The sequence below is a fragment of the Chrysemys picta genome, chromosome 11 (genome assembly GCF_011386835.1).
Source record: "Chrysemys picta bellii isolate R12L10 chromosome 11, ASM1138683v2, whole genome shotgun sequence".
Lineage (NCBI taxonomy): Eukaryota > Metazoa > Chordata > Testudines > Emydidae > Chrysemys > Chrysemys picta.
Window position 1 is genome coordinate 13,734,661 of NC_088801.1, and position 56,599 is coordinate 13,791,259.

A 56,599-nucleotide genomic window follows, 5' to 3' on the forward strand; every position below is an offset into this window, starting at 1 on the left:
ACCCCGTGACAGGGTGTACCTACCTCATGACAAGGTGTATACCTACCCCGTGAAAGATATGTTTTGCATTTAAAAAGTGAAAGCTATAGCAATACATTCAGAAAAATCATTTCACTCCAGCTCCCGTTGCTCATTTTGCAACATCGGTGGGGGGCAGTAAGTGCCCATTCTGTAAAACTCACTAAACTTCTGTTCCAATTTATAAAAAGTTTGTGGAATGTTTCACTTGAAATAAAACATTTCTCTCTAGGCTCGTGTGTGTGGGAGGTAGGGTATCACCATACAGGGCAACTTCCCCTCAGTGGTTCAGCAAGGACACCCACGCTCAGGCTTTCAGCTTCCCAGCTGTTGCCTCTCTTGGCTGGAGACCCATGTCTCTCTCTCCCTTCTGACCAGGGCATGGCCAAGCTGCACAGCTCCCGGCCTTCACTGTGCATTTCCTAAACAGACCTCCTTACTGCTTCTTCAGAGACTGATAAGAGTGATTGCTACAGATATAAATTCCAACACAGTTCTTTCTACTTTATTCTTAAGGTAAAAAGCATTACAGAGGAAAACATACTAAAACCAATAAAAGAACCTTTATGCATGCTAATGGGCTTACCAGAGTTCACCCTAACATGGATTCTCACAGGCCCAGTCCTTCCAACCCTCCCCTAAGGCCCTCTGTGGAGTCTAGTAGCTGGTCTACACTAGGGGGGGAGATCGATCCAAGATACGCAACTTCAGCTACGCGAATATCGTAGCTGAAGTCGAAGTATATTGTATCGAATTACCTGGGGTCCAGATGGAGCAGGATCGACGGCCACGGCTCCTCCGTCGACTGCGCTACCGCCACTCGCTCTGGTGGAGTTCCAGAGTCGACGGTGAGCGCGTTCGGGGATCGATATATCGCATCTTAACGAGACGCGATAAATCGATCCCAGATAAATTGATTGCTACCCGCCGATACGGCGGGTAGTGAAGACGTACCCGAAGAAGGCTATGAGCCAGTTTAAACTCGAGCTATTATCCAAAAGTCTCTTCTTTGTCTGTTGGGCTCTGGAGAATCCTGTTTGGACTAGGCTTTGTCTACACTGGACTTTCGTCAGTAAAACTTTTGTCGTTCAAGGGTGTGAAACTGCCCCGCCCCCCCATGACAAAAATTTTACTGACGAAAAGCGCCAGCATGAACAATGCTTTGTCGGTGGGAGAGCCGCTCAGGGGCGGGGTTGGAAGTTTTTTGTCTGCCGACAAACAGCGGCTACACTGCGCGCCTTTTAGTGGCATGGCTGTAGCGGCACTGCTGTGTCACTGAAAGGGGCGTAGTGTAGACATAGCCCTAGTGTACGTTTATACCTCCAGAGCGGTGGCTTGAAAGGCTGATAACGGAGGATGTTCATGAGCATTCCCCCTCGCTACTAGAGAAGGGACAGACCGTGCCACAAGAACACATACACAACTGCATGTTTAATGCCATGTACCCCAAAGTTACTAACTCTAATTCAACAGAGTTTATCTTTATTCCAAAGGTTTCCTCAGGATATTGTCAGTGTCACATGGGGGTTGGAGGACATATGGGATAGGGTTGCTGTATGCCTGTCCCTGGCTCTGAAATGAAGGAGGGGGCCCTGCTCATGCCCGCCTTTGTGGTTATTCTTACAAAGACTGTTCTAAATTTCTGATGGTCCATTCCCTTGGGATTTGCTGGGGTTTATTAAAACCCAAAAGAGTGATAGATGAGTAGAGATGATTCCTGTCAGTGCATATAAACAACCCTGGGTGTTTGAGAGATTCAATGCTGGGGCCCCTCTCTCAGAGCCAACATGCTAAAAGGGTTGATTTCCCCCTTCCATCGCTGTCAATGACAAAACTCCCATTGTTTTCAGCAGGGTCAGGATCAGAGACAAAATCCAGATTGTAAGCAGAAAATTCAGTGTGTGTCACTTTTGTAAAGCTAACTTTCCTAAACATCTTTATCTGCCTATCTATATAAACACATTACTCCAAATAAATGTGACAGGATAATGATTCAAAGGGTAGCTAAGCACAACTGCGTGTCTCCAGAGTGTACAACTCCAGTCTGATAATCTAGTCCAAATCAGGGAGGTGGCCAGGAATTCCTTCAGATAGACACAATGTTTGGGTCTCCAATAGCAAAGGGCAGAAAAATAGCTCTAACATTAACATACATTCCTCTGTTTATTTCTTTTACTCCCTCATAAAGAGATGCTCAATGAACAAACTAGGCCATGTTGTTCCCTCGTCTGGTCTTCTTCTGATTATGAAGACTCAAGGATGAAAGCCAAAACTCCCTGGAAGAGACTCCAAATGGCAATGAAAGACCAGGGTGACTTTACAGCAGTGGTCCCCAACGTGGTGCCCGCGGGCACCATGGCGCCCGCCGGGGCATTTATGTGCACCCACCCAGTGCCCAGCATGGGAGAGGAGCTGCGGCCCCACACCTGCCAGGGACAGAGAACTCCAGGGCTGCAGAGAAGCTGCAGCCCCGTGCCTGCCGGGCAAAGAGAACTCCGGGGCTGCAGGCTGCGGGCGCCAGTGTTCTCTGTCCCCGGCAGGCGCGGGGCCGTGACTTCTCTCCGGCTTCAGCTGCGGCCCTCCGGCTCCACGCCTGCCGGGGACAAAGAACTCCAGGGCTACAGGCGCCGGTGTTCTCTGTTCCCGGCAGGCGCGGGGCCCGCCTAGTGCCCAGCAGAGAGAGAAGCCAGGGCCCCGCACCTGTTGGGGACAGAGTGCTGCGGGCGCCAGTGTTCTCTGTCCTCGCGGCTTCTCTCAGGCTTCTCTCTGCACTGCCAGAACTGCCGCCAAAAACAAAACAAAACAAACAAACGCTCTGCCTCTGCAGAATGGACCAAATGTTTATGATATTTATTTTGTAAAAACTCCTTAATTTTTCTTACAGGTAGATAAAAAAGGGCAAATTCACATGGTAAGGTGAAAGGGTAATTGCTGAATAATTTAATTAATACCTTTTACATGTAAAATTACCTTTTTTATCTTATGGATTTATATATTATGTAATATTAAATATGATGTTTTTCATATTATTTAATGTACACATACAAAATAAGCCTTGAAAAATTGTTGGCGCCCGCCACACTCTTCTGAAAACATGAATGTGTTACTGGCCACAAAAAGTTTGGGGACCACTGCTTTACAGTGACTTAATAAAATCCCCCTAGATACAAGGCCAGATCCTCAACTGGTGTAAATTGGTGCAGCTTCATTGACTTCAGGGGAGTTTCAGAATGCCAAAACTAGCAACTTTACTGTCAGTCTCATGATATTCAGTGTTTTTCTTGAAGTCCCAGCTCCTGGAGTCAGGTGATTGTGTGTGAGAATCTTTCTTTCTTTCTTTCTTTCTTTCTTTCTTTCTTTCTTTCTTTCTTTCTTTCTTTCTCTTTAAATAAAGTTTCTAGCTCTCATAGTTGCAGAGAAAAGTTAGAAAACATGACCTGGATGACTTAAGGCTCAAAAGCCAGTAGGCAATGAAACAAAGCCCCAACTGGCCCAGTCTTAACTTCTGACACTGTGGGGAGCATAATACTAAAATCATACAAATCTCTTTCTTCTCCTCCATCTCCCAACTGGGGACACTGCACAGCACCGAGGCAAGACCTCATCTAGCGCTCAAAAGACCACAGGGAAGGGGACCCAGCGACCATGCCCACTGCTACATCATGGCCCCGATGAAGTGTGATCATCCCATCTGGGCCTTAAGTGTCTTGTACAACATTGCAGAGGTGGTCTGTGGAAGAGCTAGGACTACAATCTAGAACTTCTGGCTCCTACTCGAGTGCCATCCTTCCTTCCCCTGCATCACCCCTTTTAGCATGGGAAAGCGAAATTCTATGCTATTGACTGGTATCAACACAAACAGAAGTTCACCTAAACTAGTGAGCTTAACAGTCTGAGCTTCATTAATCATCAGTAAACTCGGAGAAACAAAAGGCAGTGCCCGAAAGTGCCTGATAAGGCACTGTGCTATTGCACGGCTAGGAGGCGCGTGGCTCTTTCAGCAGAGTCAGCCAGCTGGCCGAGAGAAAGGTCAGAGTGATGCTGTGGAAAATCATGTAGCGCATATGCTCAACAGCAGTTTATGAGTCACTGCACCTTCCTGCCGTCGCTGAAGCTGCTCAACTCCTTGAAATGAGAGGGCCAAAACTTGTTGGTGTAAGACAGTGTAGTTCCATTGACTTCAATGCGGCTAGCCTGATTTACGCCACCTGATGATCAGGTTCATACACTTTGGGGAGTGGGGGGAAATGGTGAAACAATGAAAGTTTAACATGTTTGTGTGACGGATAGGCCAAGCCAGTGACGTTTGCAACTTATTTTAAGGCAGCCTTAAAGAAAGAACGTATGTAAAGTTCCATGGGAATGAGAGAGAGCACGCACATAGTGAGTGATTCCTTCTGACATTCTGCATGTGAACTGACACAAACTGGCAGCTGCCCTGGCAATGGGGAGGCAGACGACTCTAAATTTAAAGGAGCAGTACACAGAATGACAGCTCCCTTCAGCTTCACAGCTACGTACATGGCAGTGGCATTGCCTTTGCTAACTATGTGGACTACTGTGGATGTGTTACGGTCTTTATAAGGTAGCCTCCGTGCGTAGTTAATGGCAAGCATTGTATGGAGGTCAGGAAAGTTTTTGTTAAGATCAGACAGGCTACTGTAGATGGTGAATAAGGTGTTGGCTTTCACTAGCAACACTAAGGGTACGTCTATACTTACCTCCGGGTCCGGCGGTAAGCAATCGATCTTCTGGGATCGATCCCGGAAGTGCTCACCGTCGACGCCAGTACTCCTGCTCCGCGAGAGGAGTACGCGGAGTCGACGGGGGAGCCTGCCTGCCGCGTGTGGACCCACGGTAAGTTCGAACTAAGATACTTCGACTTCAGCTACGTTATTCACGTAGCTGAAGTTGCGTATCTTAGTTCGAAGTGGGGGGTTAGTGTGGACCAGCCCTAAAGGTGTGCTGGGGTTGAAGCTAGGAGTATTGCAAGTCAGTATCTGCAATTCTTCAGAAGCTTGGGCAAGAAATAAAACCTCAGTGCACCAATCATTCTCTGCTTCATAGTTCATCCAGAAAGGAAGCCAGAGGAGTAAGCAAGCTTTGGAAAAGGCGTTGGAGTTGTTCCTGTTTTATACAGGATCCACTACAAATATAACTTATGGCTAGGAAAATCAGCCAATGTTTGTCGGTGCTAATGCATTCTGCCCTGGCTGGATTAAACATTTCCTGCTCTCATAAATAAAGAGCTGGTCTGTAATTAAACTCTCACTAGGCACTAGCTTCGGCTTAAGCTTGTCAGCAGTGTGGATTAATTTATATTTAAATAATATCGAATGACGTTTATTAGGTTAAGACGTGATCTGACGCTGAGGCCCTTCATCTAACAGTCCTGAGACGTAAATGGCTGGGAATTCTAGGCTGGGTGCTCTGAACTCTGCATCTGCCTTTCCCTGTTGGTCTGAGAGAGACAAAGGCGACGTCTACACTAGAGACCTTACAGCGGCACAGCTGTACCGATGCAGCTACTTCACTATGCAGCTGTAAAATCTCCTATGTAGCCACTCTATGCCAATAGGAGCAAGCTCGCCCATTGACATAATTAAACCACCCCCAATGTCGGCGAGGGAGCATAGCGCTGTCCACACCAGTGCTCTGGTCGATGTAACTCGTGTCGCTCAGGGGTGTGGTGGTTGTTTTCCACACCCTTGAGTGACACGAGTTATACTGAGAAAAGTGCTGGTGTAGACATAGTCAAAGTTTGCTGAACTCCACTGAAGGGTGTAAGGCCCATCAGGCTAGCATAAGTCTGGATGGGGGATTTCCCCAATTCCAGCTATTGCAGTACCTACACTAGTGGCCTGGTAACACTGCTATTTGCAGGAGTGCAGTTTATCCTGGATTCAAGCAAAGAGCAGCTCCACCAATGCAAATAGCAGCTTTCCCTGTTGCCCCCACTAAGGGTTTGCATTGATGCAGCTACACGAATGCCTGGCTTCCTATGGCTGAATAGAGGACAAAGCCCCACTCAAAACAAGGCCTTATGTGAGTCTTTTTTTGGGGTTCATGTGGATTTTAAGGATGGGGAATGTCGGATTCTCAACCATCAAATCACATTTGTTTTATATGAAATGTATTCTTAAATGTGACACTCACCTAGAGTGCATCTATAAATGCGAGAGTGACAACGTAGCTCTGTAGAAAATCGCTTCAAGTCGTTTTCATGCCATGGCCCAGAAAGTCTTTAGCTTAGCCAAGACAGGGCTGTCCCATGGCTTTACAGAAATTAGTTCTGTCCCATTCATTTGTAGTAATGCAACAGCATCCACGGCAGCCACGCATGAGTGGGGTCACATGATGCTAGCGGCTTTACAGACATTTCTGAAGACATGAGTCAGCCTGCTCTGGCCATGGTATGCTGGGTAAGCGGGCCAGAATGATGTAGCGGGGCCCTGCCTGTTGTGGGTATTGGGACAGCTGGGTGTAAGGGGATCCTAAAAGCCTTGGGGAGGGGTTGAAGAGAATTCCCTGGGCGCAGATGCTGCGGAAGCCCCTCATAAGGCTGTCTGCCAAGGACCCACTTGGGAGCCCTAGGGTTGGGGGTGTGCTGGGGTGAGGCGGAGGGCAGGAACGGCGTGTCAGGGGTGAGGCCCCAGCAAGCAGCATTGTGAAGATTCTTGGCAGTGCTGTGGCTGTATAACTTATCCCCCCGGTGCTGCCTAAGTACGCGGGGTGGCTCTCCGGAGGCTGGAACAGCCAGCATAGCTTAAAGTCACCTTAGCCTCACCTCCCACTTGGCAGTGAGTTCTGTGTTGTGCCTCTTATGTGAGAGTCTGTCCTGCACCTCTGGTCCCTGCCTTTAGATCTTACGATCTTAGTAAACAAGTGACATAGGTGAGGGGAGAAGGGCACAAGCATTTACACTTTTAATGTACGTTTGCAATCGTTTAGAGATACGCGAGTTGCCATCTATCCCCATTTGCTCCCTGCATAACCATCAACAACTGATGGATTGTTTTGCTTAGGCATGATTGCAGAGAGATGTCTGGAAGAGGGATTTGAAAGAGCAGTGGTGTTTTGAACAGATCAGGGGGAACAGTCCTTGCAGAAAAGGTATTGTGGAAGAACACACAGGGAAGCTTGGGTAGAAGTTGATAAATGGGTAGACAAGTCCTGTGAGACTGGCAGACCAGAAGAGGTGGGGGAAAGTAGGGGGAGGAAGCTGCAAGAAGAGACAAGAGTGGACAAATAAGGAGGGGTGGCGTTGAATGTCCGTAACTGTTCTCCAATGTCGCTAGGTGTTGTCAAACAGCTACCAGTGACATGATCCTCCATGTGCAAGTATATGTAATGTGACACCCCAGGGGGGGGTCATTGGTGTTGGGGACTGAACCTCTGGATTTAAGAGGCCCAGGTCAGTTAGCTGTAAGCCAGTAGTAGACTCAGAAACCTTTCTGGGTTACAACCACTATGGGGGAGACAGCCCCACACTGTAAGCCCAGAATCTACCTGACGCAGCAAGTCACCTGAGCACTCCCCTCACATGAGTGATTCCATGGACTTCACTGGGATCGTTCATATGCTTTAAATGAGGGCTTGTCTATATGGCAAAATTGACTGGTACAACTATTCCAGATTAGCTCCCTGTGTGGATTGTTACTTCTGAAGTGTATTAATTAGTCTGGAATAAAAGCCACTCTTGTTCCTGAATAGAATGTCCACATGGGGAGCTGCTCTGGACTATAGCTGTCCTGGAGTTCTGATCAATTTCCTTGTGCAGACAAGCCCCCAAGTACCATCCCAAATTGGGGCCATTGTTTGTAAAATGCTTTGAGATCATTCAAGATGAAGGGTGCTATATGAATGTAAATGGTTCCTACCCACTGTGGCTGGGCATATCACTCTATATGACACCCATGCCTGTGGTGTTGCCAGAAGCAACAAGTATGTCCAAACATTACACTAATTGCAAGGACAGAACAGCAAGCACAATGGAAGAGCAGAAGCAAAAGTCTTGGTTATAATGGCTGAAAGCAGTTCTGATGCATGAGGTCCATTTTCAGAGCAATACACAGGCCATTCAGTAGGCAATCCTTTTAAAAATAATGTGAATTAAACCTTTGCTTCTTCACTCACTGCACTCAAAATTCACTCAGTGATACATGCATCCAATATCATTGCAAAGGTAAATTATTATTGATTTGTAGGCAACACACAGACTATTAGAGACCAAGCTGGTGACATTTTATATTTTAATAGGGTGGTAATTCATTGCTGAAGCAAGTGTAATTTGGTTAAGAATTCTGAAGCCCTAGCTACAAATTTAATCAGCTGATTTAAAAAAGGACACCATTATCAGTAACTTGTGTAATTAAAATCTCTCTTAGCAACTAGTTGAAAAGCTTTTCTCACAGCAGAGAAAACTAACTCATCACAGACGGTGAAAAAGAGGATGCCCAATAATGGTGAGATACAATCCTTAGGGCCTGATTCTGCAATCTCATTAAAGTTAGCGGGAGCTAGTGATGCTCAGCATTGTAGCACCTTGCAGAATCTAGCCCATAAGGTGCATCTGAAAGCTCTCCTTTGTCAAACATGAATGATACTGATGCGAGAGGGTATCTGACAAGTGCATACCTTACAGGAAGGCATTGCTTCATGGCATTGATATAGTGTCTCTATTGTTGGGGCCACTAGCACCTGAAGACGGTGACAGAGAATCACCGAACGTTTGTAAGAATTTGATCTCACATTTGGAGCACTCATGTAGTTCCCAGACGCCAGCATATGTGTTGCTTAACAGTGCCTTAGTGACCAAATAGCTTCTGCGGTTGCTGAATAGTGCAAGTTATTCTTGCCAAATCTGTCTGGCTATCTATGCCGAAGCTCTACCTTCCAGCTCTACTTTTTTTGTTGATGTAATAGAATCAATACAAAACACTAAGCCCTGTCTGGTTTGGGTCCTTGTAGAGAAAGAAGGCATGTGTCCACAATGTAAACACAGGAGCCGTGGATCTGTGGATCTGTCCTTTCTTGGAGGATAGGGGCTTCATCCCTGTAGATCTTTAATTAAGTGCTAATGGCAAAGTCTGCTATCAGCCCTATACTGTGGAACAACCATCAGTTGTTTTTAAAATCCTTTATCCTCTAAATGATTTGTTTCTATTGTTAAAACAAACAATAGGTTAGTTTAGTTTACTGAGCAGCCTGATTACAGGCTCGGGAAGGAAAGAACTACAGCTGCTAGGTAAGCAGGCATAGCGCACTGTAACCCAGGGCATGGTTTAAAAGAGGGGGAGAATTGTGGAATTCTACCCTCCGGGACAAGGGAAGGCAGGAGGCCTGACACCTGAAGGGTGCACTCTGAGAGACCAGGGAAGAAACAGAACTGCAGCTAGCCCTGCCACCCTGAAGGGAAAAAAGACCCCGCCCCCCATTCTCCAATCTACACACCCCTTTTAAAAACCTGATTTTTTAAAGGTCTTGGGTGACTTCAGCGCATAAGCTGTTACTTCTCAGTGCCTGGGGAAATCAGGCCATTGATTTAGGTGTCTAAATATGGGGTTAGGGGCCTAAGTACAGACACCCACCTTTGAGATTTTGGGCTGCAAAATGGGGATCTGATTGGTGGCCCCCAGATGTTGTCATGAGGGTTAGTAGATTAATGATTATAAAACAGCTGGAAGATACAAATGCTGAGTGTTATTATTTTGCATTCAGAAAATCGCTTAAAAATTTGCACAAGTGTATATGAAAAAATCCTGACCATGTGCATTTAAATGCTGATTTCTTATGTTTGAAATATATTTTCATACAGTTCTTTTAACTCAGACACATGCTGCAGTTTTTCCCCAGCAACCCTACAAAATGTCATTCAATTTAAAGAGATTGATGGCTTTTCTTATCCTTATGAACAAAAAGTGATGTTAATGCCAAATTATCTAGCATTCTAGCCCAAAGATGATTTGCAGATGAAAACATTAACAGTCTCCTAATTTTTAACATGCACATTTAACCTAATTTAGTTTTTCAATGCTCATATTTTAGGTAATCACAGGGGTAAGTGAAAGCATGATTCAGAATTTCAATATATATTAGCTCAGCTAACGAGACAGGCATTTGCTAGGTAAGATGAATACATCTTACTTTACCAATATAAGGTAGATAAATAATAGTTTAGCCAATTAATCCTTTTCAAAGTAAGGGAGGAAGAGGCGGATTGACTTTTCTCCAACAGCACAAATTTACCACATCCTGCATATCAATTTACATGCTCCTGCCCCATGGAAGTCAGTGGGAGTTTAGCCTAAATAAACAGTGTATTGAAGTATTTGCCTATATGGTCATTCTCTCTCTCTCTCTCTTTAGGGAGCAAACCATGTGTTAAATACACACATAGTATTATAGGGCTAGTCTGGAAAGCAACTACAAGTTTCCCTACAAGAACTCTGAAGTTATCTTTTTTAAAAGAACAAGGAGTCCGGTGGCACCTTAAAGACTAACAGATTTATTTGGGCATAAACTTTCGTGGGTAAAAAACCCACTTCTTCAGATCCATGAAGAAGTGGGTTTTTAAACTAGGGTGACCAGATGTCCCGATTTTATAGGGACAATCCCAATATTTGGGGCTTTTTCTTATATAGGCGCCTATTATCCCCCGACCCCCTATCCCGATTTTTCACACTTGCTGTCTGGTCACCCTATTTTAAACCCATGAGAGCTTATGCCCAAATAAATCTCTTAGTCTTTAAGGTACCACTGGACTCGTTGTTTTTGTGGATACAGACTAACACGGCTACCCCCTGATACTTTTTTAAAAGGGATATTAGGGCAAGGAAACCATATTTAAAAAAAACCCACACCTTAATAGTGTTCTTGGCAGAGAGTGTAAATGCATATTTTTATGGCCAGTGCTTGGATGATCTAAGTTACATTTTAAGTGGCACTGATATAGATTCTTGGACAACAAAAAAATGTTATAATGGAGTTAGTCCTGTTAAAAGTACATGGGTGTAGAAATGAGAAGAAACTTAGCAGCAGCTGCTAATTTTTAATGGCCTAAATGGAGAAAAGGAGGCAGGCAACATTTAAAAAGTCACTCTTTGGATATTTACAAATACTTCCCTTTAACACTGAGGTTTTCCTCTGCTAGATTTTGGTCATCCCTTTTAGAATCATAGAAGATTAGGGTTGGAAGAGACCTCAGCAGGTCATCTAGTCCAATCCCCTGCTCAAAGCAGGACCAACCCACAACTAAATCATCCCAGGCAGGGCTTTGTCAAGCCAGGCCTTAAAAACCTTTAAGGATGGAGATTCCACCACCTCCCTAGGTAACCCATTCCAGTGCTTCACCACCCTCCTAGTGAAATAATTTTTCCTACTATCCAACCTAGACCACCACTGCAACTTGAGACCATTGCTCCTTGTTCTGTCATCTACCACCATTGAGAACAGCCGAGCTCCATCCTCTTTGGAACCCCCCTTCAGGTAGTTGAAGGCTGCTATCAAATCCCCCCTCACTCTTTTTTTCTGCACACTAAATAAGCCCAGTTCCCTCAGCCTCTCCTCATAAATCATGTGCTCCAGCCCCCTAATCATTTTTGTTGCCCTCTGCTGGACTCTCTCCAATTTGTCCACATCCTTTCTGTAGTGGGGGGCCCAAAACTGGACGCAATACTTCAGATGTGGCCTCACCAGTGCCAAATAGAGGGGAGGGATAGCTCAGTGGTTTGAGCATTGGCCTGCTAAATCCAGGGTTGTGAGCTCAATCCTTGAGGGGGCCACTTAGGGATCTGGGGCAAAATCAGTTCTTGGTCCTGCTAGTGAAGGCAGGGGGCTGGACTCAATGACCTTTCAAGGTCCTTTCCGGTTCTAGGAGATAGGATATTGCCATTTATATATATATATATATATATATATATATATATATATATATATAATGCTCCTACTAATGCAACCCAATATGATGTTAGCCTTCTTGGCAACAAGGGCACAATGTTGACTCATATCCCGCTTCTCATCCACTGTAATCCCCAGGTCCTTTTCTGCAGAACAGCTGCTTAACCAGTCCCCAGCCTGTAGCAGTGCATGAGATTCTTCTGTCCTAAGTGCAGGACTCTGCACTTGTCCTTGTTGAACTTCATCAGATTTATTTTGGCCCAACCCTCCAATTTGTCTAGGTCACTCTGGATCCTATTCCTACCCTCCAGCATATCTACCACTCCTCCCAGCTTAGTGTCATCCATGAGCTTGCTGAGGGTGCAATCCATCCCATCATCTACATCATTAATGAAGATGTTGAACAAAATCAGCCCAGGACCGACCCCTGGGGCACTCCGCTTGATACCGGCTGCCAACTAGACATGGAGCCGTTGATCACTACCCGTTGAGCCCGACGATCTAGCCAGCTTTCTATCTACCTTATAGTCTATTCATCCAGTTCATACTTTTTTTAAGCTTGCTGGGAGACCATATCTAAAGCTTTGCTAAAGCCAAGGTATATCATGTCCACCGCTTTCCCCATATCCACAGAGCCAGTTATCTCATCATAGAAGGCAATCACGTTGGTCAGGCATGACTTCCCCTTGGTGAATCCATGTTGACTGTTCCTGATCACCTTCCTCTCCTCCAAGTGCTTCGAAATGGATTCCTTGAGGACCCGCTCCATAATTTTTCCAGGGACTGAGGTGAGGCTGACTGGTCTGTAGTTCCCTGGATTCTCCTCCACCTCCCTCCGCCCCCTTTTTTTTTTTTAAAGTTGGGAGTGTAGGCTTGTTCTTTGGTGGTCAAATATGAACCTTTGGGAAATCTTTCATGATTTTCTTTCTATTATGCATCAGTAAAGTCTGCTTTTTCTTAAGATAACTAGAATCAGGTCTTGGATGCTGGTAGGATCCTAGAAGTGAAATGGAGTCTTGGCTACCATCTTGGATTCAGGCAGGGCAAATACAGCAAAACCATTAATTGTTTACAAACGTCATTTCTGAACTTCTCTCTTTCCTTATGCTCGAAAGATCATATGCTAACATTAAAATACAAACTTGTGTTCATGCTTTTTAAAACTTTTTTAAAAAAAGTTGAAACATGCTCAGGAGAAAGGAATCCAGAAACTGTTTTCCTTCTGTCTTCCTTGACTCAAAGTTGACATCCCAAACAGACATACACCCTTTTAAGTCCAGTAAAAATATTAAGGTCCAGATCCTGACTAGCTGCGTCACACTAGAGGAGCCTACAAAACCTTTGAGCATTTATTAGCAAGTATTAGACAGTCCCTTAGAGACACAGTACATTTTTAAAAAATGTGTCCGTTCTTAATAGTAAATAGCTGTACAAAATTGATTCAAACTAAAATTGGCACTCAGATTTAGTACACTGTAAATCATACATCCTACTCTAGCTAGTTGTTATAGGAATATTTTAATGCACTGGCCAACATTAGCCCCAAATCTTTTCTCCTTTTACTCCTTAGTTTCCTATAATCCTCCAATCTTCCAGACAAGACATAGAACACTGTAAATAACTATTGGTTTGTTTTTGACGTCTTGCTGTTTATATCCCATTTCTAAAAGGAATCTGTGCTTCTCCAGTAGGCGACTTAAGTGGCCTCTCCTAGGGAAACTAATACACTTGTTGTTTTTGAGAGATATTGTTTTAAAAAGTGCTACTAGCTTATTTACAAAAATAATGTTTAATCATAGAAATAACTGTTCTGTGCATGCCAGAAAACTTCTGCATTTAGTGTCTGACACTTCAGGAAGCACTTATTCTTTAGGCAAGTTTCAAGTTTTTAGGCAAATGTACAACACATGAGCTAAGGCAGGGGATGCATAGAATACAATTAAGGAAGAACACAGGGAGTAAGTCCCTTCTATCCCTGTTATGAGTAGAGCTATGGGGAAAATGGGTTCCCCATTTCATGAAAAAATTTGAGATTTCAAAAGTGTTTCCTGTTCCACACTGGGACAAAACCAAAATCTTTCCAAATCTGGTGCAAAACCCCCCCAAAAAACAAAACAAACAAACAAACAAACAAAAAAAAGAGTGTGAGAATCAACCCCCTTGCCAATACCTAATGGTTAGGGTACTAACCCAGGTCTCCCACACAGGGCCGGCTCTACTGTTTTTGCCGCCCCAAGCAGCACGCCAAATTGCCGCCGCGGATGGTGGGGGCAGTCCATGTGCCGTTAGGGCAGCACGCCTGTTTCTGCGACAGCAGCAATTCAGCGTGCTGCTTGGAGCGGCAAAAACACATAGACTGCTGCCCCTTGCAGATTGCCGCCCCAAGCACCTGCTTGGAATGCTGGTACCTGGAGCCGGCCCTGCTCACACAACCTAGTTCTGAATCAGGGGGTACATCCAGACTACCCACCGTATCAGCGGGTAGCGATTGATTTATCGGGGATCGCTATATCGCGTCTCATTAAGATGCAGTATATTGAGCCCCGCACACGCTCCCCGTCGACTCCGGAACTCCACCGGAGCGAGCGGCGGTAGCGGAGTCGATGGGGGAGCCGCAGCTGTCGATCCCACGCCATGTGGACCCAAGGTAAATCGATCTAAGCTACTTCGACTTCAGCTACATTATTCACGTAGCTGAAGTTGCGTATCTTAGATCGACCCCCACCCCCCAGTGTAGACCAGCCCAGGCAGAGCAAGGATTTGAACTTGGGTGTCTACCACATTCCAAGTGTCCTAATCACTGAGCTAGTGTGGGGTGGGTCTCTGGAAAAAAAGTTTAATTGAAACTGATACATTGGTCAAAACCAAAGCCTTTTAGTATAATCAGCATTTTCCTATAAAAGAAGTTGAAAAATTCCCCAACCAGCTCCAATTGTGAGTACTTTTTTAACTGATGTAGGATAAGCAAAACCAACATTCATGTGGTAGTAGGATACAGAATAGAATTTGGAATTATATACCTAGTGACTTCCATAATCCAGGTATCCCAAAGTACTTTGAAGTAGTCAGACGGAGCAGCGGAAGCAAATGTTTGGCAACCATTGTGAGTTAGATTCCAAAGATGTGGCCAGTCAGTTTGCCCAACTGTGGTGTGTTGCAGAAACACAAACTTCCTATAACTGAAGAATCTGCTATATTGCAGAAAGGAGAGTCGGATTCCTGGGGGCACAAAGGGGACATTAGCTGACCTAATGCCCCCTCCTGCACAAGGGGTCATCCTGGGTGATACAGAGTCAGCTCCACACCTTCAGGCTGTGGGGATAAAAGGTCTGGCTGCTAGACCACCTCTCTGCAGCGGTTGCTGGAGTTGTCCCTGGGGGCTATGGAAGCAAAGCACCTCCTCTCTGCATGCTGATCCCTGGCCCTACAAACCCTAAAACGCAGAAGCAAGGTGCATCGCTTTGAAGACCTAATGGGTGATTCTGGGGTTCTGCCAGTTGGGGTGCAGCTGTAATTACCACCACGATTGCATAGCAACTGCACTTCTAGGAACAGCGCTCTGATGAGAGCTGTTTTATCAACACATTCTCTGGCTGCCCTGGCAACATCCCTTTCCCCACCCACTTTCTGACCCCTTCCTCCACCACCACTATAAGCAGAAACTTGGCTGCTTTGTGCTGCCACAGTCTAGCATCAATCCTTCTAATGGGGGTCAGGAATTGAACCCAGGTGTCATGTATGTCCCTGCAAATTAGAGTGTTAAAGAGACAAGTCCCACTAGGCCTGTTGCAAACATGCCTGATTTTCTTCAATAGAAAAAGGAAGCAGCATGTACCTCCCATATCGAAACACGCACTGTAATAAGAGACTCTACAGAAACCCAGTACTTTGCAACTGTCCAGATTTGCCTTGTTGGCAACTGTGACCAGGCAGCTAGCAGAAACATACCGTCCTACTTGCCTCTCTGAGACAGCAAAGAAATACGGGGCTAGGACTTGCTGTAGCTGTCTGACACATAGAGGAGAAAACAGACTCCCTGGTTGCACCACTCCTAGCGCCTCGGGCTTTTTGGTCTGTCAGCATTTGTCTGTTCTCTCTGAATCTAATTTGCTTTCTAAGGGACAGCATGTTGAGTAAGTATTTCTGGCATGCAATCCTAACCGGCAGTGTGCATTGCAGCATTTCATTACCTTACAGGTTCACAGCACATAGGAGTCGCGCTTTTTACTTTCAGCTTTAGGTAGCTCAGACTCTTCTTCCAACTGGATAACCAGCTCTCCCTGGATAAACCAAACAAACATGCCAACATACTACTTGCCCACGACAAAGAACCGCTTTATACCAGCTGCTTGGCACTAGGAAAAAAGTTATATGCATCTCAGGTAAGGGGGCACTATACTTAAAACTTCCCCCTAGGATAACTCCTCCCTTAGTTACCTTCCCAAAGTTTAAGCAAGGATGTGTGTGTTTGGTAATACCTTGGAGCACACTTTCTTTTGGGGACACACTGGGTGAAGGAGCTCTTCTAAGAGGCCCAGTCAGGCAGCACAGAGAGATTTTCTCTCAATGCTGGTCATAAACTTACATGAGACGAGCTTTAACTTGAATATACCACAAACGAGAGAATAAACAAGCACTACTTAACCTACTGCAAAGCCAGCCCCCATCTAACCTGTCACGGAGTTCCTGTGGCTGCTTCCTATCTCCCTTTCTCTTTAGTCAATAAGCCCTGTTCACCATCAACTTTCCCCTCCCTCAGAAGCTCTCTCATTACCCCACAATCTATTCCACCTGCATGACACTTGAGCAAGGAGTTAACTCCCTGACTGCTGGATTCTGGAGGGGACTGTACACAGGTGGCTCCAGTCACCAGCTGGGGATAGATAGTGGGCCGCACCCAGGGTAGGTTTCTGTCCCTTTCTTCAGGGCTCTGTTTATTGTCTTCACAAAGAAAGAAAAGTGCACAACAAGAAACACAAACAATGTCACTGGGGTTTGCACTGGGTAGGGACCTTTCTGAAACCAGGGGCTTCACAGGAAGGGGGTGGGCAGGCGGCTGGCAGACTCCTGCTCTGGTTACCAGAGAGTACCCTCTCTCGTCTCTTCTGGTTTTCCCCTCCTTTCAGGGAGCTGAGTTCACCTTTCTGATGTCCAGGTGAGAGTGTGGGCAAATCATGAGGTGCTGATCATCTATGTCAGCTGATTCCCAGCACCTATCTGCTGGGCTGCTCCCTGTCTCCCCTCCTTCCCCCAGATATCAAAGGGGCAGACTGCCCTGTCATAGGGACCGGCTTGCATGTTATTTCTTTGTGGATAACTTAATTCACCCCTCCCAGTACAAAGTTTGAGCGAACAGCTTAGGGTGAAGGTTAAGAGTCAGGGTATGTCTACACTTAAAATGCTACAGCACACAGCTGCAGCTGTGCTGCTGTAGCGCTTCAGTGTAGACACACACTACCGCAATGGGAGGGGTTCTCCTGTCACTGTAGGTGATCCACCTCCCTGAGGCCATGTCTACATGAGTGAGCTTATGGTGACACAGCTGTACTGATACAGTTGCGCCACTGTAAGATCGCTCGTGTAGCCGCTCTATGCTGAAGGGAGAGAGCTCTCCCGTTGACATAATAAAAGCATCTCCACGAATGGCGGTAGCTCTGTTGGCAGGAGAGGCTCTCCCTCTGACATAAGGCTCTGCACGCTACCGCTTGTGCCAGTGAAACTTACAGTAGAACCTCAAAGATACGAACACCAGAATTACAGTCTCACAGGTCAACCGGACACCATGTGAAACAAAGTAACCGATCAGGCAGCAGCAAACAACAACAAAAAGCAAATACTGTATTGTGCCTCTATTGCATCTTAAAGGTAGGCACATCTGGGCTGCCTGTCCCCACCCTTTTCCTTACCCCCACCCCCATGCGCGGGGCACCCACTTCCAGTAGGAGTTGAAGATGCTGAGATTCGCAGGCAAAGCTGTGAGCCCCCACTGCCAGCCCAAGGCAGCCAGAGCAGGAGCGGCACTGGGGTCTGCGCTGCTTTCCTGTAAGCCATCCACCCTTCCCTAGCCAGGGGTGGGGAGCCCTGTTTTCACAGACATCCCCCTGCTGTGAGGGGGATGTGCTGTTTTCATCACCACCACCCTGGTTGGAAGGGGGACAAGCTTAGAAGCTGCCTGCAAGGAAACTGCCTAGGTGCCTCTGGAACCTGGCCTGGAGTGTGAACTGCTGGAGCCGGACCTGTGTTTTGTTCAGAGTTACGGACAACCTCCATTCCCAAAGTGTCCGTAACTCTGAAGTTCTACTGTATGTCACTCAGAGGCGTGTTTTTTCACACCCCCGAGTGACATAACTTTTGCTGACATAAGTGGTAGTGTAGACATGGCCTCAGAGGCAGTGGCTAAATCGACAGAAGAATTCTTCCATTAACCTAGCACTGTCTACACCAGTGGGTAGGTTGGCATAGCTACATCCCTCAGGGTGTAGATTTGTCACACCCCTGAGCGGTGTAGCTAGGTTGATGTAAATTCCCAGTGTCGACCAGTCCTCAGTGATCCACCTGCAACAACTCCTGGACAGGCCACTGGGCTGTATTGCAATTTAGCTACGGCATTTATTCTAGCATGTGTGCAAAGTCTATAGCCAAACAATACCAAAACTAATGAAATCCAAACAATTTCTTCATGTTGATTTTTTACATTTTATTTGAAAGCAGCACACACTCTCAGACAAAATGCATATAACAGTACTTAGTGGCAGAGGAAAGAGACTTCATTAAATAGGTGAGGGGAAAAGTTGTATATAAAACTACAAAATATCTATGTGCTGGGGTATTTTTCCAGCACTTAACCCCAGTGTACAATGAATGAGCATGTAGGGCAGGAATCCCTCACAGAGACATCATTAAGCTCATATACAATATATACAGTAAGGGCGATAGCCGAGATTATACTAGAGGGTGCTTGGGCCTACACAGGAATCTGTTGCTTGTTGAATATAATTATTCATACCTGTTCTGCACAGATACAGAAGTCCCGAACCAGCAATAATGAGCTGTATCTCCGCCCCACAGTAGCAACTGAGTTGTGGAATTTGTGAACTAGCTTATTCTAGAATGAGGGTTTTGTTGAGTGCTTTCTGCTTCATTTTCTCCATGTGTCCTTGCAGTCTCTCTCTGAGTTTGCTATTCTGGGATTGTAAATACCAATCCAGCTGCTCTCTCGGGTCTCTGCAGGAGATGGTGAAAGTAATTTATATTTATAACAACAAGGTAAACTATTATATAAAGGTGATAAAACCAAAGAGAGCCATTCATGGCAATGTGTCATATTCACTCTTTTTTTAAGGGCAGGAGATAACTTTAGTAAGATCTATATAAATGCTGTTCTACGTGAGTATATGCAGTATTGAAAAGTGTAACAAGAACTGCAAACGTGGCATTCCATCTGAGCTCAGCTAACTGCTGACTGGGGAGATAACTACTTACCTTACAGCAAGAATGTACTAGGAGCAATTTCAAGAGTATTTAGAAAAATGTAAATGGTATAATCCAGTAAAACACACACACATACAATAATGCTAATAACGAACCTTCCATTGAGAATGTCAGGGACTTCCACTGGCATTGAAAGACACTGAATTGGGCCTTAACTGTTTGTTAATACAATCTTGGTTTCCCCATCATAGAGCCCAAGCAAATAGGGAACTTTTCCCCAAATCTGTCATGCAGGAAATGCTAAACCAGGTTATGGCTGTATTACTGCCTACTGCTTGTAGCAGCAGCCACTGTCTTCTGTGTCCTCTTCCTTCAACCTGGGGATTGTGACCTGTGGGTTGGCCAGGCTCTACCATTTCCCAGGCCTGTCCTCAGTCCTCTGTGTAGCCATGTGGAGAAAGCAACTGTGGGCAACTCAGCACTGGGATGAGAATCACAGTTTTTCATATTTATTCCAGTTGTTTTGGCCATCAAACCACAAGCTTCTCTGTAGCCAAGTCACAGAGCCTGTATCATTGCACAATAAAGTGTCCTGAGAATAAATTCAAACTCCACGTCTTATCAGCTCCATGGAGAAGCAGTTTCATAGAGTTTAAAGTCAGAAGGGGCCATTAGATCATCTAGTCTGACCTCCTTTATATTGCAAGCCATTACATTTCACCCAGATACCCCTATGTTGAGCCCTGTGACTTTAGGGAGACCAAAGCATTTCAGTCCTCATAAGACTAAGCGACTGTGTGTCCCAGCAGAGAACAGGAGAGACCAAGGTGCCAGTAATGCCAGAGGCTCCTGCAATGGCAGGGAATTGATTAGCTGAGATATGCCCCGATGATCCTAGCAGGCGATCCATAGCCCAGGCTGCAGAGAATGGTCAAATCCCCCAAGTCCCTGCTGATCTGACCTGGGGGAAAATTGCTTCCCAACCCCCAACCAGGGATCAGTTTGACCTTGCACATGTGAGCAAGACACAGCAGCCAGGCATCTGAGAGAGGATTCCCTGCTCTGGTCTATCCCATCCAGTATCCCACCTCCTGCTGTGGCCCATCTCTGATGCTTTAGAGGAAAGTGAAAACCAAACCAAACCAAACCCAAAAACACACAGCCATGTTGGCAAAGAGATACACTATATTCTCTAATAGATGTAATCACTGCTCTACAACTAATGCAAATTGGAGTTTTGTGATGACCTGCAAAGTAATCTAAATAACACAGCCTCCTCTGGCTAGTGCAGAAGTACCCAAAGCTCAATGAACAGAACATTTCTAATGCAATATTCTACTCTGTTCAATAGAGGTTTTTATGATGTGTTCATTACTATAATATGTAAGTGCCTTCCAATCAGGGGTGGCTCTATGTATTTTGCTGCCCCAAGCACGGCAGTGAGGCAGTTTTCGGTGGCATGCCTGCGGGAGGTCCGCTGGTAACGCGGATTTGGTGGCGCTCCTGCAGGAGGTCCGCCGGTACCGCGCCTTCGGTGTACCCGCCGCCGAATTGCCGCCGAAACCGCGGGACCGGCGGACCTCCCGCAGGCACGCCGCCCCCTGCTGCACTTGGAGCCGCCCCTGCTTCCAATCATGCATTAAACTATGTGACTAATACCTGTCACATGTCTATTCTTTCATTTGCTCCCTGGGGGGGGAGAAGTGTGAGTAGGGAGTGTTTTGTTTTGATTTTTTATAACACACACACATGCGCACACAAACCTGTTTGTTAGAGAAAGCCAGGTCAAAGAAATGTGCCTTGCACTTAGAGTGAAAGGTGGTGAGGTTTGTGATGGTCTTTGGTTCCTATGAGAGTTCATTCCAAAGCTGTGGGCCAGTCTGTCTCCTGATCGAAGACGTGTTTAAAGTAGGGTGGGTTTTTTTAGCTTTGTAGAAAACAACAGAATTTTAGAAGATTGAATCTTACAGTCACACATCTTCTTACCCAGAAAGAGGAGCTGAGGTATCCACTAAGTTGCTGGAAGCAAGTTTAACATCCAGGGGTGTATCACTAGGAGAAAAAGGCCATTCTTTATTAACACAAACTATTCCAGATCCTCATGTTCTAAACAACACAGTGAGAGGAAATAGAGAAAGCAGTAATGAGACACATAAGTAAACCCAGGTGCTTATGTACTACAAATTACTGTCAATTGACACTGCAGAGATGACAGTAATTACAGTTGCCATAATGCTTGGCATTTATATAATGCTTTATGGATGATATGCTGCCTACGGGGTTTGGAAACTCAATTCCTTTTCAAATTCATGGGAATTAGGTGATTTGAAAATCACAGCCTGCAAATTCAAAGCTCTGGATTAGTTGATTTCTCAACAGCTTTGTGAGGGAGGCAGGTAAGTTTTATTACCCCCATTTTACAGATGGCAAAACTGAAGCATGGAGAGGTGAAGCAATTGGCCCAAAGCCACAGTGAGTCAGCGACAGAGCCAGGGTTAGAACACAGGACCGCCTCATGCCATTTTGCCAGACCACATTGCCTCTGGCTTAAGACCCCTACCTCCAGAATACCATGCTCACCATCATATTTTACCACCTTAGCCCTGTTCACCTTCCCTGCCCTCGTCAGCCCCCCTCACATCCTTCTACAGCTCCCCATAGGTGTGCTTGCCCTCACATATCTCCCCACAGAGTTGCTATCTAATACATCTTGAATCCAGGACAACAGAGTTAGCCGTACTTCTCCCTCATCACCTAACCCACAAAACTCCTGTCCATTCCCCAGAGCACTCCCCATCCCCCAGCCGACCAGCCTGGCTCCCCCGAATCCCTGTGCTGAGCTGTGGATGCAATGCAGTCTAGCGGTGATGCAATGTCAGTCTAGCAGTATTGGAGAATGGAAGTCACCAGCAGAACTTGATTGGTCCCTTTGCTTTTCCTTGCAGAGATCAGGTTATACCAAAAAAGGGGAATAGCTCTTTGTGTTTATAAATGTGACATTTGAAAAGTAGCTTGTGTGTGAGACGCCATGGGAATGACTATGTGTGGGAAGCTGTGACTCTTTCGCTGGGGAAGTCTAAAACAAACATCACCATCCCAAGGGAAATTTCAAAGGGCTCATTTCCTCTGCCAATGTCAGTAAATATCTGACCAAAAAAACCATTATAGAAAATTCACCTGGCCCAAGAAGAGCGAGTGCGTTTTATTTTGGAGACTAAATTCAGATCTTCAAGCATGAAACAAAGGGATTCAGTTCCGCTCCGAGTGCACGATCTGAGCGTCATCTTAAGGATGGCACTGCTAGGAGACCTCAGAAATGAGCTTGTACATAAACCGAAACAAGAGACGTGCCCTCAACTTCCTTGCCAAGCGTCTTCCCTATATTTAAATAAATAGACATTTACCTTCCAACTTTCAGTGGTTTGCTTTTGACTTCTTCCCCTGATTCAATCTGCGGAAATTCGGCTTTCAGCATATCCGGGGTAAGAACCACTTTTAACTCCGCTTCAGTCTCACTGAAAATGAATATGTTGAAAAACACTTAGTTTTCACCTATTATTATTTTTTACCTGTCCTATATTTTTTAGCCTGGGAAAACAAAAGGATGTGTTATGCGAGAAGAACCATCTGTACCTTTTTGTTGCTCGGTGAGTGTTTTTATACACATGCTATATGTACACCCACATACACACACGGGTGCTTAAAATCTCAGTGCAAATTATATTAAATAAATAATAGAGAGGAAACTTACCAGCCAGTTATATTTTCCTTGTCTCTCTCGGGTAAGTCATCCAGCATTGGTGGTACATCTATTGGAAGCATATCTAAATTGTAGGGATCACTACTGTGGAAATGACATAATCATATGTTTGAGATGAGAAAGGTAGGGTAATGGCACATGATAAATATGTTCTGGGGATCTTCACATTATAAATATTCACCCCCAGAGGTGGGACAGATAGGAGGTGGGGGCTGGGCCACGACCCGCTCCCCTAACCGGGTGGCAGAATCTGGCCCGGAGTGAAGGTGTTTGATGTTCAAACTCTTTCTTACCAATGATGCATCACTGTGCTTGCCAGAGTGGGAGCATTAGACAAGGCTGAATAAACCACTGACGGGAATCGTCTCCAGTACGTTACTCCTCGAATGACTTCCTGAAACGACAACAGTCCCAGTGACCATGCGGGTAAAATGCAATCAGTAAAGAAAGGAAGGGTGGGAGAAATGTGTGCAGGAGGGAATGCCTTGCTTTGCTTGGTTAAAGCCTGTGTGTGCTGAGCTTCAGTTCTCTTCATCTGAAAAGTTACTGGCTCCAGTGCAGGGCCCTGGAGATGCAGTGGGGGGTTAAAAGAGGGAAATCATGAGGAGATCCTCAGGGCTGCTGCAGAAAGGACATGGAGAAGCTCTAGGGAGGAACAAGCTTCCACCAATGAACAATCACATTTACCCATAAATGCTAATAATCAACTGCGTATGCCATTAATAGCGTAACACATCTTCCATCTGGGATAACTGTTTAGGTTCTATTTGAGTCTACAAGGCAAATTCTCTGCTGACTTACACCCTTTGCAACTAATATTTCACTGAAACCAAAAGCTGGACCTTGTGATGCAGAAATTTCTTTTGTGTAATTGGAATGCTGGATCCTGTGGGATATTCTTTGGTGAATCTATATTTTGGATGAGGACAAAGATGATACTCAATGTTTGTTTCTGAATAGTCCAAAGGCTGCATACAGACATACAATCCTGGAGTAGGATTCTGAAAACAAACCCAAAGAAGAGATTTTAAAAAAATAATTCTGAGCCCTTTGAGCAAATCTGTCACTGAAAAATTCAGTTCTTGTCATTAATAAGAAAGGGATTCCCAGCTCAAACTCCACCACCTAGATCCCACTTTGCCTCTTTAGTTCAACTCAACACCTGATCTCTCCTTCCTCCCCTCTACCCCAAGGCTAAGTCTGTCCTATGATCCCCTATGGAACACGGCTAGCAACAGACACTACCTGGGATCACTCCTGGCTCATTGATTTCAATGGGAGTTAGGCACTTTTAAATATCCCACTAGGCATCTAGCAGTGTCTTTAGGCACCTAAATACCTTTGAAAACCCACCTATGATCATGGGCACTAAGATGGATAAACAGAACCCAAGGAGCAATCCTCCTCCCCAACCCTTTCTCATTCTGCCTAAAGACCAGGCAGAACTGCAGACCCTGAGTGCAAGAGAACTGTTCCAACTCTATCCCACGTAAGGAGGTGCACGATGCCACACAGGGGTTGGAGAGGAGGCAAGGCTATGGCCTTCCTCTGTGCTGACCTGCAGATGAGCGGGGGACAGGCTGCAGCCCACATAGAATGTGGTAGTGGGTGTGCTGGGGAGCTCTGGATGTCATTCAACACTTACCTATTGCTCCCCCTGGGAGTGGGGAAATGTGGCTGTGGCACCTCCATAGCAGGGCTGTGCCCTACAGCACCATCTAGCCCTGTGGCACACAGTTTTTATATATAAACCTAAGGAAGGTAATTGTCTTCCAATTCCTTACCAACCCTGTAATGGAGCAAACGTACATTTCCCTCCGGTCCTTGGAGGCTTTACTAGAGCCGAGTTTTACTTACAAATATGCGAAGTGAGTGACTGTCTGGAGCTTGGAGTAATGCTTTGGGAGCTGCCAGGTTTAAAAGGCTCGTGGCCCTTTCCAAGGATTTCTCTCCTGGGTGTTCGTGTAGATCCTCCTGTGGTGAGGGAGGACTGAGCTGTGGCTTTGGAGAAGTTACTATTGAGATCAGCTCATCCTGGAACAATTCAGAAGACAAATGTTTTCAGGGTGCAGAGGGAGTTTTGGTGTAAAATGTTGTGGCAAAATGCTATGCAGTGAAACCAAATAATGGATTTTGGTTGACTTGTTACCTTGGCTCCCTGCTTTAATGGTCGGGAAAGATTTTGAGGTTTATAACTTGTTGATGCATAGTGTGTACAAAATGGCTGGTACCCCATAATGCTGAAGTGCTGAGGAACCTAGGTACAAATGAAGATGATTTATTGTAACACATGCATATGGAGGTCAGTGTGTTCTAACTTTCCAGCTCTAACATGGAGACTTCACATGGTTTCTTGCTGTAACAAATGCTTGGACCATCATTTGGGGACAGTGACATATGACGAAAACTTTGAGCAGGAATACTTAAGCCCTGTACAGTCAAATGAATTTGTGAAGGAATGTTTTCACTCTAGATGTTTTCTACAAAGGATCATGTGTGAAGTAATAATTTCTTGCACAAACAAGATTGATGGGCTGGAGGAAAGCAGTGTTTGCGTAATACACCTACCACTGGTATGTGAAAATAAAATGGGACAGCAGCAAAAGTACAAACAGGAAAAAAAAATTAAGAGCTCCTTTAAGCAGTGTTGTTTCTATGCTTGCTGCAATCAGCAAAACAAAGACTAGGCCAAATTCAGCACTGATTTAAGCCCAGTGGAATCTCCTGACAGAATTCGGCCTTTTTCATTTTCTAAATGTTGAGGGAAGAGGGTTTAGAGGTAAGAAGGTAAAAAATAGGTTCTGGATTCACAAAGCTTGAGAACTATTAAAATATAGCTGAAGATTGAGAAACAAGTCTGTATTTACTATCCACATTAGTGGAATACATAGGTATTCAACAGCACCTAGAAAAAAATCATGTCTTCCCTTTTTTGTAACTTTTATCAGGGGAATCTGGTATTTGCTTTGGGACCAGATCCTGCACTCCTTGCATGCTCAATTCTTGAATTCAATGAGAAATGTGAGATCAGGCCCCTTGAATCAAAAGACTAGTAAGCCCAAGTCATATAGTTTCTCGAAGGCTGTCTTCAGTCTTACGATTCAGGAAGCTGAGAGAGCAGAAAAGCAGAGCACTGGAGACACCATCCACTGGGGACACAGAACCTCATGCCTATGATGTGGTCTTCATCAGCTTGGTGAGCACATGGACTGACACTCAATGTGGAGAGTCTGACCCTACAGACCCTTACTATGTCACTAGCCCTTTCCCATGCAAGTAGTCCTAGTTAAGAAGTCATAGCAGTTGTATTAGTAGAAACTCTGTCTGAGGTGCAATGGCTCGAAGAGGTCACACAATTGGGGTGGTGCACCTCTGTACTGCCCCCTATTGCTGAATCTCCATTAATACCACAAATGAGTCCACGCATTTAGGGAGCTAACAAAAGATAAATCCCACAGTCCTTACACAGTCAAAACTCCCATTGACCTGAATGACAGGCACTACTGGTTCACACACAAAATGCAGCACTGTATTTTTTATGTCACACTGACCCTAATGAAAGAAAGCAATATGATACAGGTGAGTGACTAAGCTGTACTGTCTCACCTTTAAGTCGTAGAACGGGTGAATGTGCTTGACTTTCATGTCTAAAGACTTAACAGAAACTGGACCAAGACCATCGGGAGCCTGAAACAATACAGTATTTTAAGACAACAATATACTTGGCATTTTCTTTTTCAGCTGAAATAAGTCATCAATACAGCCAGTTGGAAAAATGGGGAAAGAATTTTGGAAACATTTTACCAGCATTTTCTTCCTGTCTTTTTGGGTTCTTGAAATTTCAGTGAATTTTTTTCTCCCCGAAAAAGTCAAATTTCAGAAAATTTCAATCTGCTCCAGCCATCGCTGCATTATTATGAACTTGAGGACAGTAAAAGGCAGTTAATAAAATGTAACACTTCATTTTTTTCACTATTTTGCCAGTACTTTTAATAAACCTTTTGTCTGAATTAACAGTATTTGGTGTTTTGTTTTTCTCAGATAGCCACTATGGTACCTAAGGAATTTCACAGATGAATTCTCTGAGTTGGTATCTGCATTGATGTTGGAGTCCTCATGGATTACGGTTTGTTGGCATTTCAATGTGCAATGGTCCTCAGCTCAGATGGGTGCTTAGATGTTCTCCTGGAAGTTAAAGCCCCTTTGGGCTTTAACCCAGAAGCCTAGGGAAAGCTGTAACAAGTCTAGCCATATGCCTGGTTGTCTTTGTTTGTTGTCCGAATACATCATGCATAAGGCTACGTTTATGTCATGGAGGTCATGGAAGACATGGAATCTGTGACTTCCAGAGACTTCCGAGACATTCTCTGCTTCAGCCCAAGGAGCTGTGGGTCTCTGGAGCTGGCAGCCAGCGGGGCCCTGGCAGGGTTCCAGCGACAGGTGACAGCAGTGACAGGGGGCCCCCCGGCAAGGTTCCAGCATCAGGTGACAGACTTCTGAGGGGGCCCTCCTCAGGGTTCCAGCAACGGGAGAGAGCCTTGCACGGGGAGAGGGCGCCTCAGGCGAGTGGCTGGGGGCGTCCCATTTTCTCTTTGGGAAATATGGTCACCCTACAGCTCCCAGCCACCACTGTGGTGGGGGAAACCATGGAGCCGCAGCAGCAAAAGTCACAGACAGGTCACAGCTTCCATGAATTTTTGTTTATTGCCTGTGACATGTCCGTGACTTTTACTAAAAATAACCATGACAAAATCTTAGCCTTAATCATGCGTTTAGCTCTTTAGCACAGACATTTGTAAGACAACTACCACTGTAGCATCTAAATAAGGGGAGAGTGTATTTCCAAATGGATAGAGCACTGGACACGGGCTAAGGAGATGTGGGTTCTATTCCTGGCTCTACCACTGGCCTGTTGGATGACTTTGGGCAAGTCACTTAGTCCCTCAGTTTCCCCATCTGTAAAATTGGGATAAATATACTAACCTCCTTTGTTAAGCGCTTTGAGATCTATTGATGAAGAGGGCTATATAAGAGCTGGGTATTGTCATTAATAAGTATCCTGTTAGATGGTCTCACCACCTCTTTGACTCTTTGTAGATGGGGGTTAACCTATATCAATGTCAGAACTAGTCTGTTTCTTCATGTGATATTGTTGTGTATCTCTTATCCCATGCACCCTGTAAGATCAGTCTCTCCCCTGGAGGAATCCTGCCAGTTATGTGCAAGAGGACTCCATTTGTGTGATTTTTCATCTGCATCTGTGTCTCTACAGCAATTCAAAATAAAGGGCACATCTTCAACTACTCTTGAAATGAAAAAAAGGTTCCAAGCCCAACTCTGCCCCTACTTATAAAGTTGCAACTCCCAGTGAGGTCAATGGGATCTTTACTGTAATCTTTAAAGAATCTTACACAGTGAAACCTGTCTTAAGAAACCCCATAAGTGATGAACAAAACCAGGTGATTAAAAGAAGTTGCAGATGATCTAAAACCTCTGATTCATATACAAACAGTGTGTAAATCCACACAAAGAACAGGAGTACTTGTGGCACCTTAGAGACTAACAAATTTATTTCTAATTTGCATATTAATTCGAGTTCAGCAAATACTTAAGCAAATACTCACCAGCAACCGCACACCATACAACAAAAACACTAACCCAGGAACCTATCCTTGCAACAAAGCCCGATGCCAGCTCTGTCCACATATCTATTCAAGTGACATCATCATAGGACCTAACCACATCAGCCACACCGTCAGGGGCTCGTTCACCTGCACATCTACCAACGTGATATATGCCATCATGTGCCAGCAATGCCCCTCTGCCATGTACATTGGCCAAACTGGACAGTCTCTATGCAAAAGAATAAATGGACACAAATCTGACATCAGGAATCATAACATTCAAAAATCAGTGGGAGAACACTTCAACCTCTCTAATCACTCAGTGACAGACTTGAAGGTGTCAGTTTTGCAACAAAAAAACTTCAAAAACAGACTCCAAAGAGAGACTACTGAACTCGAATTAATATGCAAATTAGACACAATTAACTTAGGTCTAAACAGAGACTGGGAATGGTTGGGTCATTACACTAATTGAATTTTCCCCCCCCCCCATGTTAAGTTCTCCTCACACCTTCTATGGGTCATCTCGATTATCACTTCAAAGTTTTTTCTTCTGCGGCTACTGATAGCTCATCTCAATTGATTGGCCTCTTACAATTGGTATGCGTACTTCCACCTTTTCATGTTCTCTGTATGTATAAATATCTTCTGTCTGTGTGTTTCACTCTATGCATCTGAAGAAGTGAGCTGTAGCCCACGAAAGCTTATGCTGAAATAAATTTGTTAGTCTCTAAGGTGCCACAAGTACTCCTTTTCTTTTTGCGGATACAGACTAACATGGCTGCTACTTTTAAATCCATACAATGATTCTGTATTGCAAGGAGCTCCAGACCCATTGAACCATACAGTCAGTTTTCAGATACAAACACATGATCTTAGAACAGAGATCTCTAAAGAGTATTGGCCTTTAGAGATCTCTTCGTATTTGAGGACAAAAATGAATATGAGAAAGGGAAATGACCTTTTTGTTGGTCAGAATGGTTAATGCACTGACCCTCTTCTATAATGTGCAGTGTGGGAATTCATTCTTTATAGGAAACAAGAGTAGAAGGTGTGTTACTAAGTGATACCAACATTTGGGGATATTTTTAGTAGCCTTACAGCCACTTATCTCATTCTGACTCTGCACTGTACTGTGCTGGGCATTGCTCAGTTAGGAGATTGTACAGAGTGCATATTTTAATGTCAACTTTAAAAACGTTGAGGAAAATTATTGGGCAATAATAGTCTTTAACCAGCTGAATAGGGCAGGGACCTTGTCTTCATATGTATGTAAAGTCCTATGCACATCTATGGTATTATAGAAAGAGCCTGGTATTTGGTGTAACAGAACTAATACAATGGTGTTTATACTTCCAAGGCCAGGTCCTCAACTGATGTACATTGTCATAGTTTCATCAGCATCAATGGAGCTTCAACTATAGCAGCTGAAAATCTGGATCCAAGCTTTCAGGCTAAGTTCTCATTCACACTACCTTACTCTGGGTATTATATTTATACCCACTTTAAGGCCCCTTTACACATCCAGAGTGCGGTAAAGTGGCCTGAGCGTAAGTGAGAATCAGACCCTTCATTTCTAGTAACTGATTTGTTGCCACTATAATCAAAGGACCTACCAGTTCATCAGACCACTGAGGTGGATGGTAGGTTGGAAATTTGAAAGGTAATATGCGATCTACAGACAAGTTGAAAGCAACGCTCTTATGCTCTTCACCCATAGCTGTTGAGCTGATGATTTTCAAACTGCTGTTTTCTGCCATGTGGAGAGAAAGAATCAAGATCTTGTAATAAATGTGAAGATATTCTCTCAAAAATAAAACCCAACCACAACACAGACTTTTAATTCCTTCCTGAGTCAGGATTTGCCCAGCCATTTTGATATAAATCGTAAGGTATTATTTCACAGGGCAGGGCTCTAGATGCCACATTTAAGAGTAGACTTGGAAGCATTTGATTTTTATTGGTAAATGTTGGTAAACATCAATTTCACTGCACAAACACAATCTGAAAAAAAATATTTCCATCAATAATATCCTAAAATGTACAGATAGGAGGAAGAAAAATGCTACTTGAGAATATATTAGTTTGATTTAAGGATATTAACTTTGTATATTTTGACCTGTGATGTTGACAATTTGTATTTTAACATTTATAAAACTTTAACTTTCAAATCTGTGCCTACTGTCATTAAATAGTTAATATCTGTCTCTCCCTATTGTCTGACTCACCCCCATTATTTCCCACAACTGTGAAAATTAAAATTGATAAAACTAAAAAAAGTAATAATAAACATTGACATTATCCATCAAAATGAGAAAATAACAAAAATCTAACTCTGCCAAGCCCATTTAAGAGGAGGCAGGCAGTCCTGGGATTGCTGGGTCAATTCAACGGCAAGACATTCCCAACCGCTCTTCTCTAGCAGTAGTATTTTTGCCCACTTGTTTCCCTTCTCTGCAAAGGTTGTCGTGTCTGTTTGTTTCTGCTCATGCTGGAGGGCATATATTTAAGTCCTCAGATGCACCTAAAAATCCTTTGCACTGGCTGCCATAGCATCTCAGCTTTAAGGCGCCAATGGAGTTACTGTGATGGGTTTTGAGGAACTGGAATTGCCCACTGCAGAAAAAAAGAACTTTCTTTGGGAAAGGAAATGACATGGACAACAGACAAGGTGGGTTGCCAAACAGGGTGGGTAAGCAAGAAGGAGAGAGCGGTGAAGGAAGAGACTAAAATTCCATCATCACTTAGGACAACAATGCACCCCAGGGCTGGCCTTGTCTTGGATAGCTCAATGGTTTCTCAAAGGCTTATTCATTACAAAATGAGTAGTGTTTCTGTACTACGGCTTCTATTTCACTATGAGGAAATGATCCACTGCTGTTCTCTGCTTATCAAGAGCCAAGACCGATGTCACGTAATTACTGGCAAGCATCTGTTCAGAAACAGTGACAGGAGACAAAAGGAGCAGCACTGGATGGATGGCGTTGTATTTTCTGGTTCCCCCTGTTTTACTGCACCAAGTTCAAGCATCCTGTCCTCATCACCTTCAAGATCCTTTCTCAACTCTGTCCCTCCCTTTTTGTCCTCACTCACCTCTTATCATGTTGCCTCTTGGCTCTTCTGCTTCACCAATGATACCAGTCTTGTCCACCTGTTTGCCTGCTTCTCAGGCAAACATCTCCACACCTAGCACCCTACCCCTTATGAATGGAACACCTTCACTGAGATGATCCCTACAGTTAATGCCGTCTCCCCTTTCAAGTCCCTCTTCAAGACCCACTCCTTACTTGATGCCTAAAATAATAGATGACCAGCTAATAATAGATAAGCTTTGAGACTCTCAAGGATTGTTAAGGTGTTTTTCAATGCCTGTAAATAACGTGTATCAAAATCATACATATTTCGACTATACCCATTTCCAATTCCCATCACAAAATTGCAAGCTCTTGGGAAGGATTGTCTTTGTATGTGTGTGTGCGTGAGCTATACCTAACACAGTGGGTGCTATTGGAATAACCGCAATAAATTGAGATGAGCTAAAATGCAAATCTCTTGTCCTACACTTTACCTGATACAGAGCTTTCTTCATCACTATGCTCTTTGATGTCTCTCTCTAGTCCACGGAACAAAAGTAATACGCGATTTAGCCGCCACTGAATCAGGACCTAGGATAATTATTTAAAGTTTTCAAGTTAATATTAAGTTGAATACTCTACAATTTAAATTTATATTGACATCCAGTACTGACAGCTTTATTTATTCCTCGCAGGTCACTTGGACTTCAGTTAAAAGGAGTTTTTTGATGTATTGCATAATTTTTGTCCCAGGGTATTTCTGTGTGTTTGTTTTTTTGGAAGTGTGGCAGGATGCATGTACTTGCTGCATACCTTTTGACTAAAGACCAGCTAACTGTGACATTACATATAGAAAATAGAAGACTGAGCAGGTGGCTGTACTGTCAATTTAAATAGAGATTGTAAATATAAGCCTTCATCCTGTAACAGGATCAACGTGAAGGCAAAGATCTGCCCATGAGGATCCTGTTGCAGGACAGGACCATGGATGTGTTATTGCCCCTGTAGAGCAATGAAGTCTTAACATGCACTTGGGGGCACTTTACACCACATGATGAAGTAGCAGCACAGTCATAGATTTTAGCGACAGAAGAGTCTATTTGAGCTCCTGTATAACACACACCATAGAATTTCACCCAGTTACCCATGCACTGAGCCTAATAACTCGTGTTTCACTAAAGCATATATTCCAGCAAGGTATCCAATCTTGAGCAGAAGACATCAAGAGATGGAGAACCTACACTGGCCATTGCATTTGGATTGATGGGAAATGAATGGTAGAACTGCAGGGTAATATTTAAATCCAAACAGATAACTTTTCATTTATTTGATTTTTAGTTTCACAAAAACATTTTTCTTCGAATTTGGTTTTGCAAAAGTTATCCGTTTGTTTACAAATTCTAAATTTGGAGCCTTTAGCATTTTATCTCTGTTTAACATTGATTTATTCTAATAGTGGCGTATGGATTTTTTATTAAACCCTTTGTTTTCTGGAAAGGCTGTGGCACATTTATGACAAACAGCGAAACCAATGGGCTAGCTGTGTAGGTTCCTTGAAGATGGCAAACTAAATCGGTGTGGTTTTTTGTGTGTTTCCCAAGACATGTTGCTATTACACTGCATTTTGGTTGTTCACATTACCCGGCGAGCTGCTTGTTGAAACCGTCTTAGAATCCTGTGTCTGTTGGCCCAAGGGTCGTTAAGGAGGAGGTCAAACTTGGGCTGGACACTTGGACACTGCACAGCACACAGAAAGTGAAAATGTAGGTTATACTTGTTTTAATTAGATAGTGGAGGAATATCTAGCAGTCATTCCATACAATATGAATGCATACAATATTTTCTAGCATTGAGGTTATACCATGTAAAAATGTCCAGCCAAATAATAAACTAATTCTGCTCCTAGGTCATATCACACCCACAGTTTTTAAACTGAAATTCTCATTAATGGGTTCATTGGGAAGCCATTGTTAAATATTCAGAGACACAATATGCTCTCCTGTTGTGCTAGTGTAAACCTGGAGTAACTCCACTGAAGTAAGGCAGGAACACTACATAAATGTAACCAATTAGTGGTAGAATAGGGGTGAAAATGACGGGCCAGATCCTGATCTCCTTGATACCTGTGTAAATCTAAACTAACATAATTTATCTTAGGATGTTAGGGCCAAAACCTAGTCTCATTGAAATCAATGACAAAGCTCCTTTTCAGTTCAGTGCAAGCTGGTTTGGCCCTTACTCCAGATATAAACTGGTGGAACTGAGATCAGAATTTGGCCTGATATCCTATTGTAGATCCTACAAGAGTACAGATACAGATACCCAAGGGTAATGACAATGGCAGAGTAAGTTCACCGTAGGGCGAAACATTTAAAGAAAAGGGTGTGATCAACCAGGAATCCTATAGGTCCAATGGTAGTGAGCAAATTGCTCCTAGGAGAACCTTCATAAACAAGCAACCTGCACCTCAAGTGGGGCCGACATGTCATCCTTTATAGCAACAGCAGTATATAAATTATAGCAGCTGCCTCGGCCTGCATAGTTGTGCATGCAGTGTTTCCCACACTGTGCTGACCTATGTATACAGTGAGCAGCTGGTCCTAACATTCTAAAAGTAGCACTGAAAAATTAGAGCTCTCAAATTAATAGGAAAAGCAAATGATGCAGAACAGCTAGGTATGCGGTATTAGCATAATAGCCCATGTGGACGTACCTGTTCGACAGACCGGATAAAACGTCTGAAAGAAACTTCCACTTTATTCCTTTGAAACTCTCTCTCCACAAAGGGATCTCCCCTTTTGATCTGGTTTGCCATCAGAGAAGGTCCACATTAGTGCAAAGTATTCAATATGCTCTTTCGTCACTTATAGTTAATTACAACTGTAAAATTCCACAACTAAACTGGTAGACAAATGCAGACTTGATACATTTCAGGGAGATGATCGCTGCACTTTAGAAAGTCAAACTAAGTAATGTGCTGACTCTTCTGCAGCTACTATTTACTGGAACATCCATTGAATTCAATGAATGTAAGGGCCTGGGAGGACAGGTTTGGGGGCGAAGGACCTGTCTGGTTTTAAGATTAAACTAGATAAGTTTATGGAGGGAATGGTTTAATGGGATAACATGATTTTAGTCAAATGAACAATGTGCCATCGCTAGTAAATAGTATCAATGGCCAATGAGGGTCTGGCTGGAGAGTCTTGCCTACATGCTCGGGGTTCTACTGATCGCCATATTTGGGGTCGGGAAGGAATTTTCCTCCAGGGTAGATTGGCAGAGGCCCTGGAGGTTTTTCGCCTTCCTCCGCAGCATGGGGCAGGGGTTGCTAGCTGGAGGATTCTCTGCTACTTGAAGTCTCTAAACCACAGGATTTGGGGACTTCAACAGCAGAGTCAAGGGAAAGGGTTGGGACGGCTTTGTGGCCTGCATCATGCGGGAGGTCAGACTAGATGATCATAATGGTCCCTTCTGACCTTAAAGTCTATGAGTCTATGAGTCTAGGTCCCATTTCAGGATTAGGGTTGGGGTCTCCAGACCCCCAGCATGGTCAGGTATCAAGGAAGTGAGTTGGGCCCACTGCCTTCTCCCATGGCCCAGTAAGAACAAAGGACCCACTTTTCTGTGCAGCAGAGACCAGCCTCTAGATGGGCTACTAAACCAACACAGTGACAACTTCCAACCCTCAGCAGCACTGGACCAGGGAGCTCCTTCATTGTCCTTCTGCATATTGGCTGCAGTTTTCCCCCCTTCTGTAACCTCCCACTCTGCATTTCATTTGCCACTGCTTTTAACGGTACTCTTCCTATAGAAATCTTTCACATCACTGTTCAATTAGTAGTTTGTGCTGACATCTCTTAACTTCACCATGCTGTAAAAGCCATTCATGCTATTGGACTGAATGTTGATTCGTGCCTTTTAATTAACGGTGCCACTTTTCGCCAGGTTACTGATGTTTGACTTTTCCATTGCTGCCATTTGGTTACCTTGTCCTGTCTTAAATTCCTCATTGTCGTATGAGTAACTTCCTTTGCCATTTGATTTAATGATGCCTTTTGAGTTGCTCCTCGCTGCCAACTGATGTGACTCTCCCTACCTTGTTTCATTATGCCACCTGGGTTTGTCTTCCAGATCCTCATTTCTGACCTCTCCCTCTCTCTCCTGTTCTCTTCCCCCATCCCAATGCCTCTTCCCTACTGTCCCATCTCCTGCACACAGCTAAATCCTTTATTCCCCTCCATTCCAGGGCCACCTTCTCCTAATCTCACGCTCAACTATGTTTCCCTAAATTAGCTTAAATAAAACTTTTGAATGTATTAAACATTGAACAAATACATATAAAAGAAGAGTGAAATCCAAAAGATGAACATGCAGCTAATGAAGTATCATTATTTAATATTACTGTATGCCTCATTTTACTTCCTGTTCCTCCTTTGTTTTAATTCACATAGTTGTGTCTGATGTTAGGGCATGAGCCCGCAAACACATATGTGAATAATGAGGAGTCCCATTGATAGTCATGTGAATAACGTTATTCTCATCTGAGAGTGTTTACAGGGGTGGGCTGAGGGCTCATAGGCTGTAAGCTGTTTACAGGCCAAAGGCCAAGTCTTTCATATGTTCTGTGCAGAGCCATGCACATACAAGGCATTATATAAATAGTAATAACAATAATAAGGGTTGGGAATAATATGTGAGGGAATTAGCATCACGAACACTGGTATGTATCAACCTATTTAATAAAGCCAGCAGCCATCACAAACAGGGTATTAGTTCATTAGTCAGTTTTATTTAGTCCAAAATTATAAATCTGATTTTAAAAATGCAGAACAAACAGTGAAGGCTAACCTTGTATTGCTCTTCTTCCTGCTGTCGTTCTTCGATAATCTCTCTCTTAAATTTCATAGAAATTGGATCTTTACCTGTATGAACTTGCCTGGATTTACAGTAGAGATGAGAAAAATCCTTCATGCAACATGCTGTTTGCTTTATTTAAAAGATAATGGACCTAATAGTCCTATTTTTAAGGCTTCTATCCAACTAATCCTTTAATTTAAATGGGACTACTCATGTGTTTAAAGTTAAGCATATGTTTAAATGCTTTGCTGGACTGGGGCCTTTTTTAAACACAGGTGTAACTCCACTGACTTAATTTAACTCGGTGTGAGCTTGATTCTATACTCAGTGAAGTTAATAGCAAAGCTCCCATTGACTTTATTGGTGCAGGATGACGGCAAATGAGAGTGGAATCTGGACGTTCAGCAGCTTTCTTTCTGAATGGCAGTCAAAATAAAATCCTTGTGCTTATTGCCTACTACTACTAACTACTTATCAGATTCCTCTCAGGAAAAAGAATGTGAATAGAATAAAAGCAATTTATTTGTTAAATTAATCTACCATGATCGGAAATGGTGGTTTTAAGCATGAATAAACTTTTCTTGCTTCATTCAGAGAAAGCATATTTAAACAAATCTTACTGCTGTCCGTTATAAAAATGAATAATTAACACTCACCACTTAAGTTGATTTGCTTCTTCTTCCTGAATATCTTGTTTGACTTTTAGTTCAAATACAGCTTCCTTCATCTGTCTTGTTTTTGCACCTTCATTACCTTGGTACAGGACTGTGGACAAGAGCAGATAATTATTCTACCACTCTCAAACCAGAATTCTGTGTAAAATGAAAATACATTTTTGATGGGAAAACCTGACCGTTGCAATAATTGAGCTTATTAATCAAAAGTAAGGTTAAGGTGTCACTTTCCTCAGAAACTAGGGTCATATTATGCCATCCGTTTTGAAGCCAAGCTCTCCACCTGAAATCATCATGGAGTTCTGTTAAAAATTAAAAAGCAAGATAAGGCCCCTCAAATTTATTTTATTCTGGATTGTTTCATTACGTTACCTTCTTTCAAGTGTTTAATCTTTAATTTGCCAGGCTCTTGAATCAAAACCGTTGCCACAGCATAGGGATTTGACAAATCTGCTGGGAATCGCAGGTTTTGGTATTCAATCTCCTGTGGGATAAAAATTAATAGGAAGAAATAAATTGTGTGTGTGATGTTTAGGTATAAGGAATAGTATCAGCCCCTGGAGGTACTTTTGGTAGTAGTTCTCTGTACCTTTACTTTCTGAATTTGGCTGGATTGTGGATGCTTTAAATGGTCTTTTCTCCGGATCACTTGCTTTCCTACTGACACTGTTTTCTTCTCTGAGAGAGTTTTATGTGTTTTAAATTCTTCCTTTCTAGATTTCAGAAGAAAAGACAACTTTAATCAGTATTCTGAGAGTTGCATAGGAGCCCACCACATGCCGGTCTATGCCTTCTAGATATACAAGAAGATTGTGATGGTGTCTCTCAAATTACAATGATGGGCACGTAATTTCCTAATCCTGCTATGTCACAATTCCCAGGAAGGATGAGAGATGTTCCAAAATATCTTATTGCCCCCTTGCTTCTGAAGGCCTTGGTGATTAGAGTGCTGATTGCATCTCAATCGATGGAACAATAAGCGGTGGAATGCTGTTCATTAAAGTTTCACTTAATGCAGTCTAGTTGCACTTTAAGCAGAATGATGTGTAATCAAGATATTTGGCGTATTTGAATAACACAATCTAAGTGACATGGCAAAATAGCATAAAATCTTGTTTCATTAAGGTATTTTTAAAACAGAAATGGGCAAAAATATTCAAAGATAAATCAATCACACATACATGAAACCCCCATGGGGCATTGATGTTCCTGTGAATACACATACATAGGGTTTAGAGTTAAACTGTGCAATCCACAATTGCATTTTCATCTGTGCTGTTCCATAGTCAAATGGTGCATATTTAACAACCACATCCACTTTCCCACTGGCTGGAATTATTCCTGTACATGGGAACAAAATACATTCCATTTACACTGAAATCATGGGAGCACTCTACTTCTGAGTAAGCCCAATAAAATGGATCATGGTCTACATTTCTAAGAGTGACCAGGGTTTCTGGGTTTCCCAATTTAATCCACACATGTGCTAGAATCCTAGTATTAGTTTCATCTGAAGGTAAGAATGAAAATCCATCTAAATCAAGTAAATTTTAAAACCGTTTCACAGTTAATATCATGTCAGGAATAAAGGTCAGATTATATTACCCTTAGGGCTGCTCTTCACTGGGAAATTAGGTCATGTTAGAACATGACCTTGGGGAGCCATGTTAATTAAAATGTTAAACATGATTTACCAGTTAGTGTATACAGAGACCTTCATACTTAAAATGCTCATGGGTAAGCCCTATCGGGAATAGAGAGTTAAGCATGTCCATCTGACACCATGTTTAAACAGGGTCGTCCCATTTATACCATGCTTAACATCATGTTAACTAACATGACTCCACAAGGAGTGTTCTAACATGACCTAATTTTGTGGTGGAATGAAGCTTTATGTTGAAGAGTAATTAGGTAAATTAAGCCCTGGTCTACACTGGGGGGTGGGGGTGGGTGTTGATCTAAGTTATGCAACTTCAGCTACGTGAATAACGTAGCTGAAGTCGACGTACTTAGATCGACTTACCACGGTGTCTTCACTACAGTGAGTCGACTGTTGCCGCTCCCCCCATCGACTCTGCCTGCGCCTCTCGCAGCGCTGGAGTACAGGAGTCGACGGGAGAGCGCTCGGGGGTCGATTTAGTGTGTCAAGACTAGATGTGATAAATTGATCCCCGCTGGATCGATTGCTGTCTGCCGATCCGGCGGGTAGTGTAGACATACCCTAAGAGGAGTAAGGTGCCCCTCAATATGGGCAAGGATATCAAAGTCTGTCCCTAAATTTGCAAGATGTTTCCCTTTATTGTTCTATAAGAGCTAATGTTATTACAAGAAGATGAAAATTTTCAGAGTCTGTGCCTCTACCCACTTAGCTCTTACTATCATTTTTTCCATTTGCAAGGACAGAGAAGCTGAGGATACTAAGTCTGTCCCTTTGGGTTTGGGAAAGCAAGACTTTGTTGCTGTCATATTGTAACTAATGAATATTTTGGATCTAGTTCTAGGAATGGAGAATAGTTTAATTCTCCTGGAATTTATTCTACACAGCACGGCTGGGAACAAATCCAGACCATCTGTTACATTTCCAATACCCATTTGTCTGACATGATGCTTTCCTCTACTGGAAAAAGATGTAACAAACAAGTGGATAACTAAGTAAAGAAGAGAATGCTCTTTTGTTGGAGCATCATGTAGATCATTTAGAGAAGAGAAGCTCTCACTTTCCTACATGCCTAATTGAAAGCGTGTGCAGAAAGTAGCTGTGACACTACACTGTGATTCAGATGGTCTAACTTGAAGGAGTTAAGTAGTGTCTCCTTCCTATTGTTTCCATTGATGAGTTTTATTAAATTGAATATTTAACAAGATATAGGATGTCATTCATATCACAGTATAACGGGAGATGGGTATATTTTTCAAAAGTACCTAAGTGACTTAGGAATCTAAGGGCAGGTCTTCACTACGGGGGGGGGGTCGATTTAAGATACGCAAATTCAGCTATGCGAATAGCGTAGCTGAATTTGACGTATCGCAGCCGACTTACCCCGCTGTAGGGACGGCGGCAAAATCGACCTCTGCGGCTTCCCGTCGACGGCGCTTACTCCCACCTCCGCTGGTGGAGTAAGAGCGTCGATTCGGGGATCGATTGTCGTGTCCCGATTCAGGCGGGTAGTGTAGACCTAGCCTAAGTCCCATTTTCAGAACAACTTAGGCACTGAGGGCCAGATTTACGAAGATCTTTAGCTACCTAAAGATGCACATGGATGCCCAGTGGGATATACAAAGGCACCTATGTGAGTTAGGCACCTAAGTCCCATTGATTTTCAATGGGAGTTGGGCACCTAACCTGTGTACATGCTTTTGGAAATCCCACTAGGTGCCTATCTGCCTCTTTAGCCACCGCTGTATATGTAACTTCACACTACAAATGTAATTTTACACTACAAAAAAAACAACCAGTTGAGTGTATGGTATCTATGTCCGACTCAGAATGGTCCGCCTCTTCTGCATATGCAGATACATGAAAATGTGTGACTAAATGACATCCAAATGCTGTGTGCTCAGCACCTGTCTCCTGTAAAACCCATAGTGCCTGATTCTCAGTTATGGTAGGCCCCTTTTATACGGCTGTAGAAGTACAAAGGGGAGCTGAAGTGGCTCTAAATTACACTGCCATGATGCAGCCGTATACCATATACAGATTACATGATGCAGTCATATATCATTAGCAGATCACTAGATTTGTTACTGACCCTGGAATATTAATAATCTTATTAGGTTTTTCTGATATTTTTAATGAAGCAAAGACCAGCATGGCTGCCTTTTTGTTAGTTTCTCTCTCTTTCTCTGCATCATCAATAATATCAAACGCCATGTGCAGAGTTGCGCCCCTGGTCTTCATTAGTGGCTAGATTTCTTGAGCAGGACGAGCTAATTATCCATTGGAATTAGCTGTGTTACACCAAAATAGTGGCTATTAACTCCTCCGAAAACTTGCTTTAGACAAACCTTCCAGATCTCATCCATGTCTACATCACCCAAAGAGACTTGGGTCTACATCACCCAAAGAGACTTGGGTCTACATCACCAAAGAGGACTTATGCTACAAAGGAAAGATATATACTAGCTGCATAACAGTTTGACCTTCCATCGAAGTTGCTTGTTTGTTTTTCTATATGCATGTGTGGGGCTATGTTCAAATGCACAGTTTAACTGCAAACTTTTGGGGGCAGGGACTGTATCTTCTAATGTGCATTTTTGAACAGCACTGAGCACACAGTCATAAATAATAGGACTCAGCAAACAACTATTTGGATCTTTAGAGCTTTAAACAGACGTGGTCTACCTGAGGTTGGCTGAATGGTAAAGGCTTTGTGAGGCTGAATGTAATCGATATGGAACTCAAACTCTATTGGACAGCTGCACTGCAAAGGGATAACATACTCCTTGCTGCAAAAGAAGAAAGGAAGACTTGTGAAAGAAAAATTAGTAATAATTATAATCAGTGACTACAGGCTCACATTTGGAAAATGACTTTTTCTCCATCTAGAGCATGCATTGCAAGATATAGGAGTCATGGAGATGGACTACCTAATTTTAAAAACATAGTCATTTTCCATAGTTACACAACAACTATGTCGTTTTACAACACCTTCAGATTAGAAAATGAGAGTAAAATAATTGTCTTAATTGCTGTGTTGCTCTCTATCTCCTATACTTAGTTTCTCCTATGCATACATTTAAATTGATCTAATTTAATTTTGAAGAGATTAATTATTCCTGTGTGCTATGACCTGTATGTTTTACCAACGGTACCATTTAGTAAAGACTAACATTCAAATTTAGACCCACACTGGCTATACAAACAGAAATCAGCCCAAGGCTGCAGCCATCATGGGAACAGAACAAACCACACATGACATATGTTAGGTATGTTGCACAATGGTTTATTGGAAAGCACTCAGATACTGTGGGGATGAGTGTGGTGTAAAAATCTACATAGGACAGAATCAGTGAATGCTATTCTCCTACCTACTCTTGCCTCTGAGCTGGAATCGCAGCTGGAATCAGTAACAAGAAGCAGGTAGTGTTGTTACATATTTTGCACTGCTGGAAATATGACCTGTCTCTAACTAAAGACCTGCTGGAAATGAATTACTGGAAACAAACTCAGAACTGCCACAACACCTTGGCTGCAGTTCACTACAACAGAACAGGTCACCTGTTAAAGTACCGGCTGAAAAAGGAAAATCATGTTAGAGAGTCCACAGTCATGTCAGACAAGAGGCCTCGTTTCAATCTGTGGAAAAAACATGGTTTAGTTCAGAACTAAACAATGCTTTTTCTCTTGTATCACTTGGAGAACAGGAATTGCTGTTGGCAAGTAGCCCCGCCTATCCCCAATCCCATTGTTTTGGACAATTGTTAACCAGGGCATAGCTCTAGGACACTTAGGGCTGGTTCAGCTTTTTATTCATTTGGTTTTTTAAAAGGACACTGTCAGGTTAAAAATCAGAGATGAACAAACATTCTTTTCCTCTATAAATAATACCTTGAAGCTGAAATATTTTCAATATTTATTGCTTTTCAATATTTATTCTACTTCCCTCAGCTTGGACACTGAACATAGATGCAACAATTGATCTCTAGTTTCACATTCGCTTCTCACGTCTTATGCACCAGCACAATGATGCAAAGCTGAAGTTGAAAATACTGAGGGAAGTGTTCACTTTTAAAAAGGCCATTTCCATTGGAATTTTAAAAAAATTAATACAAACATTTCTATTAGTCTTTGGTTTTGTTAAAGCTTACTTTTTACCCAATCTAAATTTTGGGGCAAATTTTGTTTATCTGTGTTTCTTTAAAATCCCTAACAATTGAAAATAACTAATGTGAATTTGTTGCCCAGTTCTCATTCACATAAATTAACAATGGAATCATTTAAGATCTAATTCTGCACCCACTACAGTCACTGGGAGTTCTGCCACTGACTTAAAGGGTTGCAAGATTATGTCCTTGAAGACCAAGCGTGCAAAGTGGTGAGCACCTAAACATAACACAGGACTGGGCCTTGGAGCAATAAGTACGGTGCAAGGGCCTGATTCTCATTCCCACGTTGGCAGTGTAAAGAGGGTTTCATACAAATGAGAAATAAGCCCTCACACTTTCCAAAGTTGTGTCTTTTTTTGTGTGCATCTATTTTCATGTCCCTAACTTGGGACAACGATTTGGTGAAACCCTGGATATCATCCTGCAAATCTAGAAACTTATTTGACACAAGATTACTCCTGCTTTTAATAACTATTTGGCTGATATTATGTCCTGCTGATTAGCAAGGAATGCATTTTATACACAGCGCTTCTTTGGAAAGCATACTTTTAAAAGGTTAGGGAAATAAAGAATAACAGTGAGTGCCTTTATTTTGCGATTTTCAGTTATAGTCTGTGTCATAACTGTAACCTGCTCTGGGAGTTAAAAGAGAGGGGAGAACTTTACCTTAAACATCTGATCATTATATTATATTGTTGTAACCAAGGTAATTACATAGTCATGGAGCTCTAGAGACAACACAGCCTAAGACATAACCAGAGTATTGAGCTGGAAATAACTCCACATAGCTCACTGCAGCCCAAATGGCCTCTTTGGTCCCCCACCATCAAAGGTCTGCTGCCTTTTGGGCTCTATGGCCCAGATCCTCAAAGGTATTTAGGTGCCTAACAGTCACTGAAATCAATCAGAGCTAGGTGCCTAAATACCTTTGAGGATCTGTGCCTACATGCCAATGCAGAATGGTGGGTGACAGGATGTGGAAGCCTGATTCAAAGATCACTGAAGTCAATCACTGACTTTGAAGGGCTTTGAATCAGGCCTGTGGTCCTTAAGGCCTAGTCTTCACTTACCGGCTGGTCCGGCGGCACGCCATCGATGTTCTGGGATCGATTTATCGCGTCTGGTTAAGACGCGATAAATCGATCCCGGATCGATCCCGGAAGTGCTCACAGTCGGCGCCGGTACTCCAGCTCGCCGAGAGGAGTAAGCGGCGTCGACGGGGGGAGACTTCCGGCCGCGTCTGGACCGCGGTAAGTCCGGACTAAGGTACTTCGAATTCAGCTACGTTATTAACGTAGCTGAATTTGCGTACCTTAGTCCGAAGTCCGGACTAAGTGGGGACCAGGCCTAAGTCTGTCTCCGTATCTTGTACATTATCTGGGATCTCAAATAGCTTTCACCTTTAAAATAAAGACTACAAATTGTATATTTTCTGCTCTACCTGCTCCATTCTTCTGCACAGGTAGGATAACAACCTATTAAAGAATGCTGTTCACTGAGGTTTTCTGAAAGCATCAGGATTCTTGTGTATTTCAGCACTGTGTTTGCTTATAAGAATGGAGCAAATAAGCAAAGCTGAGTCACATCATGACATGCATGTGTAGGTGACCTGAGATCAGAGAGAGATTCAGGGTTCGTGGTGAGCGTGTTGCCCAGTTGGGGAGCTGGAATTTCATTTATGTGGGGGGTTTGATTGTTTGGAGAGGGAGTTTATAGAATCAGAAGGATAAGTGAATAAAAAGAGCTCTGAGGCTGAGTTTAGCCATTTGCTACCACCACTGTGCATCTGTCATTACGTGAACTCTAACAGTTTCACACCTTCACTTCTAGAACCTTTATATCGAAAATGATGCTCTATTCACTTAGGCCTCATGTACACTAGAAAGTTGTACCCCTTTAACTAGCGCAGCTATCCTGGTATAAAAGTGCTTATACTGGTATAGCGTATTCTTGTATGAGAAGTGGATTAAGATATTCTGGTCTATGCCACTTTTATATTGGTATAGTTAGGTGCTGTATGGGTGTAACTATTTTAGTAAAAAAAATCACACCCATAACCAATATAGTTCTACTGATACAAAAACAGTATGCAGACCAGACCTTACGGTGAATTTCTAGATCCTCAAAATACATCTTAAGTGGAGCATAGACCTATGCTGGCTCCCTGCATAGGGGGAATTTCACTTTTAAAGATAAATCAAAGCTAGATCAAAAGTGAATCAATGTCAACTGATAGTAGCTCAGGTTCTGGCCTTATGTCTCTATAGATGTTTAGTTTATGCAGAGTTCAGTCTTCTATGAACATACTTTTGAAAAGAAGTCCCGTGTAGTGGTTTTGCAATCTGTATAGTAGGTGACTTAATTAAAACTTCTAAGGTCTTATGTTTAGACAGTAGATTAAAAACAAAAAAATAGATATTTTAGTTTTTGCAAGCCTTAAAAAAACCCTGACTGTCACCTTTACTCACCTCTGTCCAAGTGAAACATCTGATAAGCTTATAAATGATGGAAATTCTACAACATTCACAGCAGGGTAGCCATGGATAGGAACAAGCAAAGTATCATCTCCCTGGAAGAAATGGGGGAAAGTACTGATTTAACAGAATTCATTAATGTTATGTATAGAAAGAGAGGCTAATTTAGAATCATACTTCAGGAATCAGGTGCCTATCCAGTGTCCCCAGAACCTTTCTGAGCAGTAGTTAGCAGTTAGGAGGCATGTGAAACTCCTCCTCCAGCATTTCATAGACTGAGACTGTAGAAACCTTGCTCCTTTCTAAGTACCCCTCAGCTTCTCTCTGCCTCTAGAAGCTATGTTTGGAGCTCCCCCATGTCTGCTCAGCTAACACATTACCACAATACCATCTGTGAAAGCTGCATCGAATACAGTCTGACTTGTGGAAGAAAGGATTATTGAACCAGGCTGAGGGCCCACAACTCTAGTAAATTTTTCTGAGGTCTTCAGAATCAATGAATAATCTAGGGTCAAAAATGTTGGGTGCCTTAATATGGGCACCTGTACCCATCTATCATTTAGCCATCTATATCAAAGTGTCCCAATAGTCAATGTTATTTTGTGGATTTGTGCCAGGCTCTGGATAATAATGTAATTTTGCAATGAATATTATTTTGATTGACTGCAGGCCAAAAAGTAAGGTGGTCTACATTGGGCATAATGAAAGAGAGATCAATGATGCACTAAAGAGGACTGTGGAGTAATATGAATGTTTGTTACAAATGTCTATGCTTTATTATCATGCCCTGTAAAATATTTTTATTACATTACAGCCAAAACGAGACACTTTTATTGAGATACTTCTTACCTGACAGTGAATTCGGATACAGTCATAGTAATATCGCCACTCATCAGGACAAAAATCAACTGTAACTGCAAATGACAAGCCGGGGACAAGCCGATGCTATAAAATGACACAGAATATAAACTAGGAGGCCCTTTAGTGCTGTTTGTGTGCAATGTTATCAAGTGCAAAATCAAATATGAACAAACTGATGGTTATTTTTGACACTCACTGTTTTGTTGTATTTGATCTGAAAGTATTTTGTCTGGGGTGGTATAATGTGAAGATTTATGACATCGCCAGAAATATTTACCAGATTCTGTAGAAGAAAAAAAAAGTTATTTTTATGAGAACATTTGGGAATATTGTAAAGCTGCATTTTTGTGAGACCGTACTTAACAAAGGAAGTCTGTTAAACAATGAAATAATAGATTGAATGTGGACAGAGAAAATGTTGAACGTTATTAATTATCACTTGAATTACCACAGTGACTCAGCACTTTAGATATGGACCGGGAGCCCAATGTGCTAGGTGCTGTACAAACACAGAACAGAAAGGTGGTCCTGCTCCAGAGAGCTTATAGTCTTGTTCAGAATTTCAAAATACAACACAACCAGTAGCTGATTTTAAAAAGAAAATTGTTTAAGTCTTGAATGCAGAATCTCCCAATCATAAAGGACCAAATCCTATTACCTTCAGCATGATGAGTTGTACCTTATTCCACAAGTAATCTCATTGAAATTAGTGGGACTACTTGCAAAGTAAGATGCTATCTGTCAAATCTGGCAGCCAGAGTAATATTTACTTATTAGGACCCAACTGAGATTGTGCTGCACACTTAACAAACACATAATCTGAGACAGTCTCTGCCCCCAAAGAATTTACAGCCTAAATAGACAAAACAGACAAAGGGTGGGAGCAGAAACAGACATGACTTGCCCAAGGTGACTCAAAAGGCAAGGGGTAGAAAGCAGCTATTGAACCCAGGTGTCCTGATTCTCAGCCCAGCTCCCCATTCACCAGATCAAACTGCCTCTAGAAGAGGACTGAGGGCATTTTCAAAGTTTCCTTTGATTAATGAGCACATATGCAGCCAAATGCAATCACAGTGACCCAGGAAAGTTTTGGGGTGGATCTACCATTAGCTTTATGGCAAAGTATCCTGTTCGAGGACTCCAAAGGGCAGGAGGGCATATTGGCCAGGAAGACAGAAGATTGTTGAGCAGTATGCACAGTGTACATGGATTATCCCTTTATCATGTATTAGCTAGTCCCAGCTTCAAGATTTACCAGGATCTGCTGGTGATGTTTTTCGATTTCATAACCTCCATAATGCAGTACGGCAGGCTTAGCCTGTATGACCTTGTTTCTCAGAAGTTTTGCATAAATCTCTGCAATGAAAGATAAGCAAACATGAGAGAAGGAGACTGGGCTACCTAAATGCCATTATTGTTAATTATGTTTATTTAATATTGTGTGTAGTACCATAACCATGCACGAGAGAGAGAACAAAGATACGGGGCTGGATCCTCTTATCTGGCTGAGCTGTGCTTGACGCAGAACGAGGGAGGGGAGTTAAAGTATCTTTATGCCACCTCTACAGATCCATGATTCAGAGGCCAGCCTCACCCCTGGCACAATATTAAATTGCATCTGGCTGCCTATGGCTCCAAGGGTCATTCCAAAAGCTCGGGATCAGCCAAGCACAGTGGTATTACAGGCACGCCCTCTTTTCCCTGGCCATACCTTCTACATCCCGGCCGGGAGGGAGGCAGAGCTGCTATGCCACAGAATGGGACTTCAAAAAGAGCAGGACTGGGTCTCTGAAAAGTAACAATGTTCTTGACCCTTTGTCCCAATGTTCCGGCCTGGAGGATGGTCAGACAGCAGACTACTTACTCGACTCCAGCAGGTGATTGGGGACACCATTTCCCTTTTGAGGCTCCTCCACAAGGCTGTCCAAAAGGATGGTGGGTACTTTCTTAAATGATTTTTCTGCATGACTGAATTCTAAAGGGGCTGACTGAACCACCTCCATGTTGGCATGGAAATGTAGGCCCACGAGTACCAAGATATGTCATTACCTGTGATCAAGCACAAAAGTTTAATCTTAACACAAAATATCATGGTGACTGTTGCAGTCTCATTCTCTCCCTTTACTCTTTGTATCCAGCAGGAACTTCTCCAAATTAGTTCTCAGAGCAAATCTTTAGACAAACATCCAATCTTGATTTTAAAATTGTCAAGAGATGTAGAATCCACCACAACCCTTGGTAAGTTGTTCCAATGGTCAATTACTTTCACTGTTAAAAATTTACACCTTTATTTCCAGTCTGAATTTGTCTAGCTTTGACTTCCAGCCACTGAATGATGTTAGCCCTAGATAAGATGGACCAGCCTTCCTGCCTCCCCTGGACAGGCATTACCTGCACACTCTACTATCTCCTAATGGAGATATTCTAGTATCTCCCAGTGGAGCCTGTATGGTTGGTTGTTCCCCTCAGTGTCCTCCAACACAACCAAGGGCAGAAAAGGTTCTTTTGATAAATTCATTGCCCAGGCTGGTTCTTCTAGTATCTCATAAGTATTTGGGTGTGGGGTGTTAACTTGCAGGTTCCGCTTTAACTGTTAAATGCTAATATGTCAGATTATAGAAAGGGTATTTAAATCTTTTGTTTAAATAGTGTTTGGATGGGTTATTTATTTAACCAAGATAAATGTATAATTCAGCAAGCCAAGGGGATTATGGATCCTGTTTAAGTAAGCACAGTTATCAAAACAGAAACTTATCTAGAGAAATGCCCAAAACATTGTGCAATAAGGAAACCAGACATAATCCATATGGAAGTTTGCTCACATATATAACATAGGCTCTTTTCCTCCCCCATCTCCCACACCTGCTGCATGGAGGAGAGGGGAACAAAGCTTTGGCACAAGCATGGAGGGGAAAAACCGCTATGCCAGATGCTTCCCTCCCTCAAGTAGCACCCCCTTTTCCCTTCTCCACAAATGTTCTTCCGACTAAGAAAAATGGGTGTGGCCAGGGAAACTGGGTGGGGCCACATTAAGTAGCATGCACAAGACCCCGGGTTAAAAACAATCACATGCTTGATGCAACATTCATTCCTGCAAGTGAAACCAACCCCTACTCAATGTGTGGCTCTGTTCCCCTCTAGTGATAGCTGGGCCACATATGGTGGTTGATGAGCCCAGTACAGACTTAGCTAACAGAGTTGGGTCTTTTAACTCAGATAGTAGAAGCTCAGGCTTTAAGATCCAGAGGTCCCACATCAATTCCCACTGCAGACAACCCATCCAGGAGTACAGCATTACACATGCTTTACAATTCTTATTGTCTTATAGAGCCCACTGGCCTATAGCTACTGGCTGCCACTACAATGGTTGGGGAAGAGCTCCAGAGAGGAGCATTATAGAAAGACACTCCACACAAGTTCCTTGGATCTGTTGATCTGAGGAACAGAGACTCACAGATCCCTGGTACTTTGTTTAATGGTCCTTCGTCCTGCTCTCTGTTTGTCTAGCCTCCTTTAGGCTATAAGCTCTTTGGGGCAGGGTCTGTGCTTTTCTCCTAAGCACGTAAAATGCTATGTTGATTTCTGGCCCTGCATAATGTTTATTAGTAAATGAGCATGCTTTGGCTTTACAGGTTAGCTTTTCTGGATTCAATACTTTACACAAATCAGGGTGAGAAAACATCAGTATTGTGCAGAGCAAAGGTAATTTTATACTGGTCCCAACAAAATGTACACAACAACATGCTAAAACAATTATAAATAGCAGGCCACTTTCTCTCCATTTGCGTTACTTAAATTTATACTTTAAATTTTAACTATAAAATCACCATCATCATCCTCTTTGCTATTGTCCCGCATTAGGTGTAAAAGGTGTGAAAAGCAGGTGATGGCATGACATTAGGAAAGTATTCTTTCATACAGGTTCATATCAGTAACTGACAACAGCAAACCCTATCACCCATCTACATTACAAACCCTCCATATTATTCCCTCCCACAACACCTGTGTCTGCCTTTAAGACCCTGATCCTACAACTACGGGGCAGGACTGTCAATCGGACTACTCTGTGTAATAAACATTATGGGTGAAATCCTTGCCCCATTGAAGTCAATGGCAAAACTCACATTGACTTAAATAAGGCTAGGATTTCACTGTACATCTATTAATACTTGAGCCATTAGATCTTTTTGTGTCTTGTAGAGCACCGAGCACACTTAACAAGTAATAAATTAAATACATAAGAATACAATTAAATGCAGTTGCACATAGCATGGGATTTTCAAAAGCACCTAAGTGAGTTAGGAGCAATGGGACTTGTGCTCCAAAGTCAATGAAGCACTTTTGAAAATTCCACTCATATTGGTAAAGAGGCGGGTGCTGATTTAACTCCCAGGTTTCTTGATGCCTTAGTGTCACAGGCTTCCTATTATAACAAGAGTGTTTTGCATATTTTTTCAATTACTTTAAATAAATCTTCATGTTTTATGTTATGAAGCTAAAAGCTTCATTATTTTATACACTATCATAAAAAAGTTATAGCACACTGTCTTGAGACTGAGTGCTTTTATTATTAGCACTGGGCTGTGTCTCACACCAGGTGAGAATCTGAATGGAGGAGATTTAAAATAATTCAGCGTTGGATTATAAGAGCCAAAGTTTCAATATAATTGTGCCCAGGAGGACACATATCCTTGGCATGCACAAAACCCACACAATTGCATTTGGAAATCATAGCCCTGATCCTGCATGAGCTCTGTGCAGGCAGAGACTGCCTGTGTGGAGCTGTTTGCAGGCTCAGGACCACAGTAACTAGGATTAAAATCAGTGGGAAGTAGGCACCTAAATACCTCTGAGGATCTAGGCCTGAGGTGCTTAGTTACCTGACTAGCACGCATACACTCAGGTTTTTGCACGTAAATTGGGTTAGGGTGCATTCTGATGGACTCCAGATACACAATCACCTGACTGGTACCTGCAAATAGACACGCTTGCAAATTCTCCATTGTTAAAACAGTGCCCCTAAACATCTCACTGAAACACATGCACATGGCAAAAGTCCCTGCTTCCCCCAGAGAGAGAGACTCCCTTAAAGCGAGTCCCCAGGCTCAGAGAAGGGCGGGAGATGTAGAGCGGCGGGTCTGTTTGCACTGAGGTGCTGTGGGGGGCTGGTACGCTGCTGCACCAGAGTCCTGGACACCCACAACAGGGCAGGCTGCCAGCCACTCACCTGCACGCAGCCTGCAGCCAACTTCTGCACCTACCTCGCGTGCAGGCCACATCCAAGAGCCTTGACCACAGCCATGAGTGAGAGGGGGTGGTGGGCAGGGAGAGGGAGCAGGGCAGCCCAGCCTAGCAACCTGCCTGCCCTGTGCACAGCAGGGCCAGCAGCATCTCCCCAGCCCAGCTCCTCTCCCCTGGTTGCTAGGCTAACATCAACTCAGTTCCAAGACAAAGCCTGCAGCGGGCTGTACCACGTTCAGCTCTGGCACGGGGGGAGAAGTGGCAAAGTTTTGGGGGAAGAAATTAAAGAAAAACACCTGGATTTTTTTCCCACCCCTTCTAAGGATTTTTTCCTAATGGTTACATTTTTAGCCTCCAAATCTCATGTCAGTGGTTTGTGAAAGGGTTTGAGGGGAGTGAGCTTAGCCTTAGGCAGTACCACCACTTAGTTAGAAAGGGGTAGGCTGGCATTATGTAGAGCAGAGAAGCTGGGTCCTATAGGCCAGGTCCTGGTTTTCAACCTTTTTTCATTTGCAGACACCCCTAAACACTTTTGAATGGAGGTGTGGCCGCCTTTGGAAATCTTAGACGTAGTCCGCGGACTCGAGGTTGAAAACCACTCTTCTATGGCAGTGACTCGCAACTTTTCCAGACTACTGTACCCCTTTCAGGAGTCTGATGTGTCTTGCGTACCCCCAAGTTGCACCTCACCTAAAAATAGGGTTACCATACGTCCGGATTTTCCCGGACATGTCCGGCTTTTTGGGCTCCAAATCCGCGTCCGGGGGGAAATCCCAAAAAGCTGGACATGTCCGGGAAAATCGGGACATGCGGGCGGCGGTGCTGGGCTGGGGGCCGGCGGGGCCGGGGACCGGGGGCGCTGAGCGCCGGGGGGGCCGGGGGCCGGGGGCACCAAGCACCAGGGGGCCGGGGACCAGGGGGGTCGGGGGCCGGGCCGGGGGCCGGCGGGACCGGGGGCGCCGAGCGCCGGGGGTGCCGGGTGCCTGGGGCACCGAGCGCCGGCGGGGCCAGGGACCAGGGGGGTCGGGGGCCGGGCCGGGGGCCGGCGGGGCCGGGGACCGGGGGCGCCGAGCGCCGGGGGCCGGCGGGGCCGAGGACCGGGGGGTGCTCAGGGGGCCGGCGGGGCTGGGGGGTGCTGAGCGGGCCGGGGGGTGCTCGGCCGGGGGGCCGGGAGCCGGGCCGGGGGGTGCTGAGCGGGCCGGCGGGGCTGGGGGGGTGCTGAGCGGGCCAGGGGTGTTCGGCCGGGGGCCGGCGGGGCCAGGGGGTGCTCGGCCGGGGGTCCGGGGGCCGGGCCGGGGACCGGCAGTGCTGGGCGGGCCGGGGGTCCTCGGCCGGGGGCCGGCACCCCAGGGCCCGAGCCGACCCAGGCTGGAAACGCCGGGGGGGCCAGCCTGGGCCGCGCCTCCTCCCCCCACACCCCCCTTACCTGCTTCAGGCTTCCCGCGAATCAAATGTTCGCGGGAAGCAGGGGAGGGGGCGGAGTTGGGGCGGGGACTTTGGGGAAGGGGCGGAGTTGGGGCGGGGGGGACGGGGCGGGGCTGGGGGCGGGGCCCGTGGAGTGTCCTCCTTTTGGAGGCTCAAAATATGGTAACCCTACTAAAAACTATTTGCTTACAAAATCAGACATAAAAATACCAAGTATCACAGCACACTATTACTGAGAAACTGCTGACTTTCTCATTTTTGCCATATCAGTATAAAATAAATCAATGGGAATATATTGTACTTACATTTCAGTGTATAGTACATAGAGCAGTATAAACAAAGTCACTGTCTGTATGAAATTTTAGTTTGTACTGACTTTCCTAGTGCTTTTTATGTAGCCTATTGTAAAACTAGGCAAATTTCTAATGAGTTGATGTGCTCCCTGGAAGACTTCTGCGTACCCCCAGGGGTCCGCGTACCCCTGGTTGAGAACCGCTGTTCTATGGTAACGACACCTTTTGCGGACCCCTTAGACATAGTCTGCGGACTCTCAGGGAGCTGCGGACCACAGATTGAAAACCACTGGTCTAGAGGATGAAGTCTCAGTGGCTGCATCTTGGTGAGTGTGGGGAATACTTGTACTTCTCTCAGGCGTCACTGGAACAACAGCAAAGCAATGTATTTATTCATCCCTGTCACTTTGAACTTGTCAGTGCCCCGTGAGGCATTTGAAATGAAATCCTTAAAGACAGTTTGCAAATGTCTTTATCTTTTTGGATTGCAAAAGGGTTTTAATTATGGGCTTGACCCTTCAGCTTTTACTCCCGTGAGTAATCCTTACTCCTCACTTATGCAAAAATCACTCAAGTGCACAGGGATTGCAAGACAGGGCTCTGTGTTTTTATTGTATTATGACGTACATTCTTTGGAAAAGGGATCTTCATAATTACAATTGTTAATTATTATTATTCCATATAATTGCTCACACTTTTAATAACATGACACGCAAAGGACAACCAAACAGCTATGAACTGAGTACATACAAAGATTATACCCTTTCTAATTAAATCCTGTTAGTCCACTCTGAGTACTTGCACATGGTTCACTGCTATAAAAGGTCACCTGACGGTTCCTGCAGTTTGTCATAAAAGCAAAATACTTTAGTTGCAGCCATGAATGCTTACGTTTAGGGGATGGAATGATCTTTTAAAAATTCCTATAAAGAAAACCAAATAGTGCTACAGATATTAATTTGGTAAGGGTTATAATATTAATGAAATCCAGTTTGGAGACACTTGATCCTTGCAGATATAATTTCGTTACATGAAAGTTTATTCTCTAACGGTAATCACTTCAGATAACAAAATCAATGAATACTGTCAATTTTTTATGTTAACAACTAAAGAAAATTCTAGGTGAAACCTTTTGTAACTCTATTGCTTGACAAATTACATGTGTGGTTTTGTGCTGCCTATTTATCTCCTTCTAGACACAAAGAAAGGGCCTCATCCTGCAAGCCCTTCCTGAGGTTAGTAATGTCGTTGATTTTAATTAGGCTGTTTTCAATGGGAGAAATTGATCTCTCTGCAGAGGTCAGCTCAGTGCATCCATACTACTTATGTGCCACCCACACTCTGTTTTGAGGGCTTAGGTAGTGCATGGACAATGTGCTTCTGCAGAGGGATCGGTTTGACTCAGTGGAATGTCTTGTGCTCGTAAGAGTTTCCAGGATCGGGCCCAAATGTTTTCATTGTTTATACTATTTGACTATTTATTATTTGGGTAACAGAAGGATCCAAAGGACTCATCCAGGATCAGGGCCCCATTTTGCTAGATGCTGTATAACAGTTGCTGTCTACCCCTATTTGAACTGCAATCATCTCAGATAAAGGAAATTTCACTTTTGTTGCTAGTTAGTTTCCAATCAATACCAATATCAGATTCTCCTACATTAGTAGGGTGCTGCAATATTTGGGTTCCAAATGCTACAGGGGATTTTTTTTAAACAGTTTTTATTGAAAGCATAAATAAATAAATATTTTCCTTGATAAAACCTAGGAAAGAGCTTTTTTGTTTTTTGGTACATAACCTACATTTGGGGTCTTCATGGTCTTAGAATATCCCTATAAACCAGCATTTCTCAACCGTGGCCCCTGGAGGAGGGGGGACTGTGATGCACTCAAAATTTGATTACAATGGAAAGCAAAGAAAATCTCTCTCCCCTATTCCTAGCCCACCCTTACTCTTCAAAGTCAAGTATTTTCTGTCAACCTCTCAAAACACAAACACAAATGATCTAGGCTTATCATTGTTATCATTGATACATTTTTTACTTCTGCTTTTATAAAAAACAGGGTTGCAATTTTTTTTACCACAAATAAGGGGTTGCCAACCTGAAAAGTTGAGAAACATGGCTTTAAACTTCTAAGTGACCTATCTCTCCTGATAACCTACTCCTATGTTGCTGAAGATACTATTGTAGCTTTAAAAGGTACAGTTAGTAGGGGGGCTTCAAACCTGGCACTTGCTTTGAAGTCAGTGGAAGTTCCATGCACGAGGGATTTGCAGGTTGAACACCAGACTATATTAGTTTACTTGCTCCATTTTTGTGATCTCTAAAACATCATTGTTAAAATAAAGCATTTTGTGGCAGTTCCACTTGTTTCTCATTTGGTATATATTTTTCCTGGCAGTGAGCACACATCTGGAACAAATCATATTAATGTCCGTGCCATTGTTTGCACAATGTCTTGTAGACACCTTATTTGGAGGAAATGATTGCTTCTAACCCCCTTTTTAAATTTCTTTATACTCCAGCAATACAGTAATTCTGTTCTATTAAATGTAATGCAACCATAGAAATGGAAGATAGGAGTGTAACCCTCAACTCAAAACACATGTGATCAAGAGGCATGAAACCATTTTTAAAAATTAGCTCATAAAATTCAGCTCTCAATATCTTCATTCCTACTGTTTAATAAAATATAATTGCAAGTAATTAAAAATGGAGTACACCCATATGCCTTACATTTACATAGAAGCACTTTCTGCAGCATGTTAGTGGGAAAATTCTGCATGACATTTATCCTTCTTACTTTTATCTTGTCCCTACTGTAACAAATGCATGGTTCCTAGGACTTCATGGTTGTCACCATACTCATGTAAACTGAAGAGAATCTCCATTAGCTGTTTTTTGTATATGGCCTATGAGACATAACTGAGAAGTTCTAATTCTATCCAGTGGAGGGATACACATACATACTGTACTAACCAGCACATTACATTGTTCTGCGTGAAACAGAAAAGAATACATTGATAACAATTAGTTTAAAACTTTGCCCAAGATGTTTTTCTCTGAAAATATTTTTATGATTGAAATGCATGGGCACAATTGTACAGGTAACAGCTGTACACACAATAATACAGTTATTTTTCT

At 43.5% G+C, this 56,599-nt stretch overlaps 1 protein-coding gene across 3 annotated transcripts; it reads right to left on the reverse strand.

Annotated features, from left to right (window-relative positions):
* Nucleotides 1-18,588: 18,588 nt before the first annotated feature.
* Nucleotides 18,589-51,969, reverse strand: CFAP221 (cilia and flagella associated protein 221). 3 transcript variants are annotated; one of them, XM_005279846.5, is made up of 25 exons: nucleotides 51,725-51,969; nucleotides 48,362-48,546; nucleotides 47,753-47,853; nucleotides 46,694-46,780; nucleotides 46,486-46,581; nucleotides 45,631-45,731; nucleotides 41,679-41,782; nucleotides 38,518-38,677; nucleotides 37,926-38,049; nucleotides 37,709-37,820; nucleotides 37,319-37,427; nucleotides 36,654-36,741; nucleotides 34,519-34,608; nucleotides 33,447-33,542; nucleotides 32,300-32,396; nucleotides 30,348-30,484; nucleotides 26,714-26,794; nucleotides 25,257-25,364; nucleotides 24,965-25,141; nucleotides 23,950-24,108; nucleotides 23,401-23,501; nucleotides 23,099-23,191; nucleotides 22,752-22,862; nucleotides 21,334-21,399; nucleotides 18,589-19,140 (listed from the first exon to the last, which is right to left on the reverse strand). In XM_005279846.5, exons 2-25 carry the CDS (start codon nucleotides 48,498-48,500, stop codon nucleotides 19,017-19,019), a joined length of 2,661 nt encoding a protein of 886 aa, XP_005279903.2. In that variant the 5' UTR covers nucleotides 48,501-48,546; nucleotides 51,725-51,969; the 3' UTR covers nucleotides 18,589-19,016. The 3 variants fall into 3 exon arrangements, with proteins under 3 accessions (XP_005279903.2, XP_005279902.2, XP_005279904.4); XM_005279845.5 differs by having other exon boundaries at nucleotides 51,759-51,964; XM_005279847.5 differs by lacking the exons at nucleotides 47,753-47,853; nucleotides 51,725-51,969 and having other exon boundaries at nucleotides 48,362-48,494.
* Between the last annotated feature and the right edge of the window lie 4,630 nt (nucleotides 51,970-56,599).

Coding starts and splice junctions, on each gene's coding strand:
- CFAP221 (XM_005279846.5), bottom strand. CDS start 48,500: ATGGAGGTGGTTCAGTCAGCCCCTTTAGAATTCAGTCATGCAGAAAAA. Junction 46,781..47,752: donor AACATCACCAGCAGATCCTG/GTAAATCTTGAA, acceptor TTTCTTCTACAG/AATCTGGTAAATATTTCTGG. Junction 37,821..37,925: donor GCCAAATTCAGAAAGTAAAG/GTACAGAGAACT, acceptor TTTATCCCACAG/GAGATTGAATACCAAAACCT.